Below are 72089 nucleotides of genomic sequence, written 5' to 3'. Positions count from 1 at the left end.
GATGATGTTTATCAATCTGTTAATTCATTTATTCATTAATTCAACGAGGGTTATTGAGCACCGATGATGCACTAGGGAATATTCTCAATTCCTATCATTACATAAGTAATATGCAATCGTGGGTGAGGTTAACACCCAGAGGAAAGGTAAAGTTTAATGGAGCCTGGGGTGAATCGTGTGCAATTTTAGGTAGCCGGCTTTATGAGCAATGGTCTGGTTATAAATAGAAACTCCAGAGATTTCTTAAGGTAATTACAGGAAGCAGCTCCCCAGACATTATCTCTTTTTCTCCTTTTTTGTTTTAAAAATTAGGGCACTGACTAGAGGAGTGCCAGTCTCAGAGACCCAATCAGGGATCAGAAGATAGAAAAAGGTAGTGCCTGGAGAGTGCTTGCCATCTTGAAACAGCTACAATGGACCTCTGAAGGGAACACCCAGTGTCACCTCAGTGCTTCTGCTCTTTGGAAGGACGCCATCTGCCTCTCAGGTCTGGCTTCAGAAGCAGATCCTAGAGGGTCTCCACTGACTTCATGGGACCAACTACTCCACCCTCACAGGTGAGCGGGGCAAATTCCTTACCTGTTCCTGAGGCCCCCTATAGGCCGGTTGTTCCCCCTGGGCTTTACCCAGAGGGCACACAGCAGGGGCAGGTCTGAGGCAGCTGGTGGAGACTCCTGCATGGAAAGAGAAGCCTGGCCGTGCAGGGGCCTGGGTCCTTGAGGCCCCTGTCCTCAGGCTCATCCTGCAGTGAAACTGACCAGTTCACATTGGTTTGGGGACACTAAACCACTGACTTGTGCTAGTTGCTTTTGGAATAAAATCCCTGAGAAATGAATGACTGAAGGTGAATTGAAGATCTGAATGTTACAGATGTTTGGTTTTACAAAAATGTTCTGCCTTCACCCACGATCGCTTTCATCTTTCCTGATGTGGGCCATCTCCTTTGATAGGGGTGTCAGTCAGACTTGTCTTATGTCGGGGGACATTCATTGTTGAGTTATTCACAGTTGAGACATTCACAGCGCAGAGCCCAGGAGAGCAGAATGGTTTCTGGGGGCCAGGGGGCCGTGCCCCAGTGACCTCTGGTTCCCTAGACTCTTATAGCCAGAAACTAGACCCCTAGAAACTTCACATATTTATGCTGGACAAAGTGGTGTCTGTCACTGCCCCTCTTATGTATGTCCAGGGCCCCACCTGGTGTAGGAGGAGTTTCTCCTTTGGGGGGACCCTCCAGAAGTGTCTGGCTACTGAATCCCTCAGATCTTGCTGCCCGTTGAGGAAGTTTCCAGGTCTTCCCACCCAAAGATGCCCTGTCACTTCTGGTGGGGGATGTTGCAGTAAGCAGCAAACGCAGGTCTGGCAGTGACCATGTGAATGTCCATACTTTTGTTCTCTCCTGTTGGGGATGACTTTGGATTGGGCCAATATCTCGGTGGTGGGACATTAGACTCTGCCTTGGGGCTGGACATGAAGATTGGAGGCAGGGCTGATTCTCTGGCCGTTTGCTGACATCAGAGCAGTGACAAAAAGTTGAGCGTACAGTGAGGGATGGCTGTGTGTCATCTGGTGGCCTCCCAGTGTCTCTGTAGTCTGGCTTTAGAGAGCGACTGAGCTGCTTGGGGCTTCCACATATCCGAAGGCCTTCAGCTTTTCAGTCTTCCCCGAGGCCCAGCAAACCGCGTGAGTTGCAGTCAGAGGTGGGGGCTGATTCTTGGGCTAACTGCACAGCAAGCAGGGCTCTACGGTCCGGTGGCAGGACTGCCCGGTGGCTTGAGGCACACAGATGCTGGAGCCAGATGTGCACTTGGCTGGCTCCTAGCTGTGGGTAAGCTACTTCAACTCTCTGTGCCTCACTTTCCTCCTGGGGATAATAACGTTGCCTAGCTCAGGAGTGTCACGAAGACTGAGTTTCCCACATAAGGATTTTACTGTAGAACAATGTCTGACACAAAACAAGTGTTTAATAAAGAAAATAGGTTAAAATGTTGGTGGCAAATAAGTAGGAAGCTTTCTGCAGGGCTGTTTGGACTATAAGAATTCAGGTTGAGTTGTACGAAGTGCTTTGATTTTCCATCCACTGGATGTGAAAGTGACACGTTTTACACAGAACAGCTGTGTTGTTACTATTACTGTCGCCCAGAGACCACTGCCTGGAAAATCTGATTAAGGGTGATCTGAAAGGAGATTTGCTCCCAGGGCTGAGCTTCTAGGTGTGTAGGACGAGCTACCTTAGCATGACCCCCTCAAATGTCCACTGCTTTCTGTCCCTGGCACCTGCCTGTCATAGGAAAACACTAGATATTCTTTGAGTAAAGAGAGAGATGGCAGAAGCTTATTTTGAAGTTGGGTGGAGTTTTGATCTCTTCAAGGCCTCTCTGCAGATGTGGGGTCTTTGCCAGTATCCTTCAGGAGGCCATGTCATCTCAAAACAGGTCTATCCTTGCACTTCAAAAGATGTGGTTACATGGCTGAGCAAAACCTACAGTTTGATTAATGCAGTATGTCAGTCAAATCTGCCTCAAAATATAGCCTCCAGGGAAATGACCCCAGGATAGTTTAGGACAAGAGCAGAGGAACGAGGTCTAATGACAGCAGCAGAGGAGGCTGAATGTAGCGGTGCATCCAGGCAGCCGCCAAGCCACACATGCTAACTCAACACTCACTGTATCCATCAGCGGAGTCCAGGCCCAGATATGGTTTCAGTCCAGTCAGCAGTAGCTTCCTTCTGTCCGCTCAGCTAATCCTGCTGCAGAGCACACAGCTTAGAAGGCTCACACAGGAGAAAAGAGCACTTTGGGCTTGTGGTGTCTCTTATTACCACCCACGCGCTTGTTGGAGACCTTGAGAAGGTGCTGATTTTCTAGGTCTAGGAGCCTCATGCGGGCTCTTCCTGGAATGCACAATTGACATAGATACAAAATTAAAAGCAACTTATGTTCTGAGAATCGGTGCCCAGAAAAAAGCACATGCGATTGTGCTACTACTTGTCACGACTAAAGTTAGTAAAGACGTAAAAAAGAGCCGACCAACTTCAAAATTAATACTTCATGTTTCACAGAATCTCAGAGCTCTTCTATTTAGTCCAAATTAAAATATATTTGGGTGGTGCTTGTGGCTCAAAGGAGTAGGGTGCTGGCCCCATCTGTCAGAGGTGGCGGGTTCAAACTCAGCCCCAGCCAAAAACTGCAAAAGTAAATAAATACATGAAATATATTTGGGGGTACACGTGCAGTTTTGTTACATAGATATATTGTACAGTGGTGAGGTCTGGGCTTTTAGTATACCCATCACCCAAATAGTGTATATTGTACCCAATAGTTAATTTTCATCCCTCTCATCTGTGGAGTCTTCAGTGTCTGTTATTTCACTCACTTTGACCATGTGTATTTATATTTCAGATCCCACTTGTAAGTGAGAACATGTAGTAGTTGATTTTCCATTCCTGAGTTACTTAGGATAATAGTCTCCTTTCCCATCCAAGTTGATGCAAAGGACATGAATTTATTCTTTTTTACAGCGTGGTAGTATTCCATGGGGTATATGACATTTTCTTTATCTGTTCATCATTTGGTAGACATGTAGGTTGAGCCCATATGTTTGCAATTGTGAATTGTGCTATGATAAACATACTAGTGCAGGTATCTTTTTTTATACAATGGCTTCTTTTCCTTTGGGTAGATACCTAATAATAGGATCACTGAATCGAATGGTAGATCTACTTTTAAATCTTCTAGGGATCACCATACTGATCTCCATAGAGGTTGACTAACTTACATTCCTACCAACAGTGTCTAAGTGTCCCTACATCCATGCCAACATTTATTGTTTCTTGACTTTTTTTTTTTTTTTGTATGAGTGTATGTGACAAGGTCTCTGTTGCCTGGATGACAGTATAGTGTACTCTAGTCATAGCTCACTACGGCCTCAAACTTCTTGGCTGGGCACAGATGGCCCTCCTTCCTCAGCCTCCCAAGTAGCAGGGACTACAAATATGTGCCTCATGCCCATCTAATTTTTTTCCTTTCTTCTTCTTCTCCTTTTCCTCCTCCTCCTCCTTCTTCTTCCTTCTTCTTCTTTAAAAGGTCCTGGTATATTAAGGCTGATTGACTTTTTCATAACAACCATTCTGTCTAGAGGGTAAGGTGGTATCTCATTGTGGTCTTAATTCACATTTCTCTGATGATTAGTGATGTTGAACATTTTTTTTCATGTGTTGGCCATTTGTTTATCTTCTTTTGAAAAATGTCTGTTCATGTCATTTGTTCATGTTACTTTTTAATGAGGCTATTTGTTTTTTTTCTTGCTGAGTTTTTTGAGTTCTTTATAGATTCTTTACTTTATCTCTTTGTCAGTTATTTAGTTCACGAATATTTTCTCTCATTCTGTAGGTGTTCTATTTATTCTGTTGATTATGTCCTTTGCTGTGAAGAAGCTTTTTAGTTTAATTAAGTCCCATTTGTTTATTTGGTTTTGTTGCATTTACTTTTGGTGTCTTAGTCATGAATTCTTTGCTTAGGGCAATGTCCAGAAGAGGTTTTCCTGGGTTTTTAAAATAGATTTCTATGGTTTCAGGTTTTACATTTAATCTGTCTTGAGTTAATTTTTATATATGGTCAGAGTAGGGATCCAGTTTCTTTCTTCTGCATATGGCTGTCCATTTTTCCAGCATCATTGTTAAACAGGGTGTCCTTTCTCCAGTGTATGTTTTTGTCTGCCTTGTCAAAGATCAGTTGGTTATAGGTATGTGGCTTTATTTCTGGGTTTAGTTTCTTTTTGTTGAAGTTAAGAAAACTCAGGCTCTGAGGGAATTGAGTGAGTCATCCAGGGTCACATAATAAATACCAAAACCTTGATTAGAACACAGATTTTCTAATGTCAGTTCAATTTCTTGGCTAAAATCTACTCTTTTGATTGTTACCAATCATATATCTTTCCCAAGATATTTGTTTAGGTTTATTATTTTGACGTGAAAGACAGTTTGGAAACTTTTTTCCCAAGAATTTTTCCCTCCAAAACCTATAGAATACCACCACCATTGACCTAGTTACTTGAGCCAAAAACTTCTGAGTTAGCCTGATTCCTCCTCCTTCCACCCCCACCAGCATATAATCTGTTGAGAGGCCCTGTTTGCTCTATTTTAAAAATACATTTCAAATCCATCTCCCTCTGCAGAACCTCTGTTTCAACCATTTCTTACCTCCTCTGTTGCACAAGCTTCCCTCCATCAACCATACTGAGCCACTATAGATAACAGAAAGTTGCCCGCCAAAATGTATACCAAACAAAAACAGGGGGTCTCATGTTCCCCCCACACAGTTTTTTCTCAATGGAACGTGGTTGTGTCTTGCATGACTATAGAACAATTTGGAAACCAGAACAGTGTCATGATGAAATCCATAGGCTTCATCAAATTTCACCTATGTGTATGTGTGTGTCTATGCAATTATATCACATGTGTGGATTCACGTAACCACCACCACAGTTAAGAAGACTATTGTTCAAATTGCAAACCAGTCATGTTACTTCCTTGCTTAAATTTTTCAGTGGCTTCCCTTTTTTTTTTTAGAATGTCACATTCTGGCTCAAGCACTCTCTCAGCTTCCTCCCAGATGGGCTGCTCCCCACTGTTCACCTGTGGTGAACGCACAGCCCTCCAAGCTTTAGACCTTGCTGTTTCTCTCTGGTCAGCTTTGTTCTTGGCACTTACCATAGCTGGCTCATCTCATCCGCAGGTCCAAGATCTTGGGCCACTTTGGCTGACCACATGCAGCCTGGGAAGGGGCTCCTGGTACCCAGTGAACATGTTGAATAATGAAGGTCAGAGGCCTACCTATGTCCTGATGCCCCTGTGACCAGGGCAACCTTGGGGCTGAACTCATTTGATGGGAAAATAACTGCCTGGTTAGACAGTCACATAGTAGAGAAAACCTCATATTTAAAAGGAACATACTTGCTTTATGTTTTGAAAAGAATGTACTTTATCTACTAGACTGAATATAAGTGATACCTCAAGAATGCAAAGGTATAAACCTTTCTAATTAAAAAGATTCTCGGCTCGACGCCTATAGCTCAACCGGCTAAGGCGCCAGCCACGTACACCTAAGGTGGCGGGTTCGAATCCCCAGCCCGGACCCGCCAAACAACAATGACGGCTGCAACCAAAAAATAGCCGGGCGTTGTGGCGGGCACCTGTGGTCCCAGCTACATGGGAGGCGGAGGCAGGAGACTCGCTTGAGCCCAGGAGCTGGAGGTTGCTGTGAGCTGTAATGCCACGGCACTCTGCCCAGGGGGACAGCTTGAGGCTCTGTCTCAAAAAAAAAAAAAAAAAAAAAAAGATTCTCTATCCAATGCTTTGTGAGGTGCTGAAAGGAAAATTGTACTAGCTATCCTTTCTCAAATCGTTTTTTGGTAAATGCTGAAGATAGTTCTGCTGCTTTTTGTGTTTCATTTTGTATCCTTGAGGAGGATTTCAAACCCGTCTCTATGTACTCAAAGTAAATGTCCCAAATCACACAATGTCGCCCTGATGACAAAAGTGGATGCTTACCAGACAGTTTGTGCTGCCTGTGAGTATTTGCTTCTGCTCTCTCAGCCACTTCCACATGTGACTGGTGAGGATCATGACTGGTGACGATCTTCAGGGTTAGCCTGAATGGATGGCTCAGAGCGCCCCTTAGTTAAAACACAGAGGATTTCACCCCAGCTGGACATCAAGATAGGATATTCCATATTAGATAAATATGGAATATTTTAACAATTTTCCTCTTTCTAACAAACCTATGGAAGTTAATTTAAAAAATTGTAGGTGTCCCAGAAACTCTCATTTTCCTGTGAAGCCTGAATAGGCCCCTGGTGTTAGCTCATTCCCCAGATCGGTGGCGGGGTTGGTTGTCTGGATAGGGATGAGGGGCTTTCTTTCTACATTATGAATTGAGGGTGTAGCTGAAGTGAATGGAAACATTGGCCAATGGAAACACAGGCCATTCTGTGAAGGGTCAGTGCCATGTCCCTGTGCATGGACACCTCCTGTGTAGGATCCACCCTGGGCCAGACTGTGAGTTGGAAGGCATCTGCCTTTCCACGTCTATATGCAGCTTCTTTGTGCAGTCACACAGCTTTCTGCAGCCTCACCAATCTGAGCAGCTGGCAGGCAGGGACAGGCTCTGTGCCTCTGCTCTCCATTTCCTTAGGCAATCTAAGCTTTAGCGTTAATCCCTCATTCCATTAAACACCCGTGAATTGGCACTACTGTGCATCAGGCATAGTGTCAGAGACGGCAGATGTGAGGATAAAGGGCATGGAAATTTAGAACTCCCAAGATAAGCAGGGAGTGCAGGTAGATGGCCGGGCAATCACAGGAAGCCTACTGGCACTAGTATGTGTGTTTCACAACCAAAGCTCATAGATCTTGATCCCAGTAAAGCCGGCTGAGGAAGGGGAGGACAAGAGGGGTGAGTCTTGAGGAGGCAGCTCCCTTGATTGTTCTCTGAGCAAAAATCAAAGTTGTTAAGAGGTGCTGCTGACAAGCTCCGAGCAAACCATCCCAGGAGGGCCACCCCCCATTCCCTCACCCCACAGCAGGAGCAAGTGGAACCAGGAGGTGATTGGTCATTCCTCTCCCAGGCTCAGCCACCATGCCTTGGATTTTCTCCTGCACCTGCCATCTCCTTGATTAAAGTACAGATGGGGCCACAACGGTGGGAAGCTTGGGCCAGCCCTGAGTGTGGCCCTGGCACTGCCCACCAAGGCCCAAGGAGACCCCAGCTGAGGTCTCAGCCTTCCCCATTTTCTCCACTTGGCCTCCCTCTGCCTGTTAAGGGAGCTCTCCTACCAATGTCAGGGTCACCCCCAGGTTTATTAAGATACACTTCACACTTAGCTGCTTTTTTCTCTTCAAAAACATTTTCTCAATTGAAATATGAAAATTAGTAAAATAGAACCTATTGTTTTCTTCCTTTATGCTCAAAGAAAACTGTTGGTAATGAACTTACGTTCTTTCCACACATTGCAATGGCTCCACCCTCACCCCATCTGTGGTTCTCCCAAGGTGACAACTACCTCACCAGGAGTGAAGCCACTGTGGCCCAGTGCTGCCTCCTTCTGTTTCTTGTTGTGTGCTGCAGATGGACCCAGGTCCGCGGGGGACTCAGGTGTAGCACCTGGTGCCAAGGAAGAAATGAAAGTGAGGAGGTGCCGAGGCGGGGCTGCAGGTGCTGGTCTGCCCATGTGACCCTCATCTGCCATGTGGGGTGAGCAGGGTGCCTTTCTCAAGGGGATCTGTATGGCTCTGAGTCCGGAATCCAGCCCAGGAGATCGCTTCAGAAATGTCAGCTACAATAACTATCGCTTAGCTTCTGGATCTCAAATGTGAACAAAGCATAAACTAGAGACGAAGAAATGCCAAGACCTTATGCCATGCTTTCTATGATCAGCTCTAAATTTATAAAAAGCCACGAGCGCAGATGATGGAGCAGGCAGACTCCCCAGGCTTCTGTTTCTAAACCCTCTCTGGGCACCTCTCACAATCCAGGGCTTCCCTTGGCTTTGGCTGTGATTGCCCAGTTGAACTATCTCCAAAGCCCTCTGCAGTCTCCCTGCCAGGGGCTAAGCAGGGCCAGAAGTTCCTGCAGAGGAGAACCACGTCTGCCCCTTGAGAGGAAGTGCCTCACCTCCTCGGTAAGCCTGGGGCAAGAATGGAGGGTTCCTCTCTGCATCTTGGCTCTGTCCTGAGCCTCCGTTTGATCTAGCCCTTGGGGACCCTCTGAAAGTAGATGCTGAACAAAGCTGCCACAAGCAGTATGTGAGCCATGAGCCATGTTCCTATTCTGGAGTGATCTTACCATATAACCCAGAAAATGAAAGTGAAAGAGGCCTGAGGCAGTCTGGGGAAGTGCTGGGGCTGGCAAGGGAGAGAGCAGGTGGGAGAAAGGAGGGAGCAGGTGGCCAGGGCCTCCCAGAGCTTCCAGACTCCTACCTCTGCCCGGGCTGCAGGCCTCCAATCAGCCTTGAGGACTCCAATCAGCCTCAAGGCCCCCTGAGGGCCTGTTTCCTGTGCTGGGCCCACTGTGCTAAGGACAGACAACCTCAGGCATTCTCATGGGAACATGTCCTGTTTTATTCATCAGCTTTTCTCTGAGGTTGCAAAGAATGGGGACACCCTGCCATCCCCAGCCTCTGTTTCCCGGTGCCTTCATTGCTAAATTATTTCTTTGCACAGTTGAATCTTCCAGAGGGGGCTGAGCATAGTGGCTTCTGCCTATAATCTTAGCCCTTTGGGAGGCGAAGGTGGGAGGATCACTTGAGGCCAGGAGTTTAAGACCTTCCCTCTACAAAAAAATGTAAAAATTAGCGAGGGGTGGTGGCTGGCGCCTGTAGTCTCAGTTACTCTGGAGGCTGAGACAGGATACCTTGAGCCCAGGAGTTTGAGGTGGCAGTGAGTTAGGCTGACACCACTGCGCTCTAGCCCAGATGACAGAGCAAGATTCTGTCTCAAAAAATATGTCTATACAAAATGAACTAATGGACCATAATATTTGACTATGTGATCATCTCCTCCCAGTTTGAAACGTGACTGGGGGGGTATGTTTTTAAATGACAGAAATAAAATATCGGAGTAAAAATTTACAGAACCTGAAGTGTAGGGGGGACTCCTTTTGGGGGACTGTCTGTCAGTTTATTTATTCATTTTACCTTCTTATTTTAAACTCTAGCCATTTGTCTATACCTTTTGTCCCTCACTGCAGTTTTAGGATTTTCTTCTGGCCCTGCCTAACAGGGTCTCTGTTTCTGGGCACCACAAGACCCATGTGAGGGCTGCTGAGTGACCATGACCAGGCCAAGCAGGAGTCTGACCAGGCCTCTGAGGGTGGGCTGAGGCTGAATAGGCCAGAGACACTCCAGTAATAAGCTTCAGCTCTGAAGGTCACAGCACCCTAGGACAAAAGAGAAGCAGGAGAAGAGCAGGCTGCCAAAGAGACCCAGCATTTGTTTCAGAACTACTGAACACCACCTCTAAGAGCCTGTCTCAGTGCCTCTCAAAATTCCATTTTCATGAAACTCTTCCGGGGATCTTAACAGAATGTAAATTCGGATCCAGTAGATCTAGAGTGGGGCCTAAGAGCCTGACGGGCTTACAGCTGAGCCAGTGCCACTGGGCTCGGGCCACACTTTGAGTGGCAAGGGTCAAATGAAGAATGGAAAGGTTCATAAAATTCGAAAAGACCTTTATTTCTCATGAAGGGTTGCAGCCTGCCACAGGCTGGCTGTCTTGCTGTCTGGAAATTATAACCTCTGGCTAAAAGCCGAGAGTTTGCACTTCAAGGGAGGGACAAAGGGAACAGGAATTTATGCTGGGCAGGGTGGCTAAGTATACTATTTTTTCTCCTTTTTGTGGTTTCGGCACAATAATTAAGGAATACTCCTTCCTGATAAGAGAACACTGAGTGTGGAGTGGTTCTGGCCAGTGTATGGAGAATGTGCTATAGGAGGATTCATGAATGTTTGTGCAAAGAGAAACACGTGCACACACAACTGAGCTGCATGCCCCTTTATAGGTCACAAATACAAAACATGGCGGCACTGTCATGATGTGAGGGTAGCATTTTTGGCCTTCTGATATCAAAAGGTGAAGAAGAGAACACAAGAGCCCTCATTGCACATTCTCCATAGACTGGCCAGAACCATTCCATAGGCAGGGATCTCTTGTCAGGAAGGAGTGTTCCTCAATTGTTATGTTGAAACCGCAAAAAGGAGGAGGAATATCGTTAGGTGGTTGGTTGAAATCAGATGTGGAGCAAGTCTTTCTGAAGGGCTGGTTCTGTTTAACCCTTAGGGAAGAAAGCTTAGCAAGGGAGGGCGTGTAGTAAGGTGTGTCCCACCTCCCACTCGGTATGGCTGTGATTTCAGTTTTGAAGGTTTCTCTGGGGGCCGTTTAGCCAAGAGTGAGTCCATTCAGTTGGTTGAGGGGGGGATTATTTTTATTTTTATTTCTCACAAGGTTCTTTGTTATTGGATCAGATAACAGTTGAACTGGACTGGAGTATTAGTGATTTCCTCTCTTAATTAAGTAGTAATGATGATTCAGGAGAACAAGGGAGTCATAGATTCTAAAGAGGAAAAAAAAATTGCCAGTGTTCTCAAGAGAAACCCAAACAATAGGCTATACACACACACACACACACACACACACACACATATGTGTGTGTATGTATATATGTACAGGATATGCAGTCTACAAATTGGAGAACCAGGAAAGCCAATAGTATAATTCAGACAAAGTGGAATCAGGAAGATAATAGAAAATGGATGTTCCTGCTCAAGGAAACAGAAAATTTGCCCTTCTTCTGTTTTATTTCTTCTATTCAGTCCCTCAGTGGGTTGGACCTTGTGAGGGTTGATCTTCTCAGTGTATTGATTCAAATGGTAATCTCTTTCAAATACATTCACCTAGACCCACCCAGAAATAATGATTTACCAGTATTCTGGACATCCCTTAGCCCAACCAAGTTGACACATAAAACTACCAATGTGGCACCCAATATGCATCTCCTTAAAACAAACTTATACTCCAAATAAAGACAATAACAAGGTCATAATTCCCCCTACCATGGCACAACTATCTTGCTTACAAGTGAAGAAGCTCACTAATCCCTTCCCTAGAAGAGAAGGTAAAGTCCTTCAGTGTAGACTACTCTTCCGATATTTCATACCTTAAATACCATGATGTAAATTTAACACAACTCACATGCTGATATAAAGCCAATACATCTTAAGTTATGTGAAAAAGACATAAGAGAGGACAGAAAACAAAGATACTTGCTTAATGTAGGTATGTATACACACAAACGTATTCATAACAGAAGGGTCACAGGGTCACAGCTGGTATTTATAACAACTTTCTTTTACTGACCATTCTGTATTCCCTTTTACCATCAGCAAACACCTCAGCTGACCATGTTTACCAGGTGGAGTGACCCAGACATTCATTCTTGGAGGATTTGGGCCATCCACAGTCCTGCTGGATTGGATTATTGCAGTTTCCATTGACTTTAATCATAGGGCATGGTACTGCTAAGAGATGCCATAAAGCATCTCCTATATTACAGACATATTCTTCCTTCCCTCCCTTTCAGAGGAGCCAATCTCCTCTTGGTAGTCCAGATCAATCACCCAGGCAACCTAACAAATCATTGCTCTTCCTTTAGCCCACTGACTCAGGCATGAAGAGCCCACAGTAGCTGGGTGGCAGTCCTACCTTCCAGTTCAGTGGAATCATTGTTGTGTCTATAGATGGAAGCATTCCCTCTTCTGAAACTAAGACTTCTAGGCCAGCAAAGCATAAAGGCTTGGGAATAGGAAGTAAGAAACTTCGCTAGTGTGTCACTATGGGTAGAGTGAGTGGCATCACCCCCATTTTTACTCCTTCATTCCCAGACCTGGTTATGGGAGAAAAGCATCATATATGAGATGATGACTCAGAGCATGTACAGCTTTCTGAAGAACCTTGTCCCAGCCCTGTAAGGTATTAATACCTACCTGCAATGACCAAGTCTTTAAAAGGCTGTCCCACCATTCTGTCAAGCCAGCTGCTTCAGGATGGTGGGGAACCTGGTGACCTCAGTGAATTCTTTGAGTGTGGGCCCTTTGCTGTACCTCTCTTCATGTGTGGTGAGTTTCTTGATCAGAAGCAACACTGTGGACATGATAGTGGATCAGGCACCCTGTTAAGTCCACTGATGGTAGTTTGGTGGAAGTATTGCATGAAGAGAAGGCAAATCTGTACCAAGAGAAACTGTCCCTTCCATTAAGAACAAAATGTTGCCTCTTTCATGATGGAAGCAGACCATTGTAACCAACCTGCAGCCAGGGAACTGGCTGATCACCCTGGGGAGTGGTGCCATACTGGGGCCTCAGTGTTTGGTCCTTCTGCTGGCAGGTTGGGCACCCAGCAGTGGCCAGAGGTAGGTTGGTTTTGGTGAGTGGCAGTCCATGTAGCTGAACCCATATACATGACCCCCTGCCCTGCCACCACTGACACTTTGTTCATTAGCTCATTAGGTGATGATAGGGATGCTCACTGGTATCCACAGAATGGGTCATTCTATCTGCCTGATTACTAATATCCTCCTTTGGTGAGCATCTGCATGAGGCACAAACATCACTTTTTGCCCATTCAGAGAGATCTATCTGTATATCTCTTTCCCAGATTTGTTTGCCCCAATTTTCCTTTCATGTACCTTCCAAATCTCTATCTAGCCAAACCACTGGCTACAACCCCTGATTTGGTATATAATCAATATTATCCTTCTAAGCAAAGTGTGTAACCATGTGCACTGCCCAGAATTCTGCCCATGAAGGGAGATTTCCTTTACCACCATCCTTCAGGCTTGTCCCAGAAAGGGCCTGTCATGCTGCAGTTGCATTTGGGCGGTGCCTGCATATCATACAGAGCCATCGGGAAACCAGGCCCAAGTCTTCTTCATCTGTGCCGGATCTTGTGTCACCTCCATTTGAGGGAGCACCACTATGCATTCCCAACCTAATGGCTTGCTGGATCTGATAACATCCAGTTCACTGTGGGAATCTCAGGTTGCATGCTAGCTTGGTGGTCCATGGTCAAATGTTCAGTTTTTATGAAGGCCCAGTGACAGGCCAAGAGCTGTCTCTCAAAAGAGAATAGTGAATGCTGGCAGGGCCTTGTTCCAAAATCCTAAAGGTCTCTGCTGCAATTCATCTATAGATGAGGCTTCATATAGCATCTGTCTGCTACTGACACCCCAGGGAACCACTGGGGACAGTCTGTCAGCTGCTGTCTATGCCAATTGTGAATTCTGGAGATGGGGAAATGGGTGTGGGGTGAACCCACTGTGACATGGACTGAAATAAAACTCCACTAATCTACATAAGCAGAAAATGCATCTGTGAATAAAACAACACAGAAAAATCTCCACTGATCACCTGACTTCCATAATCCCCTACTCTGCCGTGGGGCCACAGGTCTCCTGAAATCAACATCAGTTCAGAGCCAGTGTCCAGTAGACCCTAAAAGTCCTAATAATTTCCTTTTCCCCAACACAGTTACCTTGGTAAAAGGCTATCGGTTTATTTGGGGAATACTGGGAGAAAGATGAACAGTACAAACTTTTAGTTGTACACCAGGGTCCTTCCTTCAAAGGATTCTGGGTCTGTAAACTGGCTCAAGTCTCAGAAATGGACTAAGGGGCTCTGACTCTATTTTTATAATTCGAGTTAGGCTTTTGTTCACTTGACCTGGAGCTTTTCTGCATATATAGATCAAATAAGAGTTTGGTATGCTGCCCACCTCTTTCACTTCTGGGAACACCAAGATTAACTCAGCAACAGCCAAGTGAGTCAGGCTGTTCCAAAGTCAGGCTTTGGCTCTGCTGTCCATTGCAGTAACCCACTACCCTGCCTTTGGTGGTTCATGCCAGCATTTGCCTCTGACAACCCGAGACCCAAGGATTCCCACTGTGTTTAGGTTTTCCAGTTGCCTGGCTGTGGTCCCACTGTAAGCTCTGGTCTATAGAGAAGACCTCTTCAAGGATGCTCGGCTCCCCGGCAAATCTATGTCTTAAAGTAGGGGTAAAAGGCATGTCTTCAAGCCCCTCCCAGTGTGGGTCAGTAGGTCTCTAATGACAAATCTACTCTAACATTCTAGTCTCCCTGAGCCTTTGAATATCTTCCCCTGCATTAAACTAAGGGCTGTCAGGCATTTTCACCTTGCTCATGGTGGGCTGTTTTTTGGCCCTTGTTTCAGTCCCCAATCCAGCAAAACATTAGAGCCCTCAGCTGCCACATTAAATACAGATGCTCTGCTCAATGGGCGCAACAAACTCACAAACTCAGCCTGATCCAATTTTATGCTGCTTCTATCATTATCCCCTTCCCATACATTCCCTGGATTCCTGTATAAATTGGAAAAATAAAGTAGTTCTTTTGGAGTGTCATGAACCTCGTCATGGGTCACACTTTGCTCCTCACCTTTGGGGCCTGCTGGAACCTGGGTCCAGTCATAGACCCAGAAGGAAAGAGGTGATGTGGGGGCGGGTCTTGAGCAGGATCAGCAGTGTCTTGCTTAGCAACTGCCTCAGTCCCCTCTGAAGAAGGTCGGAAGGCCCCTACTATTTGGATTAAGGAGGCCACATTCTCTGAGGTTGGGGTTAGTGCTTCTGCTGGGGGTTGGAGAAGCTTCCTTTGCAGGTGGTGGGAGACTTCCACTGGCCAAGAAGACTCATACAAATTTAGGAGCAAAATATTCCCAGCTGTAGCAGGATCTTCCCACACATCCCTGTCCCATCCTATGGGATCCTATTCTTTCTTAATCAATGCCCCCGGTCTACCAGTTGGCACTCTTCAAGGCTGGGAGTTCAACATTCATCCTGTTTTGTATGGTCTTGTATTTATTCATTTACTTGTCTGTGTGTCTGGATTTTCACAGTGATAGCCAAAGGCTCACAGCACAGGCCTCTACTTCAGGTCTGCTGACTGCCACGTTCATATTCTTTTCATTCTTCTAGGCTTCCAGGGTTTCCAAAGTTGAAGACCTGGAGAAGGGCCCAACTCTGGTCAGTCCAGAGGACCTGGCCCCAAAAGGAAGGGCACAGTATCAGGATTTGATGGCTCCTCTTTGTGACCAAGACCTCAATTACATGAGCATTTGCCAAACACTTTTTAGGGCTGGCAGAGTCCTATAGTGCTTTCAGCCCACTGGGAACACAGGTATGAGAAGACATTTCCCGCCCCATGGATTTCCTCCCTGGCAGGGAAGAGAGTAGCATGACTAATCACTCTTCTTTTTAAAAAATTTAAGATTAATATGAGGATACCAACAATTATGTTTGCATTCGTTAGGTAGAGTCCATCTTGTAGTGTGTCCCGTACCCAGGTATGCTATATACCCTTACATAGTGCCCAATAAGTGGGAGCACTCCTCCCCTCTCCCTACTCCCTCATTCCCCCTCCCTCCAACTTGAATGGAATTGAGTTTTTCTCTTAAATGGGCACGTATTAGATTGTCCACTGGCTTCATATTAGTATTGAGTACATTGGATACTTGCTTTTCCATTCTTTTGATATTTTACTAAGAAGAATGTGTTTCAACTCCATCCAGGTTACTACAAAATATGTAAATTCTCTACCTTTTTATGACTGAATAATATTCCATGGTGTACATAAACCACAGTTTGTTAGTTCATTCCTGGCGTGGTGGGCATTTAGGTTGTTTCCACATCTTGGTGATTGTAAATTGAGCTGTGATAAACAATCTAGTGCAAATGTCCTTATGATCTTTTTTCTTCTGCGTAGATGCCTAGTAATGGGATTGTAGATCAAATGGAAGGTCTAATTTGAGTTCTTTGAGGATTCTTCATACTTCCTTCCACAAAGTTTATATTAATTTGCAGTGCCGCTATCAAATTAATAGTTCCCTTCTCTCCACATCCCCATCAGCATGTACAGCTTTAGGTGATATCTTAGGGTGATTTTGATTTGCATATCTCTGATGAATAATCACATTTCTAAGGCTTATATTTATTTCCCCTCGTGTAACCTTTGGTATATAAATGTCGTTGTTTAGATAGTATTTAATAAGACCATGTAGGGTCAACTGTCTATTGGAAATTGTATTGTGGAAAAATAAAATGCACTTTTCAACATTTCATGGAAATACAGCCTCCAATTGGTCCTGATTGTCCCACTTGCTCCACCTTATGGCCATTTGTCTGAATTGCGGGATCCGTTCTTTGCCCGGAGCCTCTTGGAAAAGGAACCTGTAAATCTAAGTCACGTTTCAACTAACTTGAAACGTTAGTTGTCTCTTCCCTGTTGAATGGCACATCATTCTCACTTTAAAGCCCTGGTAGCTCATCACTGCATTTCATCGTGATGTTTCTGAAATTGTGAAAAACACTACCTTCTGGCTTAGGAGGTTTTAGTGAGTTGATTTATAAAGAGGAGAGGAGAATCCTTAATTTTTTTTTTTTCAACCGTGCTTTGTTGGACTAAAACAGCCAGAAAGAGGCAGATGGGGGTGGGGATAGAGAATGGGGGAGTGGTGAAGGGAGGAGAGGAGAGAAGGTGGAAAAGAGAAATTAACCTAATAAGATGGAAATAGTAAAAAACACCTTCCCTAACTTTCAGAAAAGTGCTAACACCTAACTAGCACAAAAAGTAAAATATACTGTGCCAATATGGAAGGAAGGGATGTCTATGGACGACCCAGCCATTAACCACTGTACAGTCTCATGATCAAGATGTAATATTAAGCACCTTTAGTTTTCCTGGTGCTGGGCAGAATACACAATGAGTTGAAAAGATTATCTTAATTTTGAAAGCTTAAAGTTGTAGTGCTATTATTAAAAGTGACCATTTTTCCATGAGGGGGGGAAGAAAGCCAGAAAAAATCAGCAATTTGTTTCCAGGAGTAGAGACAACAAGAACTCATATACCAGTTAGTGCCAAGAGGTGGAGACTGGAGGAACCGTGCACCTTCCCCTTCACAGTCTTCAATAGGCTTGTGCATAGGACATCAACCTTTGGCATTTTCTACCCCAAAGGAGCTTTCTCCCTGTCTTCCAAACAAATTGCTGCTCCCAACTCTCTCTTATAGGAAGTTTAGAGCCATCAGTTACAAATACTCCGCCTAGTACCACTTTAGAACGTAGCCAAAGGTCTCCTAAAGCCTAGTTTAGTGATGTAATGTTGGTCTCTGAAAAGTGTTGATGTTGGGTGGTGCCTTTGGCTCAAAGGAGTAGGGCGCCAGCCCCATATGCTGGAGGTGGTAGGTTCAAACCCAGCCCCAGCAAAAAACTGCAAAAAAAAAAAAAAAAAGTGTTGATGTTTATGTATTAATGATGTGGTTGGAGGCCTGAAGAAATTTCTGGCAGGGGGCTCCACTCTGACAAGGTGCATGGATTGAATGAATGAACAACTTAATTACACTCCTGTGACTTACAGGCCTGGCACTCTGTTAGACAAGTGGTTCGTTCATTGTGTTTAATTTGTGATTTGCCAGACTCAACTAAAAAATTGGTTTCTTTTAGCTGAAAATTGCATGCAGTGCCAATTTCTCATCTCCATGACCCTAAGACTGCAGGCTGAAGCCACGTGAAAAGGTATTAAGATTTCAGGTAAGAAGGTATAACGCATACCTAAAAGCAAATGCTCAGGTGAAAGAAAAGAAGGAAATGATTTGAAAGGGGTCGGTTAACTGCAACTCCACACATGAATTAAATGATAAATCAAAAATTTAGCAGTAAGCCCCAGACGGCAGCCACTTCCAAGTAGCTAAGGTAGTTTAAAGAGATGTAATAGATTGTAGAATGTTATGATAATACCTGGTAGAAGACTCATATCTCAGTGACAGTAGATATGATAACTAAATCAGACGGGCTCACAGAATAGAGGAGAAGAAGGCTAAGGAGAAAGCACATTCATTCATTCAGCATGCATTCGAGTGCCTAAATCTATTCACGCATTCATTCATTCCATGCATTATTTGTCAGCTACTCCACTAGGCCAAGAGTGATATCAAAGCCAAATAGTCTCTGTTTGTTGAGCTTCAGCCTAGATGGAGAAGCAGGCACATGAATACTAAGAGTCATCTAGGACAGTGGCTACCAGGAGGGGTACACTGTGCCATGTAAGAGTTTTTAAAGGTCTGAGTAGGCCCAGAAAGCTCCTGTGGAAGTGACACTTGAGCTGAAAGGGATTACTTACCAAGAGAAGAGGGAAAGAGTCTTGCAGATAGAGGAAATGGCATCTCCAAGGACCCTGTGGCCTGAGGAGCCCAGTGAGTGCAAGGAGCAATGTGGCTGCAGCTCAGGGGCTGGGGGATGCAGGGCTCTGAGCTCTGTGTTGGATAATGTGCTCTGTGCCCTGACCCCTTTCAATTGGTGAATAGATCTCTTGCTTATCTCTTAGAGGAGGAATGTGACAAACAGAACATAACTGGCAAGACACTTTCTGTCTTTGGTTTTCATAAAAATGTGTTAGGGGAATAAAGGATCCTAAGCTCAGAAAAATGTTTAGGATGTCATGAGCTGAAGCTATCCTTCCCTCAAAGTAGCAAAGATTACCTGGGGGCTGGGGCAGGAAGAGAAAGATAAGGAAAAAGAACAGAGTTGTGGGTGGTGAGGATTCTGCGAAGAGGGATCCTGCTCTCTGTTTCCCAACAGAATCTGGATGGTCAGGGAGGACAGGGAGGAGTGAGGAAATGGCCCCGGGAAGGCCAGGAGGCTTGGGCAGCCACACAGCAGGGCCTAAGAGCCATGGGCCTGCAGACCATGTGGCTCCACTGGGCAAAAATGGAGAAGGTCCCTGCACTCTAGACCCAATCCTAGGGCCGGTGGGGTGGAGTGTGTGAAATCTCCAAATTACTTGGGATTTCGTTCCTGCAAATGCTACTGAAAAGATATATACAGGGGGAGGGGGCCTTCGTATTCCTGTGTACTTAGAGAATACCTCCTGGAGGACAGGCAAAAGCCCTGGGCTGTGTTTATCTTGATGGAGGGACGTGTGAAAAGGGAGCTAAACTTATTCTTCATTTGGTTCTTTGTTCTTTTGAATTCTGTGTCACATGCATTGCTTAAGTATTTTCAAAAATATGGAAAAACCTACCACTAGATAGAGATGAATTTCTGTGTTTTTGGTGGTTTTTTAAAAATTATATTTGCTTTAGCAGATAAGAAATGTTAGAATCCAGGGCTTTTATGAAGGGCCACCTGGGTACCTTATTTGAGGGATCGTAAGCACATATGATTGTAGGTAAAATCTGTTCCCCTCCCCCACGGTGTTGCCGTATCTTTATACTTATGTAGATCAGTAATTCAAATTCTTTGAATAGAGCATGTGGTATGAAACTTAAATAAGAATAGTACTTCAACTTGTTAAAACAACGTTCAATAAAAGAGCGAGTTCTTGAATCATTCCGGAATGTCTTTATATTCCCGGTGATGCTGCAGTGTTTTATTGGCTTCTATATAATTCCTACTCCAATTACGATGGTATTTTCTCCTTCTATATCTGTTTAAATCCTTAGAAAGAGGTAGGGTTTCTCATTTATATTCATTCTTTTTCATTTTGAAATCCACCCCTGTATATCTATGGTATATGATTTCTTTGTAACAATTATTTAAACATAACGTTTTCAAGTTTTCCAATTATAATAGAGTACAAGAACGCAAACATTGATGGGAAACACTGACAAACGTCTGTGGCATCAGGAGCAGCAGAAATGTGTAATACTGACCTTTAAATAAAGTGCTGGGACTTTGGAAACACGTCTGGGAGAGACACATGACTTGCTCTGGAGTTAGCGACAGTGGTGTTGCGGTGGCTCGACGGTGATGGATTGACTGATGCATCCTGTCATGAGATTAGTCACGTTGACTCCATTGACCGGGGTCCTAGGTGGTTTTTCTTTTTTAAGTACAGTGGACCTTTATCGCACATGCTCCCGCCAAGGTTTAAATTCTTTGCAAGTGATCTGAAAAATCCATGATAGACTTATAGACCAGGCTAGGGGGAAGGAATCAGATGTGCTTGAACAGAGATGTGCAGGAACAATCTCCTGGCTGATGAAAGAGCCCAACCAGCTGCCAACATCTCCACTGCCACCAGACTTAGCTGTTTTCTGTTCATTGCCACCTTTACAGCAACTGTCTGTAAGGGTCCAAAGAGATACTTTGCTTTTTTCTATTAGACTTATCATACTTTATGAAAAACCATAGTCTATAGTAGAATTTGATATTCAAAATGTCCCCAGTGTCAAGGATCTACTGGTGTGCTTTTGAAAGAGAAATGGAAGGGGGAACTTAAGTTCCCTTTTCTTTTGTAGTAATTATATTTACTCTCTGAGTCATGCCTCCTTTCCAATTCGTGTGTTGAAACCTTACTCCCAGCACCTCAGAATGTGGCTGTATTTGGAGACTGGACCTGTAAAGAGGCAATCAAGTTGAAATGAGGTCGTTAGGGTGAGCCTGGTGCCCTTACAAGAAGAGGAGCCACTGATGTGCACACACAGCAGGACCATCACGGAGGACATGGTGGGAGGACGACCATCTCAAAGCAAAGGAGAGAGACCCCCGGATGAAGCCAACCTTCCTGACACCTTGATCTCGGACCTTCAGCCTCCAGAACAGTGAAGAACTAAATCCCTGTTGTTGAAACCGTCTGAATAGCCAGTCTGTGGCACTTCGTTACAGAAGCCCACACAAACTAACAGTATACTTTCAACACTGAGATTCTTTTATTTTATAACCCCCCTCTTCAGTAAATAGCGTGAGAGTACAATTGGTAGCTTCCTATTTAGACACACAAAAAATACAAATATTTTCATCCCGTTGACGAAACTGTACTTGAGAGTCCTGGCTGCATCTGGAATTTATGGGAAAAATAGGGATGTTTCTGGTTTAGATCAATACAGTACTGTGCGATGTTGTCAAAATCAGGCACATTATAGGATCCCTTTGCTTTTTGATTTTTCTCCTGTTTACTTCCACCAAAAAGCTCGACTAGGTGAAACAACTTCAAGGAATATTTGATAGAACACAAAATTTGTGTGCAATCACATGGTAATCATTAGTGGGAAATTTAGATTCTACTTTTATGGAAATGGGTGAATAAAAAAATAATATTGTTTGAACAAATCTAATTGACAATTTTTGCCAAAAAATAGAGGTCTCAGTATAAAGGCAAAAATACAAGAAAAAAATATTAATGCTTCTAAAGGTTCCATAACTGTGGTTCCATAACTGTGGTTCCCATCTGTTCATGGGACCCAATGAGGTGCCTTGGGAGTCTCTGAGGGAAATGACAGGAGTTGAGTTGGCTGTGCAAGCTATTGGATTGTCAAGTAAAAATTTTAAAGATCCATAGTTTCACTTCACTGCTAAATATTTTCACTGATGAATACTCTCCATTCATTCATTTATTCCTTTAAAAATTTTTTTTTTTTTTTTTTTTGATACAGAGCCTCAAGCTGTCCCCCTGGGTAGAGTGCCATGGCATTACAGCTCACAGCAACCTCCAACTCCTGGGCTCAAGCAGGTCTCCTGCCTCCGCCTCCCAAGTAGCTGGGACTACAGGCGCCCGCCACAACGCCTGGCCATTTTTTGGTTGCAGCCATCATTGTTGTTTGGCGGTCCGGGCTGCGGATTCGAACCCGCCACCTTAGGTGTACGTGGCTGGCGCCTTAGCCGGTTAAGCTATAGGCGCCGAGCCTTAAATAAAATTTATTGAGCGCCTATCATAGCAGGCACTGTGGCACCATGGTAGACGACTACCCACCTTCCCCACCCCCTTTTAGGTATGTTTTATCTCAAACTTGGTATTGGAATAAAAGATGACACAAATAATAATGCTTCTTTGTTATTTTACATGTTTTGAAAATGGAAACTGCTAGTGGGACTATTTCACAGAGTGGAAACTGAAATCAAAGATAATTGATATTTTAGAGTAGCTGTCCTTTCTCTTACATTTTAGGTTAAAATGCAAATCTGGCTAGAAGGATAAGCAATAGGAACAACGGCAGAGGAGATCTCCAAAGGTCCCCCACATCTTTTGCCCTTTGGCAAGCACTAGTGAGGGGTAGGGAGAAAAGGGAGGTGGCACTTTGGTTCAGGTTTCATAGAAAATCTGATGGAATCAGTTCTCATATATGAACTGTGCCAGCCTGATAATCCTAATCCATGTTAAAAGCTGCACACTAAGGTATTAAAAAACAGCAAAAAAAAAAAAAAAAAGAGAGAGAGAGAGACCCAGAGTTTGTGTATTTTTTTCACTATCTTCCCGACAGAAACTCAAGAGCCCTAAGGCCTCCCATCTTGTCATTCATCATCAGCGGAGGGAGGTTCTGCCCCAGAGGGGAAGTCCCGCCCACAGAGCGGAAGTCTGACCAATCTGCGCTTACATAAATAACTCTGCCAATTTCCAAGTACTGACACAACTACTCTGCCAGGGAGGAAGACAGGAAAGATGTTGTTTGCCTCATTTTGTGGATAAAGTAAAAGAAGACTGAAGAGGTTAAATGAGTTGCCCAAGGTCACACAGTCTGTAGATGTTTGAGCAGGAATTTAATGCCAGGTTGTTGACTCCAGGGCTCAGTGAAGAGAATCAGAAGATCTGGTTAATGTTTCAGATCTGCAGGTGACTGTCCTGCAATCCATGATAGCCACTTGTCAACTAGTAGGAAGTTGGGGTCATCTGAGGGATCCCTAAGGTTCTGTGATTGTCTTTGCTGGTGATCACAGTATCACCAGTATTTCTCTACATATGGAAATTAGGAATATAAATTAGTAATTTCCAATGAGTTTTTTTTGAGACAGCATCTCACTCTGTTACCCAGGCTGGAGTGCAGTGGCACCATCATAGCTCACTGCAGCTTCCAACTCCTGGGCCCAAGTAATCCTCCTGCCTTAGCCTCCCAAGTGTCTGGGACTAAAGACATGCAAACCCACACCTGGCTAATTTTTTCATTCTTTTGTAGAAAGACATTCTCTCTGTGTTGCCCAAACTTGTCTTGAACACCTGGCCTCAAATGATCTTCCCCAATTTACCTCCCAATGCCTGCTGGAATTATAGGCATGAGCCACCATGCCCAGCCTCCAGTGAGAATTCATTTCTCTCCTATAAGTACAGATATCCTGAAAAAAATCACTGGGGAATTAGCAAAATCCCTCAGTATCCATAAACCTCCTTAAGTAATTTGTGGCTGCTTAAATCTGAAGTTAAGCTCTGGCTTTTTGCTAAGCTGCTGGCAAGTTGCCTGGTTAATCACCATATGGCAGGAATCTCAGTTACACCTTGTAGAACAATTAGCTTTACCTGTAGTTCTGTCCTAGGAAAACTGCCAAACTGCCATTCTAGAATGCGAGCGAGAGAGGGTGTGACAGAGTCTGGATTCTGGGTTTTGTGGTTACGCTGGACTTGCTGTCACCTCTGCATTTCCTTTAGTAACCTTCCTGCACTGGTTACTGACCCTTCCTTCTGACCCTACCAACTGACCTTTTCCCAACAGTAAAGAGATTCTGCTTTCCAAATATTGTCTTGATTTCTATGGCAACCCCCCAAAAGGGAGGAAAAAAACAAGAAATAAGTTCACATCACATAAGCTCTGTATCAAATCCATGTGAGGAAATGGGTTTATTTGGGCGAGGCTGCCGCCACTAATTCCCCCGAGTCAATGGTGCCCCACCTCTACTCAGCAACAACCTCCTCTCCTGGGACACCCAGCTTTCAGCAGCACTCTGTTATTCCTTGTTTTACTGCAGAGTGGTGTAAATTGATGTTAATGCTCTATTGCACAGAGGGATGAGTCAACCCATCTTAGTTAATAGGCGGTTCAATTCTAACAGGCTTATTGAAAAGCTTTGCTCTCTGATTTAATTTTATTTTTGGGAATGATGACAGCTCCCAGTTCTCACTCCATCATCATTCACATGGGTGCACTCTCTAGCAAAGAGATAAGACCTCCCTCCTAGATAACAGCACAAACAGCATCTTTTGATGGGCCTTTTCTTGTGAGTTCTCTGTTACAAAGGGACAAATGGCATAGGCAGCCTCACTGGCCAGTGACAGGGGGAAGGGAAGAAATCGTTGCTACCCAATACCCTTCAAACAGTACAGAAGCTTGGTCTGATGCAGTGAATCCAAATCTCTGCTCTTTACAGGGTTTTCTTTGAAATATGACACACATGTTTAACCTCTTACTCTCTGGCGGAACACTTGAATATAGCATGATATAAGTAGTACATCAAAGTGTCTGGGTTGAAAAGAAAGTAAATATTGGTGTTAAAACATATTTTTCTTAGGAAATTTTCTTTTAAGTAATGTTCTAGGCCAATGTGGGCTTCTCAGGCCTTCCTGATGCTTTATGCAAATACACTGAGCATCTATTTGCTTCCTGGGCCTGCCATGCGAAGTACCCCAAACTGGGTGGTTCTAGAGCCTGGAAGTCTGACATCCGGGTGTTGTAAGAGAGAATCTGTCCTTGAGTCTTCCACTTCTGGTGGCAGCCAGCAATCCCTGGGTGTTCCTTGGCTTGTTTTTGTATCGCTCCAGCGTCTGGCTCCGTCACCACCCTGTGCATGTGCGTCTGTGTCCCTCCTCCTCTTGTATGGACATCAGTCATATTGGATTTGGGGCCCAGCCTACTCAGTGGGACCTCATCTTCATTTACTTAATTACATCAGCAATGACACTGCTTTAAAATGAGGTCATGTTCAGAGGTAGTGGGGGTTAGGACCTCAGCATATCTTTGGGAGGTACAATTTAACCCATGACAAGAAAGGATACAGAATCCGAGGTTTCGAGCTGTGGGAGATGTGTGTGAAGTGATGCCCTACGCCCTCTGAGTGCCGGCTCCTCCACGTCCCCAGTTCACCTTGAATATTACTATCAACATCACTTCCTCCTCCTTCGGGTATTCTTAACATTTCACTTTCCTAGAGAACCACGAAACTCACCACCCACAAGAGGGACTCCTGCATTCCGAGTGAGACTGCAGGGCTTGCCCGTCCCTGCCAAGCCCTGTGCTCACTCTCTCTTCTCTTTTGAAACAGAGTCTCACTCTGTGCTCTGGGTAGAGTGCTGTGCTGTCGTAGCTCACAGCAACCCCAGACTCTTGGCCATTAGCAACCTTCTTGCCTCAGCTTCCCAAATAGCTGGGACTACGGGCACCTGCCATAATGCCCAGCTAGTTTTTTTATTTTTAGTAGACGGGATCTCATTCTTGCCCAGGCTGGTCTTGAACTCCTGAGCTCAGGGATCCACCCACCTTGGCCTCCCAGAGTGCTGGGATTGCAGGCATGAGCCACCATGCCTAGCTGTCACAACCTCTTGGGCCCCTATGGCCCTAGTCTCAATCACCGCAGGAAGGAACCAGGTGTGATGTGACGCAGATTAGAAGTGCAAGCTTGAGGGAGGCGGGCTAGCCCTTTTTTGCAGGGTAGCCCCAAGCAACCTCCCACTAGCCTTTTATTGAGACAGTACAATACTGTCTGTGAGGGGAGTATTCAACAATGACTATGTGCTGAAGGATCGCCATGGGCTCGGGCTCTTTCTCCACAAGGAGCGCCTGCAGACGAATTGCCAAAGGGTCCACCCCTCCGCTGCAAGTCATCTTGCTCATAGGTCATCTGGCTCCTGGCGTCCTCTACACCTAGCCATGTGCTCACTCACTCAAACTGAAACTGAGACCCTCTCTGTGCCTGCCATCCAGTGGTAAGCTGCCATCTAGTGGTGGGGTCTGGTTTGGGAGCTTTTTTGGAAGGGGTGTTTTTTTGTTTTTGTTTTTGTTTTTTTAAAGCAAAACAAATAATTTGTCTCTGCTGAGATTGATGCTACTTCAAGGTGTAAACCACCTGGCCAGCCCTAGCGACCGCTGGTCTTCGTGACACTAGCCCATGTGCTGTGCTGCCTGCTCTGTCCCTCCTTCTCAGGGTGCCTGAGCCCCCATTGATTATTCCAGGACATCACTCTTCCTTTGTCCTTCCACCTACTCTGAGTTTCTTCATAAATTCATTTCCTGGCCTTGGTTCCTTAACCCAATCTGCATATGTTAGTGTGCCTTCCCAATCAGTGACACCCGTGGCTTTCAAAGACTCTTGTGCTGAACGTCTGCAGCAGGAAGTTTGCTTTTAATCTGGAACCAATACACAGATACAAAAACATTTTTTAACTCCATTAAGTAGCATGAAATAATATTTACTCTTACAGAATGCCATCCATTCAATTTTCTATTCTATTTTGACCTAGGCTATTTCATTAAAAAGTGTTGTTCACAACCACTGAATTGGCTTTCACTACCCGCTAATGGATTGTAACTTGCCTTTTGAGAAATGGTGACCTAGATGAAGGCAGAAATTTCTTGAATAGTCTCCCTTCTTTTACCCTAACTTTTCTTCAATTTTGAGGTCCTACTGTTGCTTACCAGTATATCCTACTTTATGTTCCTCTTACTACTCATCTTCTGAAAGTCTTTATTGATTCTCTGGTTTGTTTGCTTTCTGGCTCTCCCCCTAGGATATAAGCCCTCCAGAGGATTGTGAAGATAACCATCAGAACCGTCCAGATTTGGGCCAGAGGGGCAGGCCTTGCAAGCTCTTCCATGCTCAGTAACTGAATGTGAGCTGCCTCAGGAAGGGAGTGAGATATTGGGCAATTCTCACCGGGTCTTCACCTAGGCAAGTCCTCGTGGGGGTGAGAGCAGGGCTGAGTGTGTGGCAGCCACACTCCCTGACTCTAGAAGGGACCCACCACACCATCCACCATGGCTTTCAAATGAGCCTGTTTACAACCCTGGCCCTGGCCTGGAGGACAGTGCTGGTGCTCAGTAGTTTTCTCTGCTTTGGCGGCTCTGGACCCTGGACCTTGCTTCTCCCTTCAGTGTCCCGCTTATGTTCCTATTACCAGCCTCAAAGACACTTTGCTCTGGTAACCTGATTCTCTCTAGATGTCAATGTCTTCCCTTGAATGGGATCTCATTCCTATTCTACTCTTCAACTTTAAAAATCAGAATCAGACTCTCCCACCACGTCTTTTAGTTTCTTGTGCTGCCAGCAGGTGTCACTGTGGCTCTAAGGGCAAAAAGCGAACTGGCTGGTTTGGGATTTGCTTTCATGAAATGTCTCATTTCCTATGATATTTAATAATAATACTCTGCTGTGTAATACGATGATGATTTTGATGATAGAGCTGTATTTTTACAGTCTGACCATGCTGGGCAGGTCACTGCTGATACTCAGAGTACGCAAGTAAAAGGAGTGGCCGGAATGGGCAAAAAGTGACTCACCTCTTGCTTCATCTCCAGGGAACCAACTTTGACTCTTTAAAAAATCTTGAGTTTTTTTTCTCTTTAGTCGACACTTGAATAGTCTTCCTTACCATTTTTAGCAGGTGTCAGAATGAATTTTTTAACATTTGTGCACTACTAACAGGATTACAGGTTGAGGAGCACTTTGGAAGCCTGCTTGGCATTATTTTATAAAGATGAGCATTTGCCAGATTTATGACTCAACAATTCCCTTCCTAGGATAATCTTCCCAGTGGGGCCCTAGAACCACTGCAGCCACAATGTGGGGCGGGAAGTTGTACAGATGCAACTTCATGAGGTGCACTTACATCACGGTGTCCAGCCGGAACGTGCCCGGCAGCCTGTCTTGGAGACACACCCAAGGCTGCTCATCTGTGTTGCTTAACCTCTTCAAGCCTCAGTTTCTAAAAAAGAATGATGAGATTTTGTGGGTTTATTAACCACCTTTCTCTCTGCCCTTCAGAGTTCAGACACAGACTCAGGAATTAGAAATAACCCAAATAATCAGTTTTATTGCTGGTAAAAGCCGGTTGGAGAATGTAGCTTGATTTGTGGGAAGAGTCAGGCTGCTACTTCTTCCTCTTCACAACTATCAAAGGAGGGAACTCCAGGAGTTCACACGCCCTCACCTCCCAACCCCATGTCCAATTCTGTTCCAGTGGGCTTACTGCTCCAGCAGACTTACTATAGGAGGAAGAAACCATATGTGCATTCTATATGCCTCTAAGAAATACAGAGATTCCAGACGTGAGCCACACAGGAATCCTTTGCTAAGCAGTGAGCAAGGAAAGGTTGAGAGGGAGGCCAGGGGCCAGGCGGGAGTCCCTTTATTGCTATGCAGGAACACAGGAGCTCAGGGGTGAATACTTCTCAATATCTACCTTGCAGATGAGTATTAAATGCTATAATGTGATTATCACAGTGCTTGACAGAGAGAAAATGCTCAGGACACAGCAGCTATGAGTCTGTGATTATCATTACAATTGACTAAGCAAAGCCAGCCTGTCTCTGTTAGTTGACTTTGCAAATTCTGTTCTAATCCACTCCAAGATCATTTAAAATTCAGATACAGGCCTCTGATTCTTTGCATCTGCACGTCTGGCAATGCATTTCATTTGCATTCATGATTTTTTTTTTTTGTGGTTTGCTATCTTTGTTGGCATTTATTAATAGGATTATACTAATTTTTCTCAATAATTTGGTCAATTTTTCATGCTTATATATACTCCGAAACTTTTAATTTAGCTGGGTTAATATCTGTTCTTTGAATGTTTGAAAAACTAATACACTATCTGAGATGGATTGCATTTGTTTTAACATAGAATTCTTTCATAATGTTTTTAATTTTTTAGCATGGTCACTGATTTTGCTCAGTTTTGGAAGTTGTTTTAGGAAGATTATCCCAGATTATCTGAGAGGCCCCAGCGTATTCAGGAGAGAGCTTTGCTTCTCTCCTAAGGGTTATGTTAGTGGAAGAGTGAGGCAGAAGTCAAGGTCAGAGAATGGTGATGGGGGAAGTGCTTGGTCAGCCGTGCTTGGCCCCCCATTAGGGTGGGGCCGAATCCAATACAAGTGATATCTTTATAGGAAGAAGGGACACTCAGAGATTGAGCTCCCCAGGGGGTAGCTGATGCAAAGACACATAGGGACACCGTGTGACAACAGAGGCAGACACAGGAGAGATGTGTCCACAAGCCGAGAGGAACTTCAATGCTACCACTAATCACCATCCTACCATTGTCTATCTCACTCCTTACTTCCCCAGGGGAAGGGTTTGGGATTTCATAGGCTTACTGCATTATTTAACCCAACCGAGCATTTAAGTGGAGCTGCAATGGGGTCCGAGAGAGGCTCTTCACAGAAAGAGCTCCAACTTGAAAAGAAAATATGGGTCTCAGAAACTTGGGCCTGGTTCAAGAACATGATTCATCAAGTGAGGCTGTCTCTGCCTCTATCAATCCATTAATTTTGACATTGGAAGATTTCCTAAGTATTTCTTTTCTGCACCCAAACAATATTCAAACAGTGGAGCTAAGGGACAGGCAGGGGACAGCTTCTCCCCTTGGGCTTTACCGGGAGGGTGGCTCAGCTGACACCGTGATTTTGGACTTTAGCCTCCAGAACTGTAAGATTGTACATTTCTGTTGTTTTAAACCATCGAGTTTGTGAGACCTTTTTACAGCAGCACTAGGAACCTAACACAATAGGCACCTCCTCAAACACTAAGCCAGCAGTGCTTTTATCAAGAGCCATCTTGTTTTGTAAAATTATATCTCAATAATTTATTCTTAGAGGAGGAATAAGATTGGGAAGTAATCACTTGCTTAGATGACTTTTTATTTGCGGAAAAACAACAATCAATTTTTATGGAAAATAAATATAATACTGATAAATATCACATACTATTGCTTCTGGAACATGACTTTTTTCTATTAAAATACTTCTGGCCAATAATCACTCACAGTTCCCATCCCCTTGTCTAAAAAACATGTGGCTAAGCTCTTTCACATAAAAGCATTGATTTCAAATAATACAAGAACACAATGGTTGGGTAATTACTCTAATTCATCTTGTATGAGCCCCAGTCCGAGAGGAAGCAGCACAGATTAGATATTGCTTAGGTGAGCAAAAGGAACACTTGGGAAGTCCCCCAATGCCAACGTCAATGTTTTGACAGAGGCAGAGACAGACTCGCTTGACGAATCATGTTCTTGAACCAGCCCCAAGTTTCTGAGACCCATGTTTTCTTTCAGGCTTTTTTTCCTGAGAGCTGTTTCTGTGAAGAGCCTCTCCCCACCCCTGTCATAGCTCCACTTAAATACTCACTGGGTTAAAGAATTCAGTGAGCCTGTGAAATCCCAAACCCTTCCGCCAGGGAAAGTAAAGAGTGAGACAAAATTAGGATTGGAATGTGTGATTTGCTGGGAGAAGGAGACATAGAACTTTTGATTCCCACTCTAAAATCCCCCACATGTGAACCATGTCATTTCCAGTGGCCCCCAGATTTTATGTAAACAGCCACTCTTCCCAGTTCCACAATTTTCTTCCAACATAAGGGCCCTGTTAGGTCTTACCTGCTACTGTGGTTCTTTGATGAGCCTTTCTGGCCACAGTCTTCTTGGCACTTGATTGTGTGGCTAGATTAATCTTCCTCAATATGGTTTTAAAAACATCACTTCCATTCTTAAAACTTTGTATTTACTGGGAGATGCTATGTGCAAGATACGGTGTGTTATTAAGATACTATGTAAAAAATGTTTCAATAAGCGTTTGATGTTTAGAGTATTTTGCTCTTCTGGTTGGTGTAGGGAGTGCTGGATTGGAGAATCTAAATTTGGGATAAAGTGAAGACCATGAGAAGAGGGTCTTTCCCCCAGCCCAGCGGTTCTCAGACTTTCGTGGGCATCCAACCCCCCGTGAAGGGTTGTGGAAACTGGATTGCAGGGCCCTGCCATTAGCGTTTCTGATCAGTCGGCCTGGGGTGGGACCTGGGAATCTGCATTTCTGTCAAGTTCCCAGATGCTGCTGCTGCTTCTAATCCAGGCCCACACTTTGAGGGCTCCTGCTCTAACTCATTCACTACACCTTGGCCAAGAAGGATAGCTCTTCATCCTCTTTTAGGGCAGTGGACTTTCTTCCAAGGTGCCTCACCTTGACAATTCAATGGGAGGATGTAGACAAAGGGTTAGCACCATTCCGGCTTATAGGAATACGTGATAGATGTCGGTACCATACCACTCTCTGGACAATTAGCTACAGAGTAAATACCCTTTGGAGGTTGCTGTTAGTGAGTGTGGGGCTACGTAGGTTTAAAAAGATCTACACATTCCTTCTGTCTTTCCAGCCTCACGTCTGAACTGAGATAAGATCGTGCGGTACCACACTGGCACATCCTGTTTCAAGCTTTGGACTTGCCCACTGGATATATTGCTTGCTAAATGAGCACTTGACAGAAATGTTTGAAAACAGTTTGTTTGTGTCACTCAATGTACGGAGAAATCTCTTTTCTAAAAAGTTCTCTTTCAAATTCCTTTGGCTTCTCCCTCAGATGCGCAGGTAGGATGTTAGGAAAGCAGAAAGGAAAGTGGATACAGGATCATCAGATTTAACATCAGCGTTGAAGTTAAAAATCACCCGTGTGTCTTGGGGAACTGCGTCTTCTAGAGGAGCATGAACACTATTCACTGTGTAGTTGCCCAGAATAAGATCAGGAGCTTGCCCTCGGAAATGTGAATCCAGGAAGAGTATTACAATATATAATATAACAAAGCAAAGACACAAAAATTATATTGAAATAAATAACATGTATTTAAGTTTTTGAATAGTTAATATGTTCAGAACAGTAAAAATTCTTTCTCCTGCCTTGCCTCATCTATCCAGTTACCACCATCCCCAAATCAAGTAACCAGTTTTTAACTCTTTATTTGGAAACAAATAAGCAATTGCAAAACTAGTAATGCTGATAAAACTGCTGTTTAAAATATAGAGTATATTCTTCCAGAAAGCATTATGAATATATAAGCACATACAAATGTATGGTATTCTCCACTTTGCTTTACTCAAATGCTATCATTACACATACTTGGTACCTTGCTGCTATAAACTGAATGTGTCCCCTCAGATTCTCACGTTGTAGTCCTAACCCCCAATGGGTTGGTATTTTGAGGTTTCGAGGTAGACCCTTTAGAGGAGGATTAGGATTTAGGATTAGGATTAGACAAAGGAGATGAATGGCCTTATAAGAAGAGAGAAGGGGGAGATGAACTCTTTCTTCAGCATCTACCCTGTGAAGTTACTGCAAGAACAAAGGCACCAGTCTGCAACCTAGGAAGAGAGAGCTCTTACCAGGAGTCAAGTTAGCACCTTGATCTTGAACTTCCCAGCCTCCAGAATCATGAGAAATAAGTTTCTTTTGTTTAAAAGACCCAGTCTATGGTATTTTTGTTAGAGCATCCCAGACTGAGTAAGATGTTTGAACAAAAGAAAAAAAAAAGCTGTAGTTATCATATAGGGTGGCCATTGAGTTGATGTGCAATTTAAAATAGTTGTTTATTTAAAATTGTACATGAACTTTATGGCCACCCTGTATAATTAATCAAACTGCCATTTTAATGTTTCACTTTTTCTGGATCAAAGTTTTTCTTTAATGTAAAATGTGATTCCCCACCCCCACCCACATATGTTGGCTCAGGCATCATTGAAAGGACCAGCAAAACCTCCAGACAGAGGGACTAACATGCCATTTAAAGTGCAGGTTACTACACCTCTTCCCTAGAAACTTCCTCTCAGGAAGATTTGTATCTGGAAATATATTTTAAAAATGATTTCTCCAGGTGATTCTTAGCTTCAGGCAGGTTGAAGAGACATTGCTGTCAGAGCAAAGTGCCACAGGAGGAAGGTTAAATGCCTCTTACCCCTGCCGATGAGATCTAGCACGCTGGTGGTCACTCAGATCCTAGCGATCGTTGTCTGAGGATATATTGATCCACTACACAATTGAAAAAAGCGAGTGCACTAGTGCAGGACCCACAACACACCCCACACTCACGTGACCGTGATCTTTGCTCCTTTGCGAGTCCTCACAGAGCTGGGGGTTCTGCACTTTGCTCTCCAGCACGCCTCTCCCCGCCTTTCTTCCGTCTCCCTGCCTTTCCCACCCCTGCTTCTGTTTGTTTAAACCCCAGTGTGGGCAGCGCGCTGGGATCAGACTCAGAACCATGTTGTTCCTGACTCCAGTCTTGGTCGCGGTTCTCTGCATTTTGATTGTGTGGATCTTTAAAAATGCAGATAGCAGCATCCAGAGAAAGAAGGGGGAGCCTAGAGCCAGGACGGGATCTCGCCCCTGGGTGGATGAAGACTTGAAAGACAGCACTGACCTCCACCAAGCAGAAGAAGGTAAAGACGCCAGCCACTGGGCGGCTCGGCCGTCGTGCGTGTTAACGCTGACAGTGAGGTGTCAGCTCGGCTTAAAGAGCAGAGGAAACACACACAGGACAGTTTTATCACCACTCTAAACTAACCAGTGGGTGACAGAGACAGGTCATCTCCCCAGTGATCAGTCTGCCACCTGCTGGTACCTGCCCCCTCTATTTTGGATGCTCAGTGACAAAGCCATAGAGGATAGATTTCTGACTCCAGTCCTGTGCTGGCCGCTGAACCCTTCCGGAGGGTCTCCTCTCAGGCTAGCAGGGGGCAGGGGCAAGGGGCAGGCGTTGGTCAAGAACCTGAAATCTGAGTGGCATCTACCCAGGGGGTTGCCATCTTTCACTATTCCAGTCCTTGGCGGGGAGAGATGAGGGTGCCTCTGTCCTCAACAAGTAGAGTGTCCCCTTCATTTGACAAGATGAGGCACAGGAAACAGAGAGAAACAAAGAGATGACGCAGAGGAACTGATTCTAAGGGGGTTAGGGCAGGCTTGGGAGTGGAGACACTAACCGGGCCTGGAGGACTCACGGGTAGCAAGGGTTGGGGCCTGTCAGGGTGAGGGAAGGAACTGTGGGGCACAGGGAGGCCTCAGGAGGGCTCGGGACAGTGGTTCCCGGGTGAGCAGGGGAGGACTGGCCTTGAAAAGAAGAGGTGATGGGGGCAGGTGGGGAGGAGCACTGGGCAAGAGTCTTGGGTTATCCGTGTTTGAGCAGCTCTGCCCGGGATGGGTTTGGGGGATGGATTTGACTGGAGGAGGATGGGACTCTCCGCTGGGCCAGTGAAGCCCCACCCCCAACAGAGGCCACTGGAATGTGAGTGTGTGGGGGGATGTGTGTGTGAGTGTGTCAGAGTGTGTGGGAATGTGAGTGTGTGAATTTGAGTAGTGTGCATGTGAGAATATATGTGTGAGTGTGTCAGTATGAGGAGTGGGAGAGTGTGTGTGTGGATGTGAGTGAGTGTGAGAGTGTGTGTGACAGTGTATGATCTTAGGAAGGACTGGGGTGTGAGCAGGCCTCAGTGCTGAGACCCAGTGACACGAACTGTCCCACATGAGGTCCCAGCCTTCTCCTCTCCCATGGTGAAGGCCGCCCAGCCAGGCTGCCCGTTCTTTCAGGCTGAGAAGCACTTCCCTTAATCAGAGGGGGTTTGCGATGAAGCTGTGTGATGATTTGTTCTGGTAGGGACAGCCGGACGGTGTGGCCGTGGGACTGCAGCACATGGGGTGGGTCAGACAAAGCCCGAGGGAAGAAATACATTCAGTTTTGCCTTTGATGGATGCACCATTAATATCTGTGTGTAGCTAAGATAGGGTTGGTTTGCTAAGACCCGGTAAGACCTCAAGGTCTTAGGACAAAGGAGAGGCAAGTTCAGATGAGAGGGGAGATGAGGGAAAGAAAGGACCTGAACAAAGATGCAGCCTGGTGGGTCCTGCTGGGGGAGAGTCACCATCAGCACCAGACTCTGGACACAGACGAGAGGCTCAGAGAGCAAATCCTGCCAACTTCACCCATCGCTTTGTGGGGAAGGCAAAATAGCTTCTTCTCTCCCCAGTCTGGGGGCATGGCTGAGGCCTTTGTAACAAAAGAGAAGTGTGCACATTTATTAAACATAACTTTTATATAACATGTGGCAGGGGAGCCTTCATAAGGAAGCCTTTGGGGAAGACCTGAAGGACTGGTTAACGGTATGTGGGTTTTGGTTAGGTTGGTGAAGAGTGGACAGTCGTGGAGACACATAACAGGACGAGGGGGATGACTTAATGGTATAAACTAGGGGCCTCAGCAAGTCCTCTTGCTCAGATTCTTCTCTGTGTGCCTGTCCTGTGTCCCTGCATCTGCAGATACCAAGATGCTCCTTTACTCTGGGCACCGGGAGGGCACTGCTGGAGTCAGGGTCTTATGACCAATTTCCCGGGGGGGCCAGAAAATGCTTCCCAGGTTTTATTTACCAGACGAGGAGGGTCCGGCCGCCTGTCAGAGACTGACGAGCTTTATTTTCAGAAGGCCAGCAAATCTGGAGAATGGCAAGAGTGGGCCCTCAAAGACCGTTCCGCCTCAGTTAGAATTCTACCGGTTTTCATAATAGGATGCAGGGAAACAAACTTAGAAAATTTTAACTTTATCTAAAAGAATCATCACAGAAAACAGCATAACATAATCTTTATTCTAACAGTAGAACAATACTTACCATCTAAGTGTTACTACCTCCCCCAAAGCCTTTGGAGGTACACATCCTCAGTCATGGTGAAACCTTAACTGGATAACCATGGAGGGTACGTGGGGAAAGAATGGGGGCTGAGCAGACCAGGTCAGCTGTCCTGCTCCTGCTCAGCTTCTCAGACTCCATCCTCTAGGCTGCTTTTCTGGCTTCATTATGACCTCAGGGAGGCCGGCAGGGGAAGGTCAGAGAGCACTTCACACTGCTGCTGAATGTATTTGCAATACAACATGAAACCCACCACTCAAGGGGAGCATTTGCTCCCTTCATGGACTCTGAGCCTGGGCATCCCTCAGCCTCCCCACTCCCTCCCCACCTCAGTGCCACTGACGGAACAGTCAGTCTATACTACAACTTGGGGTTCATATGGCCAGGAGGACCAGGTAGAAAGCAGAGCAAAGTTGAGGCAGTCAGCAAAGAGGTTTCCTTGGGCAGGTGTGAGCCCTTAGGTCACTCCCTTACCCACCTTCAGAATCTGACCACTGAGGCAGACAGCTGCGTCACCCTTAGCAATGTTGCTCCTCAGGGCTCCCTGAACTGCAGGGAGAGAACAAGGCCCATGGCCCTTGGCTTCATCATTAGAAAATGTCTGGCCCATTTGCAAAGATTTTGAAGTAGAACTTCAAAAACACAAAAACAATTTATTTAGAGATGCAGCCAAAAAAATACCTCCAATCCATGTGAAACGTGAAAGGATAGAAGTGATCTAGAATTACTAGGCTGGCTAAAACTAGTTATGGTGCAATTACGGAACGCCTGGCAGTAAAGCAAGTGTAAGGGCCAAGAGAAAGCTGCCCCTGTGTCCTCTGAAATTTTGTTGAAAATGAACTGACAGAAGACAGATTTCTGGGAGGAAAGCATGCAGCTTTATTTAACCTGGGACTGGCAGGGGGACACTTCTTCAATACCTCAGTGAGGCCCAGATGCCTCTGCGCCCTTCTTCACAGGGGCAGGGGTACTGGGGGGTGGTGTAGGAGTAAATGGTTTTTAGGGGAAATGAATGTACGCAAAGAACAATGGCCTGAAGTGAAGTTCCTCTGAGCCGGGGAAGCGGGAAGGTGAGGGGCTGAGCTAAAGTGGCCTGCTGCTTTGGTTCAGCATGTCAGCGCCATATTGGGGGGGTATGGTTTGCTAAGCCCCAATGCACTGATGCAAGGTGAGGGGCCTGACTGGTCTGGATTGGAGGCAGGAACACAGAGGAGTTTAGGGACTGTTCTCTTGCTTCCGGTGAGGGCCACGTTCCCTGGGGGCAGTGAGGAATTGAAGGTGAGGAGAGAAGGGGCACCTCTTGCATTTGTTCGTGCCCTGCAGCTCCATATGGAGCTGTCTCTGTGGGCTCCCTGTGCTCCTAGCCTGGCCCTGCTGTCCCCATTCCCCATTCTAGGCAGGCAGCCTCACTGTCATTGTGGGACAGTCCTATCCAGAGGTGATAAGGACCATTTGTTTGCTTGGTCAGATGAGGCACTGATAAGGGCCAGCAACAGCCAGCTTCATTCTGCTAGATTAGGACAGACTGCTTTGGACTTTAGAAGCTGCAGAAATGCCAAGTCACGTGCCTAGGCTGCCTCTAGCTTATGCCAATGCTGATAGGATCTTAAGAGTAACTTGCCTTTCAAACTGTTAAGGAAGCATTTAATGCATTTGCTCACTTACCACTTTCTAACTACAGGGGTTGTCGGACTTAATCAGACCTGGTGGCCAAAGTATCATTAGTGTTGAAAGTCTTTATTGACACATTTGATAAAGTTCAGGGCTGTCATTGTGACACTGATGACATCTGCATTTTGTTCAGGATTGATTAGTAGGAAGCTGATGGTGTCTGTGACCACCCCCATCACACTCCCTCTACCTAAAAGTAGGCATCTGGCCCCAAACTGCCCCTGCTTGTAAAATGGACAAAGACGTTTCCTCACTAATTGCTACCTTTGCCATTGGGGTTCTCAGTCTCTTAGCTCAGTTCCCTTTTGGTGAGGTTCCCTCTCCCCTTCCTTCTCCGGATGGGGTTGTGGGAGAAGGTTAATCCTCTGCCGCAGTCCCCGTGGAGAATGGCTGAGACCCTCGGGGCTGGGTCTTCAACCCTCCTCTCTTCCCTGTGTTCCTGGTGGCCATTCTCATCTTTAGGTGAAGACTCCCAAGCTGGATCTCACCTGGACATTTTTTGTACTTGACACTTCCACTTGCATGACTCACAGGCAAACACAGCTGACTCCTGTCCCTCCATCCTTCCTGTATGCCCCATCCCCCAATGGTTCATCTTTAGTAGATGGTTCCAGCACCTACCCAGTCACTAAGGCCAGAAACCGGGATGGATCCTTAGTTCTTCCCTTTCTCTTCCAACCACACTTACCCACTCTTGTTAGCAAGTCTTATGATTTTTATTTACAAGGTGGTTCAAGAATCTCTACACTTCTGTCATTCTTTCTGCTCTTCCGATGGTCCAAGCCAACATCAGGCCTCACCTGGGCTTTGGCAACAGCCTCTGCGTGAGTCATCCTGTTTCATTTTTGTCTCCCTCCAGTACATCTTTGAAAGTATAAGTTGTCACCCTCGGCTTTATATTCATTTCTGCCTTTCTATGGTACTTAGGCTGAAGCTATGCTCTTACCAGGAGTACCCTCTGTGGGCCCACATAACCCTCTGTGGGCCCACATAACCTGGCTCCTGCCTCCTTCTCCAGTTCATCTAAGCCATCCCCTCCCTTGCATAGTAAGACCAGGCAGGTGTAGGTCTTCTCAGCTGCTCAGACCTGCCTGAAGACACGCCCTGCCCCACCCCCAGACTCCAAACACTCTCATAGCTCAGATTTCACCTTACCTTGTCCCTTCAGTCGGCCCCTTTTGTCCTCCCTTGCTGGACCACGCCTCCTTATTCTGTCACTTCCTAGAGAATTAATCTTCTGATAAGAACTACCCCGGGTTGTAATTCTATCCTTTGCTGCTTGGTTTAAATGTTTAAGTGTCAAGAATATTGTCCCAAAGAGGCACAATTATCTGATGCTGTCCCTGAAGTTTCATTAGCCAGAGAAGAGTAAAGCTCATATCACAGAAGAAGAAACTGAAAATTAAACATCACACCTAGAGCCCAGACAAACTCTGTCCCAAACTTTGTTTGCTCTTAGATCCCATTTAATTCCCAAAGAGAATTAGTTACTAACCATTGTCTGAGCATTGCATTCCTTCATTTTCCCTAAAATCATTTTCTCCTGTACCCCCATCTCCTCCTCTCCTATAAAGCAGTGTGTATACGTATCTGTGCCCCATGGTGACTGGGTAATCATTCCCCTGGGATTCCCCCATGCTATGCATGTTAAATCTTTATGCCTTTTTCTCCTATTAATCTGTCTTTGGCAGTTTATTTTCAGTGAACTTTCAGAGAGCAAAGAGGGGAGTTTTCCTTCTTTATCCTGTGGTATGGAAATCATATCATCTATTTTGTTCATTAATATATACCCAGTAAATTCTCAACATCAACTTTGTTGGAACAAAAATTGTTTATTTCCACAACGTGGGATTGTTTAGTCCCTAGAGAGACTTTGGGAGCGTTACTAAGTGTAATTTGTATAATATTACATACAGTATTTTGTCTTTCGCAAACTTACAAGTATAACATGAAATTTTTTTTCCAAACTAATCATAACCACCAAAGATGTTTATTCCAGTATTTTACCCCCACTCCACGAACACCACTACCAACGACAACCATTGCAAAATCACTGCTATTGGAATCTCTGGAGCACAGGTCTAAAAGGAGAAGGTTTTCAGTCCGGCATAAACAGGCCAACTTGCCTTGACTTTTTGTGCTTTGTTTCTTTTAGCTAAATGGAATGCTCATTTAATCCAGGTGGTATCCGAGCTTACCCTACCTAGAAAGAAAATCAAGTAAAAATAAGTTGTAAGAAAAAGCTGAATCCTCAATCCCCCATCCTTTGAGGGGCCAGTGTCCTCCCCAGGATTTCTGAGAGTTCCCAGGGAGTTTGTGCTGTGGGGACGCCTGAAGCTCAGGCCCCAGGGACTTCCTGATGCCTTTCAAGTGTTTTCTTCTTCCACCTCCTGCCCAACTGACCTGTGTTAGTCAGTCTGTGCACCTTCTGCAGAGGAGGAAAGAGATTGTGACCGACAAGGACATATGTGTGTCTATGAGTGATGGAAATTTATATTTTTGGACCTAAATGATAATTATATGAGCTTTTGCTTAAAAATGATTGGCTCTGTGTTTTATACACTTTTTCAGTAAGTATATTTCATTTCACAATTAAATTTTTCTTTCACTGATTAGAAGGTCATAGAGATTAATTACCGGAGTAATTAAGGATAGATCAACTGACAAGAACTGTCAGATAAGACTCTTCAGAAAGGAGAAAAGGTGCTTGACACTTTCTCAAGCAGTGAAAGTTCAAGTTCAGTGAAAGTAGGACTCTAATTAAACGGTTAGAGCTTCTCACTCTATCATGCAATGTCTTTTACTTTCTCATCCATATTTTCTACCTTTTTTTTTTTGCGTGTGCAGTTTTTGGCCAGGGCTGGGTTTGAACCTACCACCTCCAGCATATGGAGCTGGCACCCTACTCCTTTGAGCCACAGGCTCACCCCCTTTTTGTTTTTTCAAGCTACATTTTGTATGGGTAAGAAGAAACTATCTTCCACAGATTCATTTTCTTTTTAGTTGTGGCTAAATGTTAAACCTATCAATCAAAATTTAATTTAGGTTATTGTAATTTTCATTTGTAGAAGTTTTGTTTGGTTCTTTTTAAAATCTGCTGTCACTTTTTCCTGCCCAAATTGTCAGGTATGTCTTTTACTTCTTTGAACCCCACAAGCATAGTTGTTTTATAGTATCACTCTCAAGATAATTCCCATCTCAAAAGTCTTTGTGGGTCTATTTCTGATGCCCATGGTTTTGGTGGTCCTTAAGACTTCTTGTTTTCTTACCTCTATTGTTATTTTAATTGTATTCTGTTCCTTCTTTTGGAAAATGACTCAGGAAACCTTTTTGAGGCTTAGGATACTGAGGTTCATTTTCAGGAAAAATCCACTTTTGTGTCTACCCTTGTGTGACAATGAGACAACTTTAACCTAAGCCAGACCAGTGGTTCCCTGGATCACTCAGATGATACTACCTTAGACTATAAGTCACACCAGAAATGCTTTACTTCAAATTCACCCTTATTACATAATATACACTTCAGGGCCCCATCTGAAAGTGTGGGGGCTGCTGGGCTACCAACTCTGGGTAGACCTGAGCTTTTGACTTTGTCATCATCCTTTATCTTTAATCACCACATTGGGAAGTGTTCTCTGGGCATTTGGGCGCTGGTATACCTCTAAGGGTACCAATCATCATCTAGAATTTGACTGTCATTTTCCACAGTCACAGGAAGCACACACAAAAAATGTTTTAACAGAGTTTACTAAGGGTTTTAGTTTTCTTTAGCTTGGAGGTTGTTACAAATTATCTAACTAACCAATATTGGAAGTGGAAACCCTTTAGTGCAATGGTGTCTGACCCTTTGGCACCAGGGACCAGTTTCACGGAAGGCAGTCTTTCCATGCACCTGGGGTGGGGGCATGTGATTCTCATAGAGCGTGCAATCTAGATCCCTTGCCGGGACAGTTTACAGTAGGGTTCACCCTTCTGTGCAAATCTAATGTCACTGTTGATGTGACTGACGGGGGTGGAGCTGAGGCAGTGAGGTGAACAATGGGGAGCGGCTGTAAATACAGGTGAAGTCTCGCTTGCTTGCCTGCTGCTCACCTGCTGGGCAGCTCAGTTCCTAACAGGCCCTGGACTGGTCCTGGTCATGACCTAGGGGTTGGGGCCTGCAGCTTTAGTAGATGCCACAACCGCAGTCACCACAACCATAACCACAACCACAGTATCAGCTAATCAATGCAATTAAAGTGGATTTATAACTACTCAAAGAACAATGTAAGAAATAATTGTCTCCTCTCACACAGTTCAAGGTATGAGACATACGTCCTATGAGACAAACATAAACTGGGTTTGGGGGAGGTTGCCAATGATAAAAATACACGACACATTATATTCAGTCTTCTAAAGACACAGCTGAGGTAGGACAGTAACGATTTGGATGAGACACATACACACACATAGATTTTAATGATTTGAAAGAAATCCCAAATTTGTTACTTTAGGAAAGTGAATACTGAGCACCTTCAGGAACATGGTCTGTTCTTTCCATGCAGGAGCTTCTTGCTACTGTGCTACGGCTTCTGTACGCCAATTCCCATCAGGCCGAAAAATACTAGGGCAGTTTAGTAAAGACTAAACTGTTGTGTAAAATAAACATCTACTCATTAGATCCCAGTAATACTGTCAGGAGCTATTTCCTGGGCAGCCTTCTCAGTGAAGCTTTTGTTATGCGATTCAGAGTTCCCTAAAAAAATCTAACTCATGTCAATTTATTCTGATTTGATGGACTGAGGCCTACTTTCTGCATTGGTCTCCTTTAGGAATCTTTTGCCTCTTAGATTCCGGAAGTTGACAAAGTTCAACAACAACCCTAAGCTCAAGACCTGCCTAAGACAAGCAAGGAATATATATGTGTGTGTGTGTGTGTGTGTGTGTATTTTTTTTTCACCTAAGCATTTCCTTTTTCAATAATTTTAAGTGTTTGATTGAAGACAGCATCTTGAAATTTATTTCTGTTGAAATCTTTGTAGTTTAGAGCAAAAGTATGTTTATTCATGAACTTGAAAGAAATGAAGAAACACTCAGTATTCAGAGAAAGAGCTATGAAATTTTGGATATATAACCAACAATTCTGAGAATAGCGGAATGATGTATCTGGGGAGTTGACAATAAGGTCTTCTGAGCCCTTATTTGTAAAGCCTGCCAGGGTCTTCCCTGTGTTATTTACCTATAATAACAATCTCCAGTGTTATTTATTGGAAAATATCCTTCTATGAAACATAATTGGGTCTGTGTTTGGGGAGGCTGAGTGCCCAGACACATCTTCCTTTTTATCTTCTGCCTTATCTCTGGGTTCATTTTTTTCTTCCTCCGTTTTGCCATTTTTGGCTTTAACTACTGAATCTCCTAATGCATCTAAATCTTCTCTAAGATCCTGAGCTCACATAATGAGCTTCCAAAACTCTCTGAATAGGAGGCTAATAGGGAAAACCAGAAGTGGCAAAAGCAGGCAACTATAATGGTAAATTTTATGTAATTAAATTAAACTGTCTTTTTCTTATGGTTTGTATTTTTGTGTGTTAAGAAATTCTTCTCCACACTAAGGTTATGAAGATACTCTTCTATATTTTTTTTTCTAAAAGTTTTTTTTGTGTGTATGTGACACTTTGTTGCCCTCAGTTGAGTGCTGTGGCATCATAGCTCACAGCAGCCTCAAACTCTTGAGCTCAAGCAGTTCTCTTGCTTCAGCCTTCCAAGTAGCTGAGACTACAGGCGCCTGCCACAGTTCTTGGCTATTTTTAGAGACAGGGGTCTTTCTCTGGCTCAGGTTGGTCTTGAAACTATGAACTCAGGCAATCCACCAGCTGTGGCCTCCCATATGCCAGGATTACAGGTGTGAGCCACCACACCTGGCCTTCTTTTCTAAAAGCTTTAAAAATTAGTCTTTTATATGCAGAATTGCATTGAGAACATTCAACATCCTTTTGTTCTCAATCTCTGATGGAAACGTTTCGGTGTTTTGAGGTTAGCCACACAGCTGGACATGGGTATTTTCCTTCCATAGTTAGGAGATTAAACAGGTTTATCAGATTAAGCAGGTTTTTCTGACTTCAAATTTACTCAAAGATAAATGTCAAATTTTATCAAATGCTTTTTCTTCATCGGAGTAATTTTATGGTTTATGTCCCTTAGCTTGTTAATGTGAGAAAAAAAATGATTGTTTTTCTGAAGTTAAATTAACCTTGAGTGCCTAGGATAATCCCAACTTGGCGAAGATGTATTGTTTTTTCTATTTGGCTGAATTGTTACTCATATTTTGTTTAGGATTTTTGTAATCTGTATTTATGGGGGAGCTGAGCCTGTAGACTTTCTTTTAATGTCCTAGTAATGTTTTGGTATCAAGGTTTCATGTGAGTTGGAGGGTGTTTTTTTGAGTTGTCTTTTTGTAACTGATGTCTAGCTTTATTGCATTGTGGTCAGAGATCATTATCTATTAAATCTTTAAAATGTGTTGAGAGTTATTTTCTGGTCTAATGTGTTGTTAATTTTTGTGAGTATTTTGAGTCTGCTTTAAAAGTATGTGTCTTCTGTATAAGTTTGATAAAGTGTTTTATACACAGCCATTTGGTTATCTTTATCAATTATTGTATTCAAGTCTTCTGGGTCCTTACTGATTTTTTTCACCGGCTTATTTTCTAGCATTACTGAGAGAGATGTGTGAAGACCTTTCATTGTTGACTATGGATTTTAACATTTCTTCTTGAAAGCCTATCTCAAGGCCATGTGATACAAATGAATATATATTTAAAATTACATTTTCCAGGCACATTAAATTGTATTGCTATAAAGTGAATTTATTGCCCGTAGTGCCTCAATTTCTCTTTCTTTTGATGTTACTATATTTATATGATGCCTGGAATAAGTTTTCCACCCTGATGCATGGTATACCTTTCCACCTTTCTATACCATGTTTTAGATGTGTCTCTTATAAATAATGTATTTGGATGTAAAAAAATTATGGGCCTTTCTCAGGAGCCTTTATATTTAATCCAGTGATTCTTGTTACTATTAAAAATTTAGCTATTCTTGTTCTTCTGGAAGTAATTTTTCCCCCTCTGGTTGCTTTTAAGATTTTATATTGGCTATGAGAGGTGTGGGTTTTTTTTCTTTTTAATTAATGCTTAGAATTTACTGAGTCTCAGAGTCAAAGAGTACTGTTCACATAGTTTTCTTTAAGTAAGGAGCCTGAAATAACCTATAGTTTTGAATCTAATGCAGCTTCTGATTTACTTGCATTTTTATTAGGATTAATTATGAAACTGAAGTTTGGTGCCTCTTCTTTATAATGTATATATATATTTCTCTTACAGCAGTTGTGTTTAATGTCACTAAAAAGTAACTACAGTTCTTATTTTAAAAAAGAATTTACTAGGCCTCTTGAATCTATAGATTTGCTATTTTTCATCAGTTCTGGGAGAATTGCAGACACTACTTTTTAAAATATTGCCTCAGCCATATTCTCATGAATTGAATGACGCATATTCGACAGGCTCACGGGGATTTTTTTCTTGCTCTTTTTCCTCTGTTTTTTTCCCTATTCTAGTATTTTCTTCTGACCTATCCCCAGTTTATTAATTTTTCTTTAGTTCATCTTCCCTGCTGGTAAATACATCCATGAAGTTCTCGATTCCATTATTTTTCACTTCTAGAAGTTCTGTTTTTTACACAGTCTCCATTACTTTTTATCTTTTCCTAAATCCTACAAATTTACATGTTTGTCTTTTTTTCTCTAAGCATAGTAGTCATAGTTGTTTTATCATCTGAGTCTGACAATTCCAATATTTGAAGTCTGTGAGCATCTGACTTTATTTTTGAAAATTGATTCTGATATTTCTTATTAAAGATGGTTCTCTATGTGCCTGTTTGCATCTGGTGAGTTGCTGGCAATTGTACTTAAAATTATCTATATACTGTACACTACATACTGTGATACTGGAGCACTATCAGGAAGAACAGCCTTATTTCAAGTTCAAGTTTGAGGCAAAACTCATAAAAATGATAGAAGCCCTTGAGGGCTGGTTTATTTATGATTCACAATTTACCTAAAGATGTGGTCTTGGAGTTCCAGCTTACTAGACTTCCCCTTGTCTGTGGGCCTGGGCTTTGATGTCTGTCATCCTTGATCCATGAAGATATATTAAAATGGAAATTCAAATATGCAGGGACTGGCAAATACAATCAGAGAAAATGTAGCTTCTGCACCTATTTATCTGGGTAGGTTTGTATTTTCCTTTTAGTTTGGCCTGGAAATTTCTTACTGTGATTTTAAAAGGACTTTTAAGAAAATACTTAATTTAGTGATCTGAGTGTTTTTCAGCTGATGGGAGACTATTTGAAATAACCTGGTCCACCACTGACAGAAATTTGAATTCCTCATCTTTTAGTAGGTACAAATCTTCTTTTTCTTGATATATGAGTAGAACAAATTTTTAACAAGTATAACAAGTTGGACGGATAGTCAAGGTCAGTGATCAGGATTCTATAGCTCTATTTCTTTTTTAAAGTTTTATTGTTTGGGGGGATATTTTTATGTCGGTCTTTTTGTTTTCTTTTGTTTTATGTTGGTTTTTGCTTTGTTTGTTTTTAGCTCATAATCCTGCAGGCATTTCTGAGAACTTTATCTCTTTCTGTAGCCACCTGATAACCCAGAGAGATCATTCAATTAGCCACCTTCCTTGTTCTTATTTGCAGATGCTGATGAGTGGCAGGAATCAGAGGAAAACGTCGAACACATTCCATTCTCCCATAGCCGCTATCCCGAGAAGGAAATGGTTAAGAGATCCCAGGAATTTTATGAACTTCTCAATAAGAGACGGTCAGTCCGGTTCATAAGTAATGAGCAAATCCCGACGGAGGTCATTGACAACGTCATCAGAGCCGCAGGTTTGTAATTGCCATTAGTCTCTGAGACAGTCAGCTGCCTCACTGGTGTGACTCCAACATTAGAAAACACTGAAGTCCAAACTGTAAATAAAATCTACAGCGACATGTTTACCTACGAAGTCTCACCCGAGTGTTGAGTGACTGCCAGAAACATCATGATTTCTACTTCTTACATTTTGAGTATTATGGAGTTCTTGCAAGCAGATGTGACATGACAGTAGTTCAGAACTCCTGAAATTATTCAGTTTTATGAGCTTGTATTTAAAAGTGAGATTTCTAAACATATCATTATATATTCAAAGGGAAACACCCTTTTTATTCCCCTCCCCCTAAAACACACACATACACACACACACACACACACACACACGCTCTCTCTCACACACACACTCTCACTCATGCACACTTACACATTGGTCTTCTAGGAAGAATATTCCTCAAATTACACACTACAATGCTCTGTAGCATTCTAATGAACTAGCAGAATTTACTGGTGTGAATTTATAAAGTAACACAAAGAAAGACAAGCCCATTTTAAACAGAAATAATATCTTCTCAGAGGTAAAAATAAATAAATAGCTACAGAAAAAGGAGGGGTATAGATGAGAAAGCCCCTGGCCTGAGAGCCTCCTCTGATTGGGGTCTTATTCCTATGTCAATCAGATTTTAAGTTTATTTGTACAAATTATCATATGCCCATTGTGAATACATTATCCCACTTTAAAAGAAGCAAGAATAAGATATTTTGTTCTCATTAAGGATATAAATGCACTAGGTTATTGAGTCCTTTATGTAACTAACCCCAGTTACTAAAATTCCCATTGATCTATGTCTGTATGTATATATGCACATACACCTATTACGTTAAGGTAAATTTGGCACAACTTGAAACATTAGGGAGAAATTTATTTCTTGTATTTAGAGATACAAATATTTAGTGGAAAAATAAAATGGGCACAAAGTTAACCAGAATCATTCTGTGCAGAAATTGGGGCCTCAGGTTTAGCTTTTGACTTAAATTTTCTGGCCACTTGTAGTATTGAAGTGGTTTGTGGTAAGCAAGAAGCCCATCAAGAGTCTGAGACCTTACACCTTCCAGAAGCAGAACTTATTCCATTAAAAAGGAATCAGGAAGGAAGGAATAGGGGTTTCTGACATAGCCCTGCTATGTCACTGCTGCCTGTCCTTGGGAATAGTTGGGCTTCTCTAGGACCAAGAGGTGACACCCAGGTCAGAAGCTGGCCCAAGCTGTCTCTGGAATCTCAAGAGAATTTAAGCTCCTTGTATGAAGGTGATGCCCTGCGGAGCTTTGTCCTGGGACACCAGAACTGATTCAGGTGTGGACCAAGGATTCCCGAGGCCCTTGGGGGTGGAAGACACACAGGTGTGCAAGCTGAGTGCCCACAGCCAAAGGTTTCCCAACTCCGTGTGTCCCCAGTGAGAGCTCAGACTTCACAGTGTCACACTCAGGACTTTGAAAGAGTCATGAGCCATTTATAGTTTAGTCGCCTTTTAAGGAGTGTTTGTAAAACCATGTTGCCAAATACAATTTGCCTTTCCTCATAAGCTTCGTGACGTTGTCCTCATTCAAGTCTATCAAAACGGATGACAGTCTGGAGAATTCTGGCTGTTACAGTTTGCCCTCGGAGTTTTTCTCCTTGGTGGTCATGGTGTAGTTCAGGGGTCTTCAAACTTTTTAAACAGGGGGCCAGTTCACTGTCCCTCAGACTGTTGGCAGGCTGGACTATAGTTTAAAAGGACAGGCAGCAGCGGCAAAAACACCAGGTGGGCTGGATAAATGTCCTCATTTGGGGTAAATGGCCAAACCTTTGGCTTTGGGCACTCAGCATGCAAACCTGTGTGTCTTCTACCCCCGAGGGCCTCGGGAATCCTCGGTCCATACCTGACTCAGTCCTGGTGTCCCAATGTGGCCTGCGGGCCGTAGTTTGAGGATGCCTGGTATAGTTAGTTAGGATGCTCTCGCTCATGTAACTAGAGAACAGGGATAGGTGCCCACAGCCTGAGCAGCGCTGAGCGTATCTTGATAACATCAGTTCAGAGACACCTGGAGGACGCTGACCAGCATGTGGTCAGCCGCTCACGCCAGAGCCCTCTGCCAAGCACTTGGTTTTTCAGGTTACCTCACTTTATTCTGAGCCAGCTTTAATTACATGTGTTCTTAACTAACAGTCTCACGCTTTCCTGCAGCTTTAATTTCTGGTTTTGATTTAATGGGTGACAGGGACAGCCCCCAGTGGGGCACACACAGAGCCCTGGACCTTCGTGGTTGTGAAGGACCCAGACATGAAACACGAGATTCGCCAGATCATCGAGGAGGAAGAGGAGATAAACTACATGAAAAGAATGGGGCACCGATGGGTTTCGGACCTGAAGAAACTGAGGTACACAAGTTGGTGAAATTGGGAATGTCTGGTTTGGCCTCTTAAAGTGAAAGAACTCCCACTGCCCTTTCCTGATTTGATTAAGTGTTAGAAAGTGTGTTTGTGTCTCTGGGAGGAACCGTGGACGCTGCTTCAGGCCCTGCCCCCATATTGCCATATGCGTCTTTGCTAAATAAATAGGCTCTGATCCAAATAACTGCTTAGTGAAGTAAACTTCAAGGAATCATTGTACACTGATCCTGGAGCGTCAGATTGTGAAATACCCCTCAAGATCTTGAGTGAAGCAGGTTACACTTCGCTAAAGTGATCAGCTCTTCCAAATGAGTGGATGAAGCAGGCTTTAGTTTTAGGACAAGCTTGGTACCAGTGGGCTCTCTGGGAGGTGTTAGGAACTCTGCAGGCTCCCTCATCTCCAGGAGAGAAGTGGCAGGGATCTCAGTGCGGCTAGTTTCACTACAGTGCGTCCAAGGCCAGGGCCTTCCCTGCCCTCTGTCTTCCTAGGCTGAGTGTGAGGGGCATGGCAGGTAGCGATAATGGCCCTGACCTCTCCAGGGGCCCCACAGGTCCAGCACTTGCAATGCCCAGGAGAGATACTTAATAACTCTGTCTCTCAGCTGTGGGGGGCCTTCAGTGGCCCATTCGACACCAGTCACCCAACACCCCACGGTGGCACAACCCTAAGAAAGGACGAATAATGGGATGTCGCTTTTAGGGGACTGAAGTGACATTTCCTTGGACAGTTAGAGTGGATCTGATGAAAAGGTGGCCTCTTGGCTTGCTCCTTTTTCAGTTATTTGGGACCAGAGGACAATTTTTATCCAGACTGATGTCTTATGGACTTGTTACTTACACTTTGCTCCAGACAAAGTGTGGGAATAGTAATAACTATTATGTAAGTCTGGCTGAATGTTCATGGAAAAAACTGGGATTGGTAAAAGCTGAGTTGAGTCGCTATACTTCAAGAGATGCTGTACTCCAGGTGTGCACAGTACCTACTAAATACTATTGTCCCTGTCACTGTCCTCAGCAGTGAAGCATTAATTGCCCTCTCACCTGTGTGCTGGAATCATCTCACACACACCTCTCATCTATCTCAAACAGCCATACCACCTAGGATTTTAATTATCAGTTTTCTTTTCTTCTCATTTTATAGACAACCATTTTTTAGAAACCTTTGCTGAGCAGAGAAGCACCAATACTCCGAGACAGAGGTGCAGTGGAGAAACAGTTTTAGCTCACAGAGCGCTGAGAGGAGACAGGAGAAATTCCTCAAAGACGCCTCCCTGAGAATTTGGGAGAAGAGTTTTCAAAGATAGTTTGGCAGGCAAAGGATTAGGTGATTGGGTCTGCTAATTGGCTAGGTTTGGGGCAAAATTACAGGGGTTTAGAAATCATCTCCTCATGCTGAGTCTGGTCCTGGGTGGGGACGGCAATAGAAGTTGAGTTAGTTCCTTGGTATGGGCCACTGGTGGAGGTAGGGGGTCAGCCAATCCTGGAAGATATGGGGGGCCTGGAAAAGATCTCAAAAACTAGCCTTAGGTTTTGAAGTTCTCTGTGGACAAAGTTAAGAATCTTTATGACCATCAGCTGCATGACTCCTGAGTCGCTATTACAGGAAAGCAAACTAGGCAATATTTTCAGCTCTGCCTGTGCCTTTGCCAAGTTTGGGCCCTCACCACGGTCTTGCCTCACACCCTTTACCAATTTGTAAAGGGCAAGTCCAAGAGGGTGGGAGTGCTTGTGTCACTCAGTGGCCAGGCTTAGCTCTCCTTTTTGGCAGAATGGGCTCTAGGGACTCCTGAAATTTTTATTTTTCCTTTATAATACGAGCATCAGAATTTTAAATCATGGAAGTACCCATATAGAATACAGGCTTATCTAATAGAACCCACTTGGGGAACACACACACAGTCTCTTGATAACTTTCAACTCAACTGGGAGCTGTGGAATTGCTGGGTGCCCTGGAGAGCAGCATCCCTGGTCTGCTCCAGGCACTGAAGGCACAGTCAGTGTGTCCCCAACCTCCAGGATATGGACTGGTACTGGTCCATGGCCGGGTAGGAACTGGGCTGCACAGCACGAGATGAGTGTGAGCCAGTGAGCAAAGCGTGGTCTTTATCTTCAGTGCTCCCATCACTTGCACCCTCCTCTGAGCACCACCTACTGTCAGATCAGTGGCAGCAGTAGATTCTCGTAGGAGCTGGAGCCCTCTGTAAACTGCACGTGAGGGATTTAGGTTGCATGCTCCTTATGAGAGTCCAACATCCCCCTACAACGGCAAAATTATCTTCCATAAAACTGGACCCTGGCACCAAAAAGAGGGCTGTAGCTATCAAGGGGCAGGAGAGTGTTCATTCACCCCGTGAGCCAGGAAGGTGGATAAAAGGGATTCTTCTCTACTTACACTTCCATGATTTAGAATTCTCAATGTTTGCATTATCGAAAGCCTCTTTATATGGTTTAACTAATTTTACCCGCCCAGTGGCCATGGGGGATGGGTACACAACAGCACATTTTCCACGGGACACTTGACACAGGAGGAACTGAGCCGTGGGAGGGTAAGTGGCCCCACATGGCCAAGCTCGTCTGGCTCCAGAGTGGGTCTCAAAACCATTAACCTTTCTCCCTCTTTGCAAGGAGAAAAGAATCAATGGCAGTCGAGGGTGACTAAGCAGGCTGAACTTTGGTAAAGTAACTTTGCAAGTGTAACCTGTAGACATTACTAGTCTAAGAGGAACCATGGAAAAATACACAGTGAGTTCAGTGTGCTTTCAAAACAGCAAGGCTGTACCTAGGCCAGAAATGAAATGAATGGGGACCAACTCTGGCTAACAATGACACGATATATCCTAAGGAAAATTCCAGTATATGGGGTTGTCTGACTTTGGAATATCTGTGTTAAAATGCAACTTCTGCCAAAATGTAAGGGACAGAATAATGGAACCAAGAAAGAGAAGTTCTAAGCTGGAAAATGAAAATCTCTAAACCTCCCGGACCTCCCACTCCCACGAAAGTTCTCTCCCTTCTTTCCGTAACTGGGCAGACTGCACTGCCATCTACCCCGCTACGATTTCAGCTAAACCTCACAGTCAGCCGGACTCTTCCCTGCTGGCTTCTATCCTGGATCCTGTCCCACTTCTGCTCATCTGGCTCTGCCCAGGATGCCTTCCCAATCCCCTTTCTCTGCCTGGTCTTCAGCGCCTCGAGGCCTTTTCTGGGAATTTTCTTTCAATCTTCTTATTCAGAATTAACATTTCAGTTTTGAGGGCCCCTCAACGCACTTGTTTCTTGGACAGCATTCACCAGGTTTCATTTTCACTGCATGTGGGCTTAGTGCACTCCAAGTTACAGGATCGATCCTTGTATCTTCCAGCATATCCTATGCCTTGCTGTGCTCAACACTTGTCAATAACTGATGGTGTGGGGGTGAGGGGAAATGTCCCCTTTCTCCTGAAAGTTCACTGAAAGATCAACTCACAATTAAGGCAGATTAATAAGAGAAAGGTTTATTACTGTGTACCTGGGAAGAGTCAGAGTGATTATTTGATATCCCAGTGGGGTCCAGAAGTTTTTACACCCTCATTTCGAGGAAAGGGGCAGATGAAAAATATAGGTAATTCTGTTTAGGTGTAATAAATTGTTGCTAGGAAGGGTGAATGGATGGGAAACAGACTGACTTGTAAATTAACTGAGACAAAGGGCTTATATTTAAAATGATTTAGGCAGCCAAGCATTGTGGGAGACGCCTGTAGTCACAGCTACTCAGGAGCCTGATGCAAAAGGATTACCTGAGCCCAGGAATTTGATGTTGCTGTGACCTATGATGCCACAGAACTCTACCCAGGGCAACAAAGTAAGGCTTTGTCTAAATAAATAAATAAATAAATAACATAAAAATGAAATAAAATAGAGTGATTTGGGCCAGCCTGGGTGCTGATGGCTCATACGTGTAATCTTAGCACTCTGCGAAGGCAAGGCAGGAGGAGCCCTTGAGCTCAGGAGTTTGAGACCAGCCTGAGAAAACAAGACCTCGTCTTTACTAAAAATAGAAAAAAAAAATAGGTGAGTGTGTAGTGGACACCTGTAGAACCAGCTCCTCAGGAAGGTGAGGCAAGAGGAACTCTTAAGCCCAAGAGTTTGAGGTTGCTGGGAGCTATGACACCACAGCACTCTACCCAGGGCTACAGAGTGAGACTCTGCCTCTAACTAACTAACTAACTAAATAAATGAATAAATAAAATAATAAAATGATTTGGACCAGGTCTGGTTTCGTTCCAGATATTCTTTCCAGCAATTTATTGAGATAAGAGGGAGGGGAAGGGAAGTCTTTTGCTCTTGGATGAGTCCTTCTGGGGCTACAGATGGAGGGGAAGCCCCTTTCAAGGGCCTATGGATCTCTAAGGGCCCTTAACTCAAATTACTCTTTGTACCACAGAGTCATATTTTGGGGTGAGATTTCCTAAGCTCCTTTGACAGAAAATATGAACAGGGCACAAACAAACAACAATTCTATACTTTTTCAATTTCTAATATAAAAAAGAAATATGCTATGACTTTGACATTAATACGCTAAGATTATAAAAACGGAACCAAAAATAAGAGCCGATATTCTCTGGAATCTCTTTTCTTCCCTGAGAACCAACTGGATTAAAGAGTACTTGGACACCGCCCCTGTTTTGATTCTCATTTTCAAACAAATACATGGTATCGCTGCGAACGGCAAGAAGCGGGTCCATTACTACAATGAGATCAGCGTCTCCATCGCCTGTGGCATCCTCCTAGCTGCCCTGCAGGTATGGTGCCCTCCCCCAGGCCCAAGAAAGACCAGTGAGACTTGGGGGACCAAGCGTGACCCTCTTAGAATATTTCAACTAAGCTTTAAATTCCTGGAAATTTGGAAATTGTTTTCCCTCGAGTCGAGCTCGTAAGTAAGGTATCTCCAGTGTGAAAACTGACTCTAAAAACCTGGGCTGGGTTAAGGATGATGGTTCAACAAGCTGGAATTCTTCCCAGGAATTCACTAGTCAGATCATTTCAGAGTTAGAAAACTTGTTGCTGCGGTTGCCTTCATCTGTTCAACATGAAGTTCCAAGGGTTTTGGCAGGCACAACGGGAAGAATTTCTCAGGGAGACTAACTCGGGAGATGTTTGTTGTTGCTGTCTGAGCTGAAGGAACAATTACCAGCCCGAAAGGAGCACTCTTTCCCAGAGCTCCTTTGCTGAGAAGTTCGCCTTGTAGTGTATTAGGAGATGACAGTGGGCTTAAAAAGCCATATCTGTATCGTGGCTAGAATACCGACGTGAAATGGGGCAGCATTGAGGCTTACCTTCCAACGTACCCAATTTGTTCCTTTGACATATACTTTCCGAGCGGTTCCTATGGGGCAGTCCCTGAGAGGCACCTGAGCCGTCTGTGGGGTCTGGGGTCCGGGTAGGCGGTGGGGAGAGCAAACACATAAAATAAATACAGCCAGGGAAGGATCATACTTGTAAGGGAAAACTGATTTAAAAAACCCAGCCTACTCACTATCTCTAAGAAAAATGTGTGTGCTGAATACCACCTTGCAAAACAAAGTCATCGTTACGCAAAAGGAATGTTTTCAGATTACATGAAAAATCGTCCTGAAGGAGCTGGCAGTTGATTTCCTTTCCGAGTCTGTAATCTGACAAAGGAATCACTGAGCAGCGTCAGACCTTCCAGACCCGGTGTTGGGGTCCTGGAAGAAGCACTTTAAGCCCGGAGAGAGCTCAGTTCCCCAGCGGACTCTGTTCCTGCAAAGCCAGGGCTCCGTCTCACTTTGCTGTTGAGCTTGCTGCCCTCTTGCGTCCAAAAGGCATGATTCTTGGATAGGTCGTGATTTGCCAGGGAGGAAAGAAAAATCTTCCCGGAGCCCCCACCCAGAGCATGGTGAGCAGTGAGGCACACGTGACGCGTAGACTCCACAACTTCTTTCTGGTTTATTGGGTCAATTTGATTGGAAAAGCTGGAGAGGGGAGCTGGGGAGGTGTCTGGAAGCTACGCAGTGTTTTTACTCAGATGTTTAGTATTTGGAGGCTTGAAGAGAGGTTGATGGGGCACCCCTTGGTCACTGGGTCCCCTACCCTTGGGCACTGGCATCTTCCCTGGGCATGAGGCTCTGCTTCCATGTTGATTCTGTAGTTGTAGGAACTCCCTATGGTTGTGGTCATCTAGAATAAAATGTGTAAGACTTTATTAATATATTAATTACCAATATCTGGCAGCAAGCCTGTTAAAGTACTGACGAAAGTAGTGATATTTTAAGATATCATTACAACTTCCTAGCAACTATAAAGTGATATGAAAATATCTGTGAATCTTTTTGGTGACAAAGTCGTAGATATTGCTGATACTACTGTGGTTTGTTGCCTGCATTTAGAAAGGAAGAAAACGCTACATTTCAGTTAGATGTTCATGGATATAAGATGCATTGCTTTTTCTGCCCGAGTTCACAGACCTGCTGAATTCAGTCCTCAGTCCTTTGGGGCTCTGAGGATTCCAGCTAAAAATTTTCAGATCTATAATAAGCCCAAAGCACTCACATTAAGAGAGACTGAAAGATAAAATATTAATAGAAATCAGCTTAATAGTACTAAGAGGCGTTGCTTAATACGTTCTGTGTATTCCTAAATTTCTACTATGAAAAATATGAAGAATTAAGCATGGGGTAAACACTATGTCTTTAAAAAGGACCAAAATATAAAATGACACCAGATTAAGCTATAAATATTTCCTCAGTGGAAAGTTCAAAATTCATCCATTTCAAATTTAAATACTATGTGAAGGTATGAAAAAGGAAGAGAACTAGAGATATAATCTAAGCTGATGACAGAAGAAGTCAATAGATTTTTCAATCCATGTGTTCTTGAGAATAGACAGGCGTTCTAAAAGCTTTAGGAATCAAAGTGTAGAATGATAAATAGTATCAAAGACCTTCAGCAAGAGACCGTATTAAGTCCCCCAGATCCATATATATATAAATAATTATAGAGTCATGTGCTGCAGAATGACATTTCAGCCAATGAGGGACTGCAGATAAGATGATGGTCCCATGAGATTATAATGCAGCTGAAAGATTCCTACAGTCTAGTAGCGGCACAATGCATTCCGCACGCGTGTGTGGAGGGGACGCTGTGTAAACTGACCTTCTGCAGGCCCAGTCCGTGTGAAAGTGTAGCACAGGCAGTTATATGCAATGCACCATACTTGATGGTGGTAATAAACAACCATGTTACTATGTGTGCATTTACTATACTATATGTTTTATCATTCTTTAGCATGTACTCCCTCTACTTACTAAAAGAAAAAAAGTTAACTGTAAAAACAGCCTCAAGCAGGAAGCAGGTCCTTCAGGTGGTGTTCCAGAAGAAGCCGCTGCTGTCAAAGGAGATGGCTGCTCCCTGTGTGTTATGGCCCTGAAGACCTCCCGTGGGTCCAGATGTTCCAGCAGAAGACAGGGATATTGATGATCCTGACCCAGTGTAGGCCTAGGCTAATGTGTGTGTTGGTGTCTTAGTTTTTAACAAAAGAAAGTCTTAGAAGTAGATTAAATAAACACATTTAAAAATTGAAAAAAGCTTATAGAATAAGGATATAAAGAAGAAATACATTTACGCAGCTGTGCAATGTGTTTGTATTTTAAGTGAAATGTTATTACAAGAGTCAAAAAATTAAAAACAATTAAAAAATCTATAAAGTAAAAGTTGCAGTAAGCTAAGGTTAATTTATTAGGAATAAAGAAACAGATTGTTTTTATAAATTTAGTGTAGGCCAAGTGTGTGGAGTTTATAAAGTCTACAGTAGTACCCAGTAATGTCCAGGCCTTCACCTTCCCTCAGCACTCACTGACTCACCCAGAGCGACTTCCAGTCCTGCAAGCCCCGTTCATGGTCAGGGCCCTGTATGGGTGGCCAGTTTTAATCCTTTCCACAGTATTTTTACTGTACCTTTTCTATGCTTAGATACACAAATACTTATTCTTGTGTTATAATCACCTGCAGTATTCAGTGGAGTGACACCTGGGTACAGGTGTGTAGCCAAGGAGCAATAGGCTAGACCACAAAGGTGTGTAGTAGGCTGTACTATCTGGGTCTGTACACTCTGTTCACACGATGAAAAAATCACCTACTGACATATTTCCTAGAACATATTCCCACCATTACCTGACACACAACTGTATACACACATATGTACATATACAGAGGTTCAAATGCCAATATTATAGATACTGATTTACAACCTGTAGATTCCAGACAGATGGAATGGAATTCAGGAAAGAATATTTAGTAAAAAAAAAACAAAACAAAACAAAATTAAAGTAGAATTTGGGCAGGGATGCCACTTTGGTGGACTGTGTTTGTCACCTGGGTCTGTGCCAGGATGCAGGACTGACCCCTTAGCCAAAAGGCTCTCCCTGTTGGTTCTGCCATTGTTGGTGTAGTTGGGTTCCCCCAGTTTCTCTCCATAAAATAATCCTTCGTATTTTTTAAGCATCAATGAAAAATAAGACTAGTATTTTTCTGCTCCCAGAAAATTCCCACCGCTTGGTTTAAAAGAAGTCAGGGGTGGGGAGATCGTGGCTCACGGTGCCTGAGCTGGCAGCCTCTTTGCTGCCCAACTTCTGAGAAATGATTAGACGAGCAAGTGTGCCAAGGATGAAGGTCCCCAGGCTGGAGGCAGAGTTCCGATGCTGTCTGCTGGCTCTGCAAGGTGCCCTTGTCTCTTCTGTTTCAGAATGCAGGACTGGTGACTGTCACTACCACTCCTCTCAACTGTGGTCCTCGTCTGAGGTTACTCTTGGGCCGCCCTGCACATGAAAAGCTGCTGATGCTGCTCCCCGTGGGATACCCCAGCAAAGATGCCACAGTGCCCGATCTCAAACGGAAACCTCTGGAGCAGATAATGGTGACGGTGTAGGCCGGAGCCCTTCAGGGAGCTGTGTGAGGATAGCGTCCAGGCTCCTCTCTGTGGCTCTGCCTGCTCCTCTCGGGTTCCTTGCTGCTCTCCTGTGTGTGGGGTTCCCCTGCGCTCCACTTCAAGGGGTGGCCACTCTGTGTGTCAAGAAACCTGTCCATACTCTTCACCACTTTGAGTCTAGTAAGTCCCGTTCCTTACCCATTTTGGAAATGCATTGACACCTGATAAAAAACAGGCCCTGATTTTAAAATCTTTTAAATTATTCTGGAAAATCACGGCTGACTTTTTTCTTTTATTTTTTAAAAACTCATATAGAGGAAGGACTCAACAGAAAATTTAATGTAGTTCTAAGAATTCAGCAATGTGATGACTCTTGAATTTAAATTCAGACTCACCAAATGGCTTCCCGCCCTCTGATTTCTGGAAGCTTTTAGACAAAGGGTGTGCTTTTGGTATATAATCTTTAACTGAACTTCAGGGATATTCTGCCAGTTTTAAGAAAGTAACCATCAGAATAATGAAAATGTCATCCTCACAGGACCCGACAGGGCATGCTTGGGTAGCCTGGGTCTGCTGGTGGGCAGTCGCACTGTCTAGTGGTATGTTGGAGCTGGCTTGTAGCAGTTGGTAGAAGCTGTTCAGTATGGTGAAACTCCCATAGTTGACCACCTCCTTAAGTTGACCTAGTTTTCATAGACTGGCCAGGCACCACATGCACAAAGCAGTGCAGTAGGCCTCGTTCCCCATGCTGACCATCTCCATATCTGAACTAGTTCGTTACAATCCCTTGGATGGTCAACTTACAGGGGTTCTCTTATATTTGAGAATTTTGCAAGCCAGTTGGTTTAAGTATTAAACAATTATAGCCTGAAATTGCCCATGGCGGGGGTGGACTGGGAGTGTTTACACCGCAGCAATCAGAAACCAGTACAATTAGGACTTGCTTCCTTTTTCTTAAAGAGACGGTTTACACATGACTGACTGTGTCTGCCTCCTTTTCTACTCTGCCCATGAAACAGACTTCTGGCTTTTCTCCAAAAGCTGTACATGAGAGCACAGCTTTGTGGGATGGATGGGGTCACAGGTGCCGTTGACTTCTTCCTTCCGGGGTGTCATGCCCACGGGCACACTCTTACAGGTCGGGTAATTTCTCATCAAGCAACTCTGCTCACCTCTTGATCCTCTTCCTCTGTCCCTTTTTTTCTTCTATTTTTTTCTCTCACAGTTCCCTTAAGAAAAATCTCCCTTGCCTTTTTTCATTCCATTTGTGAGTCACGCAATGCAAGAAAATCCTTTGGTATCATTGATAAGAGCAGGAACTGGTGATAACCCTGTATCAGACCAAGAGAAGACCTTCTTTGCCCTAATTAGACATTACACAAACAGCTTCTGAGGGCCACTGAAATACCCAAAAGTCTCTTTTGGAACCCCCCAAATCTATCTATGCCTTTGTTTTTATGCAACCATTCTTTTCTCTAAGTCTACACATTTTAATAAATACAAACTTTCTTATATTTTATTTCTATTCTTACTTTGGTTTAAAAAAAAGCCAACATCAGTGTTGTGATAGTTAATTTGTCCCAAACTTTTTATTGTAAATGAGTGTTGTTTTAGCTGCACTGTGGCTTTATTATTTATGTGGGCTGGAGTGGAAGCCTAACCTCTGCACCTTATATGGTTTCATAGGAAAAAGATACTCTGAGTTTCAAATAACAGAATAATAAACACTTTGGTGTTGCAGAGTAAGGAAATTGAAGTTGTATTTATAAATGTCTCTATTTTTTATGTATAAAAACTGAGCCCAGGGAATTCTTTGCAAGTATTTTACTTTGCCCTTCTAGGGAGGGTTGGGGTGGAGAAGAGATCCATGCTGCCTCCTTGGAGGAGTTAGACCCCCCAAAATGTACATTTTACATAAAACAAGGGAAATCTTAGAAGAAAAAAAGAGAGTGAAGGAAGCATCAATTGTGCAGATGTCCCTGGTAGGTGGAAGAATGTCTGATTCTGTCCTGTCTCTAGTTGTTACCTGTAAACATGTAATTCATCATTAGCATAGCTTTGAATAGGCATTAGTTTCAGGTGCTAGACAGAGTTATAATTTGTATGTCCTTCTTTATGGAAGGTCAGCAAGGAATTTTAATGATCTGTGGCATCAATTCTTTACAGCTGCCTGTGGCCTTTCTCTTTTGCATAAGTTGAGAGGGCCACCTGAGACTTTGATTTCCTTTATATGCTTATAAACAACAGACATTTATTTTTCACAGTTCTGAGGTTGGAAGTTCAAGATCAGGGTGCCAGCATGGTTGGGTTTTGGTGAAGACCCCTTTCCAGGTTGTAAACTGCTGACTTATTGTGTCCTCATGTAGTGGAAAGAAGGTCATAGAGGTCTCTGAGGTCCCTTTTACAAGGGCACTAATCTTATTCATGAGGGCTCCACCCTCATGGCCTAATTACCAGATAATAAAAGGATTATATCACTGCAAGAAGAATAATTGATTGAGAAACTTGAAAATGGTTTCTATCTTACTGATAGGACTCACTTGAAGAGTGAATCCACTTCACTTTTCCAAGAAGGAATTTTTAATTGAAGGCTGTGTTAGCCAGGATAGACTAGAGCTGTGGTCTTCAAACTACAGTCACGAGGGCGGGTGTGTGTGGAAGGACACGGGGCTGTGCTGCGCTGTCAGAGTATGTGACTCAGTAGGCCTGGCTGGTGCCCAGATAATCCATTTCTAACAGATCTCCAGGTAATGTGATGCTGCTAGTTGAGTGCCACCCTTTCAGAGCCCCATACGGCAGTGGCAGTCCAATGCTTTAGTGATCTGACATGAAAAGAGTTTATTTTGGGCAGGTACAGTCCCCTGCAGGCCCAGGCAACCCTCCAAGACTATTGTTCCACCTGGGGTGACTCAGCAATCCTGTAGCCACACTGGCTAGGTGGCTGCCTCTTTCCTGGGTAACACTGCAGGGGCCCACCCCAGTGACATACACAGGCTGACTGTGTGACTTCCTCAGTCTCACAGACTAGAACTAATCCTATGGCCTCACCAGGAAATGGGGCAAGGTCATCCTCCCCTGCCTAGAAGGGGAGGGGGCCCAGATGTGAGGAGGCACTGGATGGACATCTCTTCGCCAAAACAAGGAGCTCTGAATTTGGGGAATATGTATTTTGCCATGCATAATGCACTCCCATATTTTTGACCCAAACTTTCAGGAAAAAAAACTTCCCAAGGGATTTTCCAGTAATTTTTGAAAAAACATCAGTTAGATTGCTAGCTCCCACTTAAAGTGTATAAATGGAAATACATCACCCTTTATTGACCAAACTTGCTTTAATTGCAAGTTCTTTGTAAGTTTAACAAAACTGATTACCGTGTTCCAGGGTATGATTTTGCATATGGAAATCATTATTGATTTTTAGAGTTACACTTTTTACCCATAAGCTTAAATAAAATAATTAAAAACATTTACACATATAGATATGAAATCAGTACTACCCATGTGTACTGCACATCCTTATTTTTCCCTCAAAAATTTGGGCAAAAAAAAGTGTATTATACGTAGGAAAATATGGTAAAACTGGATATAACAAAAAAAAAGGAAAAAGAAGAAAGAAGGAAAGTTGAAGAAATTGGTAAAATCAGAATAGGCTTGTGAAAGGTATAAAGATTTTCTTCTCAGATCTTAAGCTGTCTTGATATTGTCTGATACTGCTTTCAATATAATATCACTTCACACCAAAGGAAATCAATACAAATGTATGTAAAGGGGACTAAGATTCCTTTCTCCCTGTACGTTCTACCTCTGCCCACTTCAGAAGTACCAGGGCACAGACCCTATTTTTACTTCTAATTTTCTTCCTATGAAAGGAAGAGTGACTTCCCTGATGGGTGAAATGAGGGGGAAGTGTTTATTACATATTCTTAACCTCCCAAAAAGTACACCCCATTTTAAGCCAAGTTACAGGTTGGGGGTGATTATTCATCTTAGAGACATGACCCACCGATTACATTCTCCAAATATTGGAGTTTCCAAAGTGGATTCAAACTCACATGATTTTAAAAACATTTTAGAACTATCTTTTAGAAATATCTATAACTGGAAGAAACACATATAGTTGTTAGTGGATATTTTGCCTGAGAAACATGAGAAATATAATTGTTACTTTGCCAGGTATCGGCAGAGTGGTCCCTTATAATTTGTGTGGAACAAAAACAATAATAATATAATGTTTTCAATTCACATATATAATGAAAGTTCTAGAAAAAATGTTGCTTCAGCTCTGTTGTTACGGTGACCCTGTAACCTCATATACCAAAAAAGGGGGGCTGCACATTCAGAGAAGGAGGTATTTATTTACCCTTCTCAGAGAGTGAGTAGCAGAAGACCAGAGGCGGGAATGGAAGGGGAACTCCTGGCCGTGGGGCAGAGCCAATGAGCTCCTGGGGCTGCAGCTGAGACCAGACTTCATTTGAGTGACCTCAGCTGGGGCACAGGACGTGGGGGCAGGCTGGAGGGAGGGCAGACTGGAGGGAGCACAGCCCCTGAAGTGACTCCCGCCAACCAAGTTCAGCACAGTAGTTCTAATATAATGTGAGATACTTTAATCCCATTTTGGGAATCCCTAAAAAGTCACAAAGAAGGTGAATGGTTTGTCATTATCATGATTTGAGAGTCATGGCTCAGAGCTGAAGGTTCAGGATTAAATTCAAAGGCATTAGAATGTCTTCAGAGCAAGCTGGAAATACACTACGTCAGCAGTGTCTGCAGAGTGCCACGTCAATGCGGAAGCCAATGAGGCAATCAAGGACATTAGGTGTCGTTGGGGGAGCTGCCAACTTTATTCTATTCTAATAATTCAAAATCAGAAATAGGCTGGGCACCGGGGCTCACTCCTATAATGCTAGCACAGAGGAGGCTGAGGCCCGTGGATCACTTAAGCTAATGAGTTCAAGACCAGCCTAAGCAAGAGCAAGAACCCCTTCTCTACTAAAAAAAAAAAAAAATAGAAAAACTAGTCATGTGTTGTCGTGGGTGTCTGTAGTGCCAACTACTCAGGAGGCTGAGGAAAAAACTCCTCAAACCTAGGAGTTTGAGGTTGCTGTGAGCTAGGCTGATACCATGGCATTCTAGGCTGGGGCAGAGTGAACTTCTGTCTCAAAAAAAAATTAAAAATAATAATTAAGAGGCAATTAGAATGATAGTTCTGAAAAATCAAACCCTTCTGGAGGGTGCAGACCGAGAGCCTCCTGTTGTCGTAGTAACTACAGATGCTGCTGAGGACACTGCCCCTCTGCCTCCTAAGCAACCTCAGTTCTGAGACGTCCACCACATTGTGGTCACGAGTTCTTGACCGAGTAGCTGTCAGTCCCTTGAGAGAGCAAATTGTTCCCTTGTTGGGTGACTTCCCAAGTCTGGGAAGGTGTAGAATTAAATACGGAGATGATGCTATAAACCAAATCCATAATATGGATATTTTCATGTTAACTTAGGGATTGTTTTGTGTATAGTCCTTAAGTGATTTAAATGTTTTAAAATTTTGAGATTCCTATTTAAAATGCAAAAATTGATTTTCAGATTGTTATTTTAAGTTGAAAGGTATAAGAAGATTTGACTTAGCTCCTTAACAGTGTTAGAATAGATTCATTATGTTTATAAATTTGCTTTGTTAGATTTGGAAGAGCTGTGTAAGTATATGAGAACGTGTTGCCTTAATTAGATATAACCTCGCCATGTCAATGATTTGAAGTGCTAAAATAGAAAATCAAATATGATACATTTAAAAAGGAGTTTAAAATGTCTAAGAGACTTGCATGAACAAAGCTTGTAAATGAGACCGATGGTTTCAGGCATGTCCAAACTTTCTTCTTCTCTGCTGTATGTAGGAGAGTTGTCTTGGGTCACACAGTAAATACACAAACACTAATGAAAGATAATGAGCAAAAAAAAAAAAAAAAAAAAAGAGTTCTGTGCATACTTCTGCTTATTCAGATAGCCAAAGAGTCCTCAAATAATCTGTGTGTGGCCCGTGGGCCACAGGTTGGACACCCCTGGTAGATTATGCAACTTGAGTTAATCAAATGTTAATCCAATCCTCTTTTCCCCTAAAGAGATTTGTTTTATTTAAGTTTACCAGATTCATAAATAGAGTAATCAAATGTGTGTATCAGGTGAGAAAGCTTTTCTTTTCCTTGAGATAGGGTCTCATTCCATTGCCTGGGTTAGAGTACGGTAGCATATCATAACTCACAGCAACTTCAAACTCGTGTGCTCCAGAGGTCTTCCTGCCTCAGTCTCCCACCATGCCTGGCTAATTTTTAAATTTTTTGTAGAGATAGGATTTCACGACGTTGCCCAGGCTAATCTTGAACTCCTGGCTTCAAGCAATCAGCTTCCCAAAGTGCTAGGATTACAGGTGGGAGCCACTATGCCCAGGTAGGTCAGAAAGCTTTTTGTAGAAAGTAATAACCAAACCAAAAACCCCAACTCTAGTGGCTTAAACAAATAGGGGATTATTTGTCCGGAGATAGGTATTTCACTGCAGGTTCAATAGTTCAAGGAAATTAGAGGCAAAGTCTCCGCAGAGTTTTCAGCTTTTCTTCATTGCCGTGGGGTACTGCTACAGCTTCACCTTATCTCCACAAAATGCGGTGCTTAAAACAGTAAGTGCTCAGTACATATTGGATAAATATGAATGTACGCAGAAATATATATCTATCTTATCCCCCTAATTGTAAAATTTTAGAATGCAAGATTGAAAAGGACCTGTGAATCTGTATTTTTAACAAGAATTCCAAGTGATTCTGCTGATCACAAATAATTTTGAGTCCTTCTTACCCCTTGCCTGGCCCAGCAATCCAAAATTTTTTGGATGTAGCCCCTAATCCAGGCATCCCCAAACTACAGCCCACAGGCCACATCACATGCAGCCTGCCTAGGACATTTATCCGGCCCGCCAGGTGTTTTTGCCTCCGCTGCCTGTCCTGCTTAGCAGCTAACTCGTCCCAGGGCCTGCAGTCCAGCCCTCCAACAGTCTGAGGGACAGTGAACTGGCCCCGTTTAAAAAGTTTGAGGACCCCTGCCCTAATCTAAACGTTTGTCTCACATTTCTATCATGCTCTCATCCTGCACGTTGAAATCCACGAGCCAGTCTTACTGATTATACCTCCAACACTTGTCTGTGAAAAGGAGGCATGGAGAAGCAATGTGAACAGGACGCTTACACTGCCTGCTGCTGTGAGTAGTAACAACTTTTGCTTTGACCCAAGCGTCTGGTGTCTTCTGCCAGCATCCACAAAGTTGAGTCAGGCTGCGTTGTTAGCTTGCAAGGAGGGCAGACTCTCAGACCCATCACAGTTTGTGACACTTTGCGCTGGATGTTCTGTCTGCCTGAAATGCTCCTGCCCCAGATGTTACTGTGTCTCCTTCACATCAGCCACATTTCAGCTCAACTCTCCCCTCTTCTGTGAAGCTTTTTGACCACCCGATCTACTGCACCCCTGCCAAGCCCCAGGCACTCTTCATTACTTCAGACATTTATTCTCCTTAGAGCACTTAGCATTATTATGTAAAAGTTTCATGAGGCAGCAGTGAAAATGCACACACAAAATCTAAAGAAGATTATAATAAATAACAGTATAACCACAACTTAAGATACAAAATATTAGCAATGCAGGTGATGCTCCTATGCTCCCTGACACGCCTCTCTTCCCTCCCTCCACAAAGAAAAGCACTAATCCTGTAGCAGCCTGTATAGCCTATGGCTAGGAGTGAGAGTTATAGGAAATACCTGTAATGGAACACCTTGGTGAAAAGGGCATGGAGAGAGATTTGGTTCTAACAAGCATGAGTGAGCTCGCGAGATGAGAGCATTGGTGAATTGGCAGTCTCTACACCTGTGGTGCTGAGAGGCACGAGCTCAGGCTTATATTAGGCTGGAGGAGAAGGCAGTCAGGAGCGTGTGCATTCTATCACGGACACGCTTACTCTGACTCTGTCTCCTCTCCTGCCTGCAGAACGCCAGCCAGCAGGGCGTCTCTGCTGAAGATTACCAAGCTCTGCTAAAGACTAAGATCTATCTGTTCTAAGAAGACCTTTACTCTCTCTAAGATACTCTGTGTCTCTCTCTCTCCAGCTAAAGTAGAAAGCCCTCAAGCACCTAAGAGAAACTGTTCCTGAGCAAAGTAGCTTAGTGGTCCGCGTCCAGAACCTGCCTAAGCTGGGCCCGAGACCTGGCCAGTCCTGGGCCCTGACACGTGGTGTCAGAAGCGGGATAGTGAACGCCACCGACAAATGGTGCTTTGAGCAGGATTCAGTGAACATGGACCGAGGGGGAAATAAGCTTTAGCAAAATAAGAAAAAGAGAATAGAAATAGAAATGCTTGGAGGGAAAGGAAATATCTAAGAAAGACAGCCAACAGCAGGCCTTTCTCATTCGGTTTTTTCCTCATCTTTCCTGCGTTTTCTCTTTCCAAATTCTAACTACTACTTCTGTGGGAAAAAAGCTGGTAAAATCCTTTAGCCTCTTCTGTGAAGTGGCTGGAGAAAAACAGAAAAAAGCTCTAAACAAGAGGGAAAGAGAAAGGCTAGACCTAGGAGATAAGAATCTTTAGTAAACAAGCCTTTAGCCTTAGGAGTGAGAAAAGTCTTCAGTAAAACAGCAAAGAGAAAAGTTTTGGGAACAGGTTGCAAGGGTTTATTAAGGTAGGGAAGAGAACTTCTAACTGCCTTCCCCTAATACCTTCGCCCAATGCCAGCAGGAAGTAGCTCTTGAGAGACCGACGCCCCGATTCCCTTTTTGGCAGTCAAGAGTTCTGTTTAAAAAAAAAAATTGAGGTAGTTGAGGCTGGTGAAGAAATAGTGGAAGTAAAGTTCAAAACTCCAGAGTAAAAAGAAACAGCTGAAGAGCTCCTGTCTCTTTAAGGCAGCCAAAGGTTCTAAGAATTGAAAGGGAAAGATTGTTTAAAAAAAAAAAAAGCCAAAAGAAAAAAACCAGTAGAGAAAAATCATGGCAAATGAGATACAGCAGTTCAAATACAGTTGAGAGATCAGATGAATCTTATAGTAGAAGCAGGTAAATGCTATATTGACATGACAACTCAAATTGGGCAGCTGGAAGATCAGAGGGTAAATCCCCCAGTTAACATCAGATGCCGTAAATGTGGGAAGCTAGGCCATAAGAGAAAAGAGTTTAAAAGGGAAAAGAACGTTGAATGCTAAAGAAAAGGAACAAAGAGCATGTAAACCTCCAGGTGTATGTCCCAAGTATAAAAAAAGCTTTCATTGGGTCAAACAAATGCCATTATCAACTTGATAGAAGATGGAACACCTTTATTGTAGGGAAATTATCATTTGGGCTAGAATCAGGACTCACTGGTAAATCAAAGAAAAAACAGTTTAATATTTTCATTTCAAACCATTCTCAGAAAAAAGTCTAATTCAATTCTATGCCGTGGGAGCACTCTGCCAGCTTGGTTAGACCTGTGGTGCCTTAGTGTAAAACGGGAAATTAAACCAGACCAATGGATGACAATGGAGAATAATTAGATTAAATATGTTTGTGGAATATTAAGTTATCCTGTGTGGTGAAGGGGTAACTGACCTCTCATCAGTGTCTGTGCACTACAACTGGGTCCAGCTAAGGAGACTAGACATGGCCCAAAGGGGAAGTGTCACTCAGAAGCAAGTGAAGCCTTGGGAAGATTATGAGAGGTGAGAACAAAGAGGGAAGAGTACAAGTTAAACCACCTCTGTGCTAGGAAACTCCATTTGAAAAAAAGTCTGGAATCAATTAGCAAAAATTTCACTGGGAAAGCAGCTTGAAAGCAGGAAAAACTCTGCTATCAAGGAATTGTGAAGGGTGGGTACTTCTTGGACCATGAGTAACAGTTCCATGAGAGGAACTGCCAAGTGTAGAACCATTAATTCACGAGTAACAGTCTCTTGCGATCTGTGAAGGGTGGATTTCAGTACCCCGAGTAGCAAAACCTTTGGAATAGCCAGAGAAAAATACTCTGCTTGCAAAGATTGCAAGGAAAGCATTATTTTTTGTTTGTCCGTTAAGTAAATATCAAAGGAAAGTTCCTACAGTTAAAGAAATGATAAATTCTATCAGGAAAGATTTCAGTTTTCTCCATTTAAAAAGACCTTTAAGGGAATTAACATCACAATCATTTTCCTCTAGCAGTGGCTAATCCTTTACATCTGTACTAGGCTTCCTCACTTAAAGAGCCCATACCTGCAATTCTGAACTCTGATAATTGCCATCTTTTGCCTAGAAAGAAAAGGGCTAGATAACAGGAAGAACCGCCCTTACCATATTAAAAATTTTGTTTGTATATAAAAAAGGGGGAAATGTAGCAGCCTGTACAGCCTATGGCTAGGAGGAGTGAGAGTTTATAGGAAATACCTGTAATGGAACACCTTGGTGAAAAGGGCATGGAGAGAGATTTGGTTCTAACAAGCATGAGTGAGCTCGAGAGATGAGAGCAGTGGTGAATTGGCAGTCTCTACACCTGTGGTGCTGAGAGGCAGGAGCTCAGCCTTGTGTTAGGCTGGAGGAGAAGGCAGTCAGGAGGCATGCGCATTCTATCACGGATCCACTGACTCTGACTCTGTCTCCTCTCCTGCCTGCAGACACCAGCACAGCGTCTCTGCTGAAGATTACCAAACTCTGCTAAAGACTAAGAGCTATCTGTTCTAAGAAGACCTTTACTCTCTCTAAGATACTCTGACTCTGTCTCCACTCCTGCCTGCAGAATGCCAGCCAGCAGGGCGTCTCTGCTGAAGATTACCAAGCTCTGCTAAAGACTAAGAGCTGTCTGTTCTAAGAAGACCTTTACTCTCTCTAAGATACTGTCTCTCTCTCCAGCTAAAGTAGATAGCCCTCAAGCACCTAAGAGAAACTGTTCCTGAGCAAGGGAGCTTAGTGGTCCACGTCTGGAACCTACCTAAGCTGGGCCCGAGACCTGGCCAGTCCTGGGCCCTGACAAACCCTAATTTAATGGTATTCATTCCTGTGCTGTAAAACTAATTTTGTCACCAAATAATATCTTTACTTTTTACTTTTTTTGGAGACAGGGTCTTCCTCTATCTCCTGGGCTAGAGTGCTGTGGCATCATGATAGCTCATTGCAACCCCACACTTGTGGGCTCAAGTGATCCTCCTGTCTCGGTTTCCCAAGTAGCTGGGACTGCAGGCTCACACAAGCTATGCCCAGCTAATTTTTCTATTTTTTTTCTTTTTCTTTCTTTCTTTCTTTCTTTTTTTCTTTTCTTTTCTTTTCTTTTTTTTTTTTTTTTTTTTTTTTTTTTGTAGAGACCTGCTGTTGCTGAGGCTGGTCTTAAACCCTTGGCCTCAAATGATCCTCCAGCCTCAGCCTCGCAAAGTGCTAGGATCATAGGTTTGAAGCACCAGTCCTGGACATTACCTAATATTCATTTGAACATTTTAACTTTGCATAAATGGCATTACACTTCACCTATTTTTCTGCAATGTGTTTCTCTAAGTTATGCTGTGAGACAGCCGTGTCGAGATGGGCAGCTCTGCGTACGTCATTCTCCTTCACTGCTCCACACCATGGCTGGACTAGGTCATATATTATTCATTCTGTTATGGGTCAGCACTTAAATTCTTTCACTTTCATTCTTCTTGTATAAGTGTTTAGAAATTTCTCTAGGGTATATACTTAGGAATAGAATTGCTTGGTCACAGAGCAGTCATGCTTCATTCCTAATTTGTTCTCCAAAGTTTTTTCTGCTGATTTAAAAAAACTCATGTATTCACTATCTTCCATAAATGGATGGTAATTTCTAAGACATCTTATCAACTATGCTCACCTCTGTATTCCTAGAGCCTAGCACAGAGGCTGCAACATGAATATTTGTTGATTGGCTGAAGAAAGGGAAGCTGAGAGAAGCACTATGACTTGTCTGGGGGTCACAAAACTATCTTAGGGACCACGTGGGGCTTGAGCCCAGGCTGCAGACACCCTGAAATCTGACTAATCATTGTAAAAAATGATCCCCTGAGCTATGGTTCCCAAAGTCCAGTCCCCAGGAAGAACATCTTAACATGAGTTCATGTTGAATAGCCCTGTCCATGGTGCCTGAGCTGGTGTGGGCCAGACACACTCCCACATGCAGACGGGAGTTGGAGTTCCAGAAGCTTCCTCAGCAGGTGCAGGTCTGAATCCAAGAGTGCAGGGCCAGAGGTGCCACAGTGGCAGGAGGACCTCAGCAGGATGGAAATGGCAGGGGAGGTGGCTACTCTGCTGACCCAGCAGACACTACCTCTGCAAAGCCCAAAGGTCCTGTTCATCTTCAATTTAAAATGCAAAGAAGGAAGTGCAAAGAGGCCTTTCCCCAACTCCCCACACATCCCTGTGCGGGCAGCCCTGGAGATTCCTTTCAGCCAAAAAGAAGGGCCGTAGTGGGATAGCACGGATGTCTGTACAAGCTTGGAATCTGCTGGTCTGAGGTCCCATTTGTGTTTATCCTGGCCTTCCTTTCTAGTTGATTTGCATTGGGTTTCATCCCACACTGTCTTAGATCCAGCCTGAAATGTATAAATTACTTAGCCAGTAAGCAAACAGCAGGGCCACCAAAGGGACAAAAGGTAAAACCCCCAAAGTGGGGTGAGGAAGGGCAGTTGGAGAAAGGGGGGAGGAGGAAAGGACAGGAGGGCAGGAGGCAGCCTGAGAAGCTGGGCTGGGAGCTCCCACAGACTGTGGTCCTGCCCCCCCCCCCCCCAACCCTGAGCACCAGCTTGGCCAGGTTACATACTTGGAGGGCGAGAGAAGTGAGACCGAGTGTGTGTACAGAAATAATGTAAAGAGAACAAACCCACCACTCTGTCTGCGGGGGCTGCCATCACTCGGACAGCCTGCTCCCCTGATTGATCATGTGCCCTCAGTTCCCCTGCTTGTACCCCTGCTCAGACCCGGCATACCACCCCATGCCCTTCTCCCTGCTCTATCTTCCCATCCTTTATGCTCAACATTGTCACTTTGTCAAAGAAATCTCCCCAGATTCTCCAACCAGACTGGATAGGGAGACACCAAGGCTGGGCTCATCCCTCTCTTCTGATTACCCACTGGGTCCTCTCCGATGGCACCTCTGCCTTCCATGAGTTAAGCCCTCTACTAGACTCTCAGCTCTCAGATAGCAGGGACAAGACTGATTCAGCTCTGCCTCCTCTGAGCACCTTGCTCAGGGCCTGGCACATTATAGGGCCTGGTAAATACTGGCTGGTAGGACCACCACTGCAGTGAATCCCTGCAATTTGGATATCACTAGACTCCAATCGGAAGACCTAGATATTGCAGTAGATATTGCAAGACCTCCAGTGAAATTTTAGTGGGAAACTCTTGGAAAGAGAGAGTGCCTGAGCCTCTCTGATTTAGTACCTAGACCAGGGGTGGGGAACCCTTTCATGTTGGAAGGCTGCATTCATTTAGCTGTAATCAAATAAGGCCACATTCAGGAAACTTCAATTAGATATGCTTTAAAGTATACTTTTCTGAGTAAAACACTAGCTACTATGTACTTAATAATTTCAAAAATAAAAACTATTTGCAAATTTTGAAGTTAACCAACCTTTTAAATAACTTTATTGTCTATATGTTGAAAACCATTTGAGTATTTGGTTGCAGCATGGAGGTCTACAGTTTCAGTAGCTCCTTATACGGGTACCAGTCATTTATGATCTTAAGGGCATCTTGATTTTGGGTTAGGAGAATGTAGATTTCGCAGCAATACGTGGTTGAAGAGCAAGAAACCATTTTTCTGGCATGTTACTGAAAGCTCATGTATTCTACTGCATTTTTCCATGTCTATTTTTTTATTTGTTTTTGAGACAGAGTCTCACTATGTTGCCCTCAGAGTGCCATGGCATCATAGCTCACAGCAACCTCAAACTCTTAGGCTTAAGTGGTCCTCTTGCCTCAGCCTCCCAAGTAGCTGGGACTACAGGCACCTGCCACAATGCCTGGCTATTTTAAGTGATGGGTCTCGCTCTTGCTCAGTCTGATCTCAAACTCATGAGCTCAGATAATCCACCCACTTTGGCCTCCCAGGGTGCTAGGATTACAGGGATGAGCCACTGTGCCGGGCACACTCAACCCCCCCAAATTCTCACCAGTCAGCCTCCTGCAGTAGTGGTGCCATCGGGTGGGGGAAGTTAGAACTAC

At 43.8% G+C, this 72089-nt stretch overlaps 1 protein-coding gene across 2 annotated transcripts; it reads left to right on the top strand.

Moving 5' to 3' along the window:
- The first annotated feature begins 33464 nt into the window (after positions 1–33464).
- Positions 33465–59415, top strand: IYD (iodotyrosine deiodinase). Of its 2 annotated transcripts, XM_003797877.3 has the most exons (5): positions 33465–33724; positions 46373–46564; positions 48807–48966; positions 53603–53759; positions 57719–59415. In XM_003797877.3, the coding sequence occupies exons 1-5, from the start codon at positions 33547–33549 to the stop codon at positions 57899–57901; spliced, it is 870 nt and encodes a 289-aa protein (XP_003797925.1). In that variant the 5' UTR covers positions 33465–33546; the 3' UTR covers positions 57902–59415. The 2 variants fall into 2 exon arrangements, with proteins under 2 accessions (XP_003797925.1, XP_023373727.1); XM_023517959.1 differs by lacking the exon at positions 33465–33724 and having other exon boundaries at positions 46373–46496.
- Positions 59416–72089: the final 12674 nt, after the last annotated feature.

Source organism: Otolemur garnettii, unplaced genomic scaffold, assembly GCF_000181295.1.
Source record: "Otolemur garnettii isolate 467f Iridium unplaced genomic scaffold, OtoGar3 scaffold00126, whole genome shotgun sequence".
Lineage (NCBI taxonomy): Eukaryota > Metazoa > Chordata > Mammalia > Primates > Galagidae > Otolemur > Otolemur garnettii.
This window is presented reverse-complemented; position numbering and strand designations above follow the sequence as displayed.

Excerpts from the sequence above, each read along its gene's own strand:
- IYD (XM_003797877.3), top strand. The coding sequence starts at position 33,547 with ATGTTGTTCCTGACTCCAGTCTTGGTCGCGGTTCTCTGCATTTTGATT. Across the intron at positions 33,725-46,372 it reads CCTCCACCAAGCAGAAGAAG|ATGCTGATGAGTGGCAGGAA; the intron begins GTAAAGACGCCA and ends TCTTATTTGCAG. Across the intron at positions 53,760-57,718 it reads TCCTCCTAGCTGCCCTGCAG|AATGCAGGACTGGTGACTGT; the intron begins GTATGGTGCCCT and ends CTTCTGTTTCAG.